Source organism: Amphibalanus amphitrite, unplaced genomic scaffold (genome assembly GCF_019059575.1).
Source record: "Amphibalanus amphitrite isolate SeventyFive unplaced genomic scaffold, NRLGWU_Aamphi_draft 000084F_arrow, whole genome shotgun sequence".
NCBI lineage: Eukaryota > Metazoa > Arthropoda > Thecostraca > Balanomorpha > Balanidae > Amphibalanus > Amphibalanus amphitrite.
The window spans coordinates 1,085,782-1,157,870 of NW_024881580.1; the positions used below are offsets into that span (position 1 = coordinate 1,085,782).

At 49.2% G+C, this 72,089-nt stretch overlaps 2 protein-coding genes across 3 annotated transcripts; both read right to left on the reverse strand.

The window, feature by feature from the left end:
* Window positions 1–3,372: 3,372 nt before the first annotated feature.
* Window positions 3,373–24,615, reverse strand: LOC122379765 (early endosome antigen 1-like). The gene is made up of 20 exons (XM_043362205.1): window positions 24,325–24,615; window positions 17,958–18,105; window positions 17,462–17,613; window positions 16,826–16,942; window positions 16,543–16,638; window positions 16,267–16,361; window positions 15,918–16,044; window positions 15,521–15,597; window positions 15,118–15,247; window positions 14,617–14,748; window positions 14,088–14,239; window positions 13,489–13,639; window positions 12,986–13,216; window positions 12,420–12,608; window positions 11,975–12,190; window positions 11,406–11,606; window positions 10,915–11,088; window positions 10,504–10,687; window positions 10,085–10,260; window positions 3,373–4,136 (listed from the first exon to the last, which is right to left on the reverse strand). Exons 1-20 carry the CDS (start codon window positions 24,364–24,366, stop codon window positions 3,912–3,914), a joined length of 3,015 nt encoding a protein of 1,004 aa, XP_043218140.1. The 5' UTR covers window positions 24,367–24,615; the 3' UTR covers window positions 3,373–3,911.
* Window positions 24,616–25,049: 434 nt separating this feature from the next.
* On the reverse strand, window positions 25,050–40,986 carry LOC122379766 (protein lap1-like). Of its 2 annotated transcripts, none has more exons than XM_043362206.1 (16): window positions 40,907–40,986; window positions 34,957–35,112; window positions 34,646–34,781; window positions 34,283–34,425; window positions 33,903–34,049; window positions 32,924–33,124; window positions 32,441–32,660; window positions 32,013–32,176; window positions 30,882–31,017; window positions 30,350–30,573; window positions 29,936–30,089; window positions 29,476–29,592; window positions 28,011–29,312; window positions 27,615–27,799; window positions 27,402–27,482; window positions 25,050–27,020 (listed from the first exon to the last, which is right to left on the reverse strand). In XM_043362206.1, exons 1-16 carry the CDS (start codon window positions 40,913–40,915, stop codon window positions 26,835–26,837), a joined length of 3,561 nt encoding a protein of 1,186 aa, XP_043218141.1. In that variant the 5' UTR covers window positions 40,916–40,986; the 3' UTR covers window positions 25,050–26,834. The 2 variants fall into 2 exon arrangements, with proteins under 2 accessions (XP_043218141.1, XP_043218142.1); XM_043362207.1 differs by having other exon boundaries at window positions 40,732–40,923.
* Between the last annotated feature and the right edge of the window lie 31,103 nt (window positions 40,987–72,089).

Below are 72,089 nucleotides of genomic sequence, written 5' to 3' on the forward strand. Positions count from 1 at the left end.
TAAATAAACGTGTGTCTTTGGAGTTTAATTACTTATCACGCTACGAACAGAAAACACCGCAACCTCAATTGGGGGAACACCGCCACGGGGTGGCGGTGTTCCCCAATAAGTGATCACAAGCAAAAATCGCCAGCGGCAAGAATGTACTAGAAGGTTCAAGCAAATCTATCTTCCTGGACAAAGCCGATCAGTCATTTTTCGATGTAATCAAGTAAATCAAAATGTGTCTCTACTTAAAGACATTCAAAAGTGCTCCCAACTCATCGAATTTTTATAAGAGAATGTGCATTTTTCTTTAAATGCCCACATTGAGCTTCCATTACACTGAAACATCGGAACACAAATCAGAAGACGCTTACCTTCGTTCGGTTAATAGGAAATAACGGATTTTTACACTTTCCATTTCATACTTTCGCCGCCAGATGCAGGGTGGCGGTGTTTCCCACAGTGGCGGTGTTCCCCCCGCTTCCCCTATCTCCGATTTTTTATATGCGTGACCTAAGGCCAGGTCGGTGGCGCGACCTTTCCATTATAAGTCAATGGAGAAAAACGAAAATGCCACTAGATCCGTGTGTACGCATAGGAACAGTCCAAATATATCAGAATCATAATTATTTGAACCACCCGTGACGACCAAGGTGTCTTTTTTGCTGATATCCTCTAGAAAGGTCATCCGAGGTCATTTGAGGCTACAAACAGCTTTTTGCCAATAACTCTCGATTGGAAAGAGATAGAACGCTGGGGCTGGCCTCATTGTGTTTGTCTTGCCGAGACGCATCGACTGATAGGGTAAGGTGCCTAATTAGCGACCCTTTCCGATTTGCGACCTACCTCCCTACAGAAAAACTGGCAGGAGAAAACGAGGTAAAAATATCGTCAAAAGGTCAGCCATACTTTGGTTATCAAATTTAATTAATTTTCCGGTCGTCGATGTTTCTGGTGGGACGTTTCAGGTGAGTTCAAATAAAAATGACGAGTTTCTTATCCAAAACGTGTGTGTTTGGGCCCTCTCTGATGAAAAGCGATGCACATTAGGATGATGCACCTTTTTTATTCTGAATCGACATTCCTTTTTCAATTGATTGCCGTTTTCCCATAGTGAATCGCTCAACTGTGCACAGCATGGCGGTTAAAAATGTGTCGCAACTCATATTTCCTATTTGCGCCTGACATGGTCGCAAATAGCTCAAGAAGGGAAAGAAAGGGGAAAAGAGAGAAATGAAAATGAGGTTTTGCTGAAGCTTGCAATGTGTGACAGGGGATGCCAAATGTCGTCACCGACTGCAGGGGTGTCGAATTCAGCGCGGACATCGAATGTCGTACGAGATAGCCCGCAAAATTTGGGTTTCCGCCTTCTTTTCGCCTTCGGTGCATCACGTGATCAGTTTTTACTTACGTAAATGTGTTGGATAAACGTTCCTGTTCGAGTGATTGAGTGCTTTGCATATAGGTTACCTTTTTGAGATCATATTTCATCTTTTCAGGCATCGCATTTTTTGCCATTTTTAATATGGGGAAACCCATAGACTTATTAGCGACCCTCCCCGGCCGCTAATCGGGAAGAGTTCCCTATTAGCGTTTTTTGCAATGGTTTGCCAAAATGCTCACTACAAATAAGTTAGTGATTTTTGGGGCAGAAAATGACTATATTTTAATAGAAAAATGAACGATCTCTCCAAAAATCAAGCCAATAATACAGTGGCACCCATAGAGTGTGAGCAATGACTGTTCAAATTAAGGGGTCGCTAATTAGGCACCTTACCCTATGCAACATGACCTTTTCCGGTCAGGTCATACTCATGACCTTGACCTGAGGTCAAATTTGAAGTTGACCTTTCAAGGTCAAATTATAGTTCATTCGACGCGTCTCGGCGAGAAGAACACGGTTCTGGCAATAGAAATGTCGTAGCTTTTTTTAGTCAAAAGCTATTGTCGAAAAACACTTTTCGTAAAAACAGCTATTTTTAGAGTTTTTGCCCTCTGGAGGCTAAACCGTTGACCTGAGGTCATTTTTGATAAGAACCTTATCAAAAGAAGAGTTCAAAAGCTATCGATTGCTTTTGCCAGCGTTTTTCTAGATCATAGTTCCTGAGATAATGGTATATTTTCTGAAAAAAAATAATAACAATTCGCAAATTTTGACCTTTGATGACCTCTGGTGACCCCAATATTGCTCTAAGATGAAAAATGACCGAAATACTTTCAAACGTACGCATCGAGAGCTATCGACTGCTTTTTACCGCGTCTTTCTAGCCCTCTTAGTTTTTGAGTTAGAGGTGGGTGGTAACATATGCCCCCCTCCCCACTAGGGCGAAGTTGGCTGAGACCGCCACTGGGGCGCGGGTTAACTGATAAGTTGCGCCTTTGACAAGTGTGCATGATTACGGCGATAGGGCCGGGAATCATCGGAGCCACCAGCAGCGGGTGCAGTGATCAACCCCTCTAGAGTCTATAGATGCAGCGTTTTGTATTTGCCGATTGCCGAACTTGGTACAGAGAAGCGTCCCTCCAGGGCCGGTGTCCCAGTGTAATGAGCTGCAGTGGGTGGAAGGGTGGACGCGTCCCTCCCAGGGCCAGGGGCGCAGAAGGCGAGCCAGCTGTCAAGCACGCCGCCAACCATGGCTCACCGGCGCCCGTGACACCGCTCAGGGTCGGAGGAAGCTGTCCAAAAGGCGCCGGCGACACGGAGCTCGCGCGGGCCAGGCACGCGCCGGCGGCACACCCAGTGTCCTTTTCACCGGCGCTGACTGCAGCCACTCTGGGCACCGGAGCGGTGCGGCGGGGCGGGCGGCAGCTTCGTCACCCTTTGTTCCAGCTCTGGCTCGGGCAGGATCAAGGTCGACTCTTCACTGGACCAAGGTCGTGGCAGCCCGGCCTCATCCTCCACTTGAAGCCCACGCACCGACACGACACGGACTACGGAGCGGTGTTTTGCGTCGTCATCCAAAGTTGTCGCTTCAGCTGAAATTATTCCGTGTCTTTCTAGTGCAAAGGACAAACTTTTGCGCCCTTGGGTATTGGTCAGGTCAAGTCAGCCCCGCAGTGTGTCAATATGTGTCGCTTTCATCCCAATCTCTTCCAGCTCATTTATTGTGCAATGTGCACATGTATGCTTAAAGGTGTCACAAAATATAGGTAAACGTGAGATTGATGGATAATTGGATACTCCAGATGGCTTATAGGTCAACCGTATATTTTTATGAGGCATACACTTAAGTTTGTACTTTGTAACGACTAACGCCTACTCAAAGCAAGAGAACGCTTCTCACCAAAGTCTTACAACCAGCTATCGGAGCCTTTTTCAGAGCCGTATATAGTTTCCGAATCATTCCGTTCGCGCTGCACCAACTCACTGACACAATACATCCAGCATTATACACACGGTCATTTGTATTCCAGATATCAACACAAGATTACTGCCCATAGCATGCAACCAAAGGTACATATATAAAATTCAACAATAATAGGGGACAGGTGAGTTACCGTGTCCCATAGCGCATTGAGTTAGGTAGCGTGTGCAGAACTGCGGCCGGCGGCAGTTGGCAGCGTGCGCGACCGCGAGAGGTACCCTCAGGCAGAGGTCTGACCGGCGCGCGGTCAGTCCCGCAGCCTGACACCTCGGATACAGCACGCCACGAGCCACAGAAGCGTGCAGACTGCCCCAGCGAAGCTGCGTCTTAGAACGCGTACATCGTTACAAATCGGTCACAATCGAACAGTTAAGCACGTAAATACATATCTCATCTTTATGGTATACCGATGTCGCTCTTTAGAACCCCTTTCAGCCCCCAGTGAGTACACCACACATTGGGGACAGAAAAAGTCCCGCTGACGCTGGGCGTCATGGGGGGGGGGGGGACACGCAGCCGCCATGGTACGCCCGACGATCCTAAAAGCTCCATCCCGGCCGTCTATTTGGAGGTCACCTCTGCGAAGCACGGCTCGCACACCCGCACCGGTTTCTTGCTGCTGGGTAGTGTGGCGGTGCGTGCGCTGCAGTCTTTGCAGAAGATCTGTCCACACGACCGGCAGTGGTGTTTGCGCACGGTCAGAGTGAACTCCCGGTCACAGCCGTGACATACGGTCACCAGAGAGTCGTCCGTCCACTTGCGGTCCTGGGCGCGAGCAGTCTCCATCTGGGGGCGAGAGAGACATAGCTGGGTCAGCACTGGGCCAAACAGGTCACTTGGGTCACCGCTGGATTGGATGGGACTTCGCAAGTCCCCACTGAATCCCAACTGGCCCAAGTAGGTCAGCATTGGGACATCACTGCGTTATTTAGATCACCACTCGGTCAAGCGGGTTGTAAATGGGTCACTTGGGTCATCAGTGGCTCAGAAAGATCACCACTGGATCAAAACTTTACCTTTGATTTAGGGACGACTGGGTCAGACGAATATTGGCGTTATCAAATTATGACGGAAACATTCATTCACCCAGCTGTGCGCAATGCGCATATGGTTCAGGACCGCAGCGGCCACATGTTAATGAGGATTTGGAATTGCAGGATGAGACAGGATAATTGCATGACATAGTAAACGCAATTACTAAATTGGACATAAACGTGATATTTCTGGAAAATGGAATGGAAACATGCCAGTGATTACGAATGACGACAACATACCACTAGATATCGTGGGAATAGTGCAAAGAAAACCCTTGAATTTGTTCTTGCTTTTTTTGACACGACTCTACTGCGGGTCGCCAGATTCTCCGGTAAACTAAGCCGCACGCACGATGGATATGGCATCATCAAAAATTAAAAGCTGGTCGAAGCAGAAAACACAGCTCTGGGTTGTTACCGTGAGCTAACTCGTCAACTGCCTGTTGGTATTCTCGGTGACGCTAACAGCGCGGCAACTTTTTATTCTTACGGCAAAATCATTAGTGATACCTAAGCGTGGCTATATTTGGAATCACGTTGTTGAGCGTAAATCGAAATGAAAAATAATAATAATGAACTGTTAATCATACCAATTAAAATTATCTTAGGTCATTGCCACCAATGGTTTAGTATCAGATTTCACGGATTATAATCTGACACCACGGACAGATTTAGGTGCAGGACGCCGGGTGGACAGACAGACGGACGGACCCGGACATTCCCCGCCGGGGCGTCGAGTAATTGGTGGGCGCACACGCTGGATGGGTGGTTCGCTACCCGCACCGGTCGGCGGCGGGCGGCTGACCGCGGACGCTGGGCGGCGCCCAACAGGGACACGGTCCGTGACCACCCCCCGGGCGCGGCCGGTCCCCCCCCCCGCCCCGGGCGCGGCGGCTGACCTCGTCCTATCGGCCAGCCCAGCCAATCATACACTAACGGTTCCCGGTATACCCGCACCCGACAGTTCGCCGCCCATACAAAGGGTGAGTGACATGGGCCGGAATCCCATCTGCAACCGGTGGGCATCGGTCAACGATATTTCCCCGTTCCATCAAAATGAGTCAGCGACGTAGGTAGGTTAGGTACCTACCCTTTATGAAACTGCATCAGTTACCCAGTACCACGGAACCAACGATATCGGTCAACATACCCATACCTACATCCGTATCGGTGAACTCACCACCCTAGCATCGCTGATCGTTCAACCTCCGAGCGCTTACGTATGTATGTAGGTATTCCTAACAACATCAGCCAACGTACGCAGCGTCGAATCCATAATCAACTGTGCAGCGGCAGGGAATAAGTCTTTTACGCCGACCCCCAACCAGGTTATTCGCGAAAATATGAAACATATATTGTCGAGCTTAGACCTTTAGGTCATCTAAGGTCAGGTCGCCAGTACCACGTCACGCTAAATTACTTTAGGAAAAATAAACGTCGCCCTAACTTCACCGACTGAACGATTGCTAACGATTGAGACTGATTTGAGAGGGGGTGTATGATACGAGTCCTGGATTCTTGGTATCGAAGACCAAAAGTCGGGTCACATTTGCAGCCTATCCATAATGAGTCAATGAGGAGAAATAATAATGTGCTCCTTGTCATCAAATCTGGGAGAATCACTAAAAATAGCGCATTAACACGTCTTATTACATGAATGTTGAGCACATCCCATTCTTGTTGCATATCACCTAAGACTATAGTAGCAACAATACGAACCCATACGTTCCCCATGCCCCATTTAATTTGACATAATTATAGTAGCAAAAACAGAATAAAAACGACAAGCCAGAAAGCACACTAAAGGGGCGTATAACACGCCCTCTCAGGGAAAAAGCATCCATGGGTGAACATTCCAGACCGGTGTCCCCCGTGCCACGCGCCGCGGCGCCGGGCCCCGCCCGTCCCACGCCCGCCGGGAGTGGGGCGGCGCCCATTGGGTGGCTAATGAGCCCCCGATATACCCACAGTCGGGCCGGGCGGATTGGTAGGGAAGGGGGGGGGGGGGGCGGACGCCGCCCTGGGCCAACGGCCTCGTCAGAGCCCCGCCCGGCGGCTCGGCGGCCGGCCGGCCGGGCTGTCAAGCGTGACGCATCGATGGTCCGCCTATGTATGACAGATCAGACACGCCTAATGGCAAACCTATACAACAGTCTAAAGACTCAAACGATATAACCGAGCCGAGATTCCCAAATATATCACCTGTAGCACAGACCAGATGGATATGTTAGTAACTATGTTCATATCGCACATAAAGTTTATTTTATGGCATCGCACGACAGCATATGATACGAGCATAAAAAGACAAGAGCCAATAAGCTCTGGAAACATTATAATAATGGCAAAAAGATGGAAGCAGTAAAACGCATAACCAATAAGCATGCCCAAGGGCTGTCTACCATTCGCGGACATTCCACCACAACGGCTTGTCCGTTATCTATCGCCCTGAACTGCTAAATGACTGATCCCAGCCTCATCCCGGCCCGATGTCCGCCACTATGTAGGCGCTGTGATTGCGGAGCGCCGTCGCTCTGTGTCGCCAGCCGACCGTGTCCGCGCGGCACAGTCCGCCCCGCAGCGCGGAACTGGGGCGGAAGCTGACCGCGGCTCACGTTCAGCCGACCGCACCACGTACCGCTCCCGGATCTAGCGCGGACGTGTCCCGCCGACAGACCACACTGGCTGAGAGCTGGCCAGCGCTCAACAGTGTGACGGCTCACAATGAGGTGATGGGAATGTGCGACACGTTTTGGGTGATTGCAGACAATCTCAGCTATTGGACCGTTGTGTTGAACATTCTTATTATAGTAAGATTCTTAAAAGAATGAAAAATAAGCAAAAATGGATTTCACGGCAGACAACTAATTACGACAATTAAGACAACACTTTTAATCTTGAATCTTATTTACCTACTCGGGCGGAATACTGCGGAAGATTACTAAAAGTGTTTGACAATAATAACGAACGCATGCAGATGACAGGCATATGTATTCGGAGGTAGAAGTATAGTTTGCATAGTACAAGTTTCTGCACCACGCCTTCAACTGACAAGAGTCAGGTCCAGTGGAGGGCCCTGGGGCGACACCGAGCCGGTGACCGACGGACAGCTGATACCGGTATAACCCCGACACCCCTGTAGTACACCCCTGTAGTGTAGTACACTCGAGGGCAGATTGATGTTCTACAACTCTTTATCCACCGGGTTCCTATGGCTCAGCATTGGCAGCAGCCGCCTGGTACCGGTAGACTGTGCCGCTTCACTTACTTGTCAAGCGGCACAGCCTACCCACACCGTATGACACCGGTCTGGGTCGGTGCACCGTGGGGACTTATGCCATCCTAGCACGACATAAGTGGCAAATACGAGTATTTTGATATCCACTTTTTTGTCATCCATTTCATGTAGAATTGCCCAGTGCATCCATACCCGACCTTAAATCCTTTCAAAAACGATTGCTTACACCTCAAAACACCTCTCAAAGTGTAGCATTGCGCTGACCAGCATCCTGCTTCCCGGATATAGCGAAAAAGCACATGACAATGAAACGCCCGCTCACTCGTTTCCCTGAACAGCAGCTTAAAGTTGCGATATGTTTTCATTATCTGTGTTTTATTAGGAAGATGATGGTATAGGTACACGAACATTTCCAAATATAAACCAAAGTAATCATTTTCGAAAGAAATGCTAAAAATGTTAAAATGCTTTTGATTCCGGGAGTTGAATCAGCAAACTGTTACCCTACACAGTTTGATACGCGGTGGTACGCGTGGAAACACATATCAAAATGTTCTCCGATAATTTCTGCATCGGGGGCAACTCTCATTTTTTGCCGAAATTTGTCTAAACCAGTCACTATGAGACGTCAAAGCAGACGGTGACGCGTGGTTTCTTACGCCCCGCCGGGCCGCGCCGCGGCGGGTTACCCGACCGTGGCACACCGCCTGGGGGGTTTCCGGTCAGAAGGGGTTGGGAGGAGGGAGGGAGGGGGTGATACCATGTTGACCTTGTTATTTTCCATCGCCAAATATTGTTTTTGGATAAAACAACAACGCTGTTGCAACGCTGCGTCTACATTACTGGCACCTACAGTCAATGTTTACCTTACATGAAGATTCAGTTATAGAGCTTTGATATAGGCAAATCGAAAACTGATATAACTTCGTAAAGTGGGGGTGTAGGTTTTGGGGGTGGTGATCACGAATTTCATGTTAGTTTTGATCAATGATGATCTTTTTCATGCAAGGTGGGGTCAGGCCAGGCCCGACGATTAGGTGCCCTGCCGCCTATCCATAGTAGGCAGGTGTCAAACACTACTAATGGCTTCGTAACAGGTTAAGTAAGCACCAAAACTTCTCATTAAAGGTTTTAACGGATGTTAAACTCGAAATTATCTCCAAGCACTCATCTAGAAAAATGCTTACTCGGAAAGGTTAACTAAGGTCATCTAAGCTAAATGACCTCGACCTAACATTCACATGACCTTAAACATGCCAGGAACAAACAGCATTTCATATGTTGGAGCGTTAGCAACCACAACAAGCGCCGATAATGTGCGCTCACATGCGCCAAATCGATAGCAGCCTAACCTGGTCGGGAGAAACAGGTCATATGTCAAAACTTATGAAAGTCAAGGTCAAGGTTCATGTATAAAATTGACCGACTCCAAGGTATAGAAAGTTTCGTCGCGTTCCAAAACGTCGGGCACTCAGGAGGGTTAGAACCGGGCTTGCCCCACCGGTCAGCTTACGACACGAGCGTTCATCCACTGAGCTACCGAAAATGGTCCCCGGCAGCGCAAAACAAAATGACATTCACCCGCTGACTGACAATGACAGTTTTGTGACATTTCATTGCGTTTGACCGCGACGGGTAGTCGTTGGTCTCGGTAGCTCAGTCAGGACACGCGCTAGCGTCGTAGGGTGACCGGTTGGAAAAGCCCGGTTCGAACCGTCCCAGGTGCGCGACTTATTTGCTCCTAACTAGTTGGAACGGTTTGCTATTGGTGGCTGCGATCACACATTAGAGGAACAGTACGACTTGCTTAAAGTTGGGGCGTTGGCTGCCGCGCTATCCAAAAACCGCAGTTCCCACGTCTCTGGACGATTGCTGTGAAAAACAATAGACACCAATCTGCTCAATCAAGGCCTTAATACCAATATGTTATACAAAATATAGCTCCGAACCTCGATGCACGAGTGACATAAGTTCCATCGGCTGTCCCATTGCCACGCTTAAGTGTGTCGTAATGTGCATTGCAAGTATGATGATAGGCGCTGTCTTGGGGATAGGACATTTTAACAACTGCTTTAGCACAATTGTTAGGTAGAATAATTGGCGCCTTGAGACGCGAAAGTTAACTCACTCGCTCAGCCGCGCGATAGTCCATGCTCCCACTCCACCTCACTCCCCAGCCCTCGCCAGCCGCCGCGCCGCGCCGACCCGAGCCATGCCTCCGGGCTCGGCCCTCACCGCTGCGCCGACATCACAGGCGGCCCACATCGCCTTCCAGCCACCGACCCAGACCGGTGTCATACGGTGTGGGTAGGCTGTGCCGCTTGACAAGTAAGTGAAGCGGCACAGTCTACCGGTACCAGGCGGCTGCTGCCAATGCTGAGCCATAGGAACCCGGTGAATAAAGAGTTGTAGAACATCAATCTGCCCACGAGTGTACCCCTGAGCGTCGAGCACGCCCTGCTCACCTGCAGCAGCTGATTCTCGCGGGCCAGCTCCTGCAGCGCCGCCGTCGTGTCATCCAGCTTACGGCGCAGCTCGACCACGCTGGACTTTTGACGCTCCAGCTCGCGCTCCGAGTCCAGACAGCGCTCGACCAGGGCGCGACGCTCGTCCTCGGCAGTGCTGGCCTGCGCCTCCAGTTCTGTGACAAACACAAACACATAAACAGCTGCACTGGTCTGCGCCTCCACTCTGCGACAAACAAACACAAACACGAGCTAAACTCAGCCGTACTGGCACTAGTCTCCATCTGCTCTAGGGACGAGGTAAACACATCAACCTGAGTTAAGTAACTTGATTACATTCCAAGTAACCTGGCTCCCAGCACCCACCCATTCAACCAAGCATCAAGTGAGCTGACGTTCTATCCAGCGGTCTTACGTACCGAGTTTATCTCCGAGAATCTCGTCCAGCCGTTTCTGCAGCTCCCCATTGACGGCTGTCTGCTGCTGCAGCTCCGCCCGCAGACTGGCCAGGCTCTCCTGCAGCGTCTCTACCTGCAGCTCATAGCGCGTCTGGAGCTGTGTCAGCTCCGAGCGCACCCCGGCAGCCGCCGACTCGGAACTCTCCTGCGATGCACAAACGACGCACATGGTGAACATACATGAAGAAAATGATATAGAAATAAATCAAGCTTCACTCCGTGATAAAAAACGAGGCTTCACACAAACAATTGAAAGAAGGAATGGTGCAACAGTTATAAAATACATAGTACATAACTATAGTTTCAGGAAGTTATAGTAAAGCATCAAGCCAAATGACATTGCATATCATGATACCGAGCGGTACTACTGACCAGTCGGGCGGTCAGTTCAGTTTTCTCGGTCTCCAACCGCTGTCGCTCGGCCTTCAACTGGTCCCGCTCCTCAGTCAGCTCTGTACAGCGTTTCTCCTTATCAGTGACCGTCTCCTGTAGTCGGACTGACCGCTCCTCGGCCGCCTGGGTCGCCGCACGCAGTGTCGCTGCCTCCTGGGATCGGACATAGATGCGTCAATATTTGGACGGCATCGATGTTACAAACATAATCAATGAAAGTTGTACTGTAGGCATGGCAGTAAGGCAACAAACATGTACGAGTAACTGCAAAGTCAGCGTCTAGGAATAGAAAGTCGCCGAATCGGGCGAAAGAAGTGAGAATGCCTAACCAAAGCGTTTAGCAGAAGGTAGCGTATCATACGCCACAACGGCCCAACTCACCAAGTGTGACCATGGCAGCCCGGTACGCCCCTCCACCCAACAACCGCGCCCACCGACCACCTTCCCAGCGCCCCCGATCTCGCTCTCACCTGTTCCTTCTCTGCCAGTTGCGTTTTGGAGGTCTCCCGGAGCTGCGCCAGGCTGCTCTCTGCCTGTAGTTTCTCGGCCTCGAGCGTGTCGCGCGTGCGCTGCAGCTCCTGCTGTCTCTGCTCGGCCGCCGCCAGCTGGGTGTCCAGCTCCGTCTGACGGGTCTGTGCGGCCGACAGACGCTCCTCCAGCGAGGCGGCCAGCTGTTCGGCAGAGAGAAAAGAGGAGTCAATACCAAACGGGAAAGGAGCTGACATAATATTTCCAATACGGGACACAGCTGAGGAGGAGTGTCATATCACAGCACAAGTCACAGCTGAGGAGCTGGGATTATACCACGGTGAGAGACAAAGAGAAAACACTACGGCACAAGACCCGTAAAAAAACGAACAGTCACTCCCTAGTAATTTGACCGAGCTAGAGGTTGTTTTTTTTTCCTTACGACGGGAAGTGCTTTCATTCCGCTTTCATTTCGCGAGTTCATAGCGAGATGGAAACCTGAAAGGAAAGCACAATCTGCAGAACGTGTTACACAATCGGTTAGAACGGCCTATCACCGACTGCGATTCACCTGCGACTTTTCGGTGACTGTTTCTGAGAGAGTCTGGCAGCGGAGCCGACTCTCGGCCAGCTCTTTCTCGGTCTGCTGCGCCGTCTGCTGGAGTCGAGTGTTCTCGGTCCCGCGCCGCTCCAGCTCCCCCCGTGCCTCCTTCAGGTCGGTCTGAGCAGAATCCATCTCTGTCCGCAGTGAGGCCAACACGCCACTGGTCTGCTCCAGCTCAGTGCTCTGCCAAGCAAGCAAAATCAGTCAATGATATTGAGATACAGTACAATACGAGTATAATAAAAATGGCAAACACTGCTAAAGTATATACAAGCAATAACTCGACAACAGTCTTTTGATGACGAAACTTTGTCCTTGGACATTAGTGTAAGCACGTAGTCAGTGTGTGTTCGACAATTGTGTCTACAACTGTCCAGTGTGTGCCTGGTATGTGCTCGCAGTTGCGACTCGCCTGCCGCTGCAGCCGCTCGCTGAGCTGGTCGGCCCTCCCCTTCTCCTCTGCTGCCGTCTGGTCAGACTTCGTCAGCCGCTGCTCCAACTGATCAGCGCGGCCACGCTCGGTGCCCAGCTCCGTCTCTAATTGTTTGCAGCGCTCCTGGTCAGTCCGACGGGCCGCCTCCTCCGCCGATAGCTGGCGCACCTGGCGGAACGGGGAGAGCGCCACCCCAGTCAGTGGGCTACACACAGCGACCGACGGGAGGGCAGTGTGTTTTAACGGCTTTGGACGGCCTATACAGTGAGACAGCAAACACAATGCTATTAATTGGAACAGAGGAGCTGTGATTGAAAACACTACAGAAACGGAGGGTCAGATCCGAGGCAAGATGTTGTCTGTTACAGCCGAAATTCAGCCAAGGACACCGTCAAGGGCCTACCATTGCATGTCAGCTTAGACATAACTGTTTCGAACGTCTTTGTCCGAGGAGTACACTCCGCGGTGTTGTAAAAAAGCAGTGTATCATGCGCTGCAGTTACCCCTTCCCCCCACCTGTCACAGCTATGTATCGTCACTAATACCTTCTCCTCCAGGTGTTTCTCGGTCTCTGCGAGCGAGCCGAGCGCGGCGGTCAGCCGGCCGGCGGTGTCTGCCAGCTCGGCTCGGAGCCGGTCGCCGTCCTCCTGCCGCTCCTGCAGCTGGCTCTGCGCGCGGCTGAGCTGCTGCTGGGTGGACTCCAGCCGCGCGGACAGCTGGTCAGCCTGCTCAGCCGCCTGCTGGCGGTGCTGTGCCGCCGCCTGGTGCAGACTCGCCTGTGGGTGCAACGGAGAGGGTGATGACTGATGGCAGCGCTCACAGCGACCGAAAAGGTGATGTTAGTAGACAGTAGCACAGAGGCATAGACAGAGGCAATTGAAACAGCGCCGATTACTCAACTACCGTAGACTATCTACCAGTAACTGAGCTCTCCATCTCCCAATCAAGTGCCCACTTCTATAATCCACCATCAACCAATCTCCCAATTATCCCCTCAAATTTCTGGCCTCATGAGAAGCGATTATTAACAAATATTTAGTGGACTGACGTTTTGTGCCTCCAGCTGCCGGATGGCGGTGGCCGCCGCTCCGTCTCCGCTCTCGATCTTGGCCTGCAGTTCGCCTAGTTCTGAGCGGAGCCGCTGAACCTCCTCTCCAGAGGCAGCCAGCTCGGCCTGCAGCGCCGCCAGCTTACCGTCCCTGGCAGATGGACATACATGGTCAATTGACAGGCTCACAGACCAGCAGACCGACCAATATGCATGCATGCATGTATGTATGTATGTATGTATGTATGTATGTATGTATGTGTGCATTTGCATCGTGCAATCGGTCCATGAACACATGGCTATTATGGTTGACATGTCATAAAAACGGAACATCTGGATTCACCTGCACAACTCACGCACACACAATAGACAAACAGACGAGGAGACACACGCTCATAGACGACCTCGGCCTACCGCCCGGCGGCAGCATGTAGCAAAGAATGGCTTGCTGCAAAATGAAGTGGGTGGGAATGCATAATGTTAAAACATAGGTTGACATGTTATAATTTCCAGCCACACACAATCTGCCATTCCATGTCTGTAGTGACCCCTGCGTAAAGTGTCCATGTCACCTCCCCTCGAAAGCGCTACTCACTAACCTGTCCTCCAGTCGTCGGCTGGCCTCCTGCAGCCGCTCGTCTTTCTCCCTGCCGGCCACCCGCAGCTGCTGCTCGCTGGCAGCCGTCTGCTGCTGCTGAGAGCGCAGCGTGTCCAGCTGGGTGCGCAGCTGCGCAGACTCTTGCTCCAGCTCCTACCAAAAGACAGAGACAAAAATTCAACTCCAGCTATGCTCACAAGCCAGTAAGTCTGATTATGCAATGCCATTCGAGGAACGTACAGCAGCACAGGGATCGTCGCTGCAAGTCGTATAACTCGTTCGGAAGTCACGGTAGGCGACACAGCCTCAATAATCACAAATTTGACATTCGTCCTCGAGCCTACGGTAATGTCTTCGTTCGGGGTACGATGATGCTGCTGTGTTTCTGACTCGGTCTCACACAAAGCCACGTTTTTTGACGATCGTCATCGGTCGATCGGGTTGGCACTGCAACGCTCACGACCAGTGGCCTACCTACGACTGCCGCCCCCTCTATGCATTCTGTGCCACCCCCGCCGCCGAGCGCCCACCTGCAGCCGGGTCTGGCGCGCGTCACCCTCCGTTCGGGCCGCCTGTCGCTCCTGTCGCTCCCCCTCGAGCGCCGCACGGGACGCAGCCAGCTCGGCCTCCAGTCTACTGACCGCCTCTCGGCTGGCACTCAGCTGCGGAACACGGCACGGATCATCGGTCAGAGCAGGCAGTCAAAATCAGAACACAGCTAAGAATAAGTTCAACTGCGTAACGTTGCATTGAAAAATTGACGACGACGAAAAAAGAATCTGTGGACATTCAGGGTGAAAAACGAGATACATAATATAAAAAGCCTTATTCTTGAACAGAGTAGCACAATCTTATGATGACAAGTGGCAACAGAGGAGGCATGGAATCACTGGCGGCGACTGACTGCCAAAAGCACATCTGTGTATTCAGCAGCCTAAACTGTCAAACGACGCCTACCAAAGTGTCCAGTCTAAGGCTGCCACTGTCCTACCAGTGTCTAGCAGCCTGCTGTCAGTGTCCGTTTAACTCACCTGTGTGTCCAGCTGCTCTCGCTGCCGCTCGGTCTCGGCCAACTTCTCCGTGGCTCCGTCCAGTGAGCCCATCGTCTCGTCCAGCCGCGACTGCAGGGTCTGACTCCGCAGGGTCAGCTGTGCGGTCAGCCTGCAGCGGACGGAGAACAGTCACAGTCAGAGTCGATAAACACCGTCCAGTGTCAATCGGCACAAACTGGGCCAAAACAGAGCCTTATAGATATCGTAATCGCTGGCAGAGTCCTAAGGGATTAACGAACACTGAAGATCCGTCGCGCCTGTACGATCATAATAAATTTTGGGTTTTCGGGGTGCTCTGACTATAAAAGATTGTCATCGCTGCATTTTAGTTTCTACGAAAGCAGTAAGGTGGTTGACAACTGCCAAATCTTTCCATACGCACCGTTCCACCTCCTCCATGCTAGGTATGTCCCCGGAATCAGGCTTTTGGCCCCCTTCTTCCAGATTTTTACACTTGTCCTGCAATAGAAAAAAAACATATGAGACAATAAAACGGCAAAGGAGTATAAAAAAATAAGTCAACAGCTTCGTTTGAGATTTAGACCTGGAACGAACTGACCAAATTAGAATACCGAACCGAACCACTGGTCTGATCAACATAAACTGAATGCATCTCAGCCAGCACCTACCCTGAGCTGCTGCAGCTCCGACTCCAGCTGACGGCTCGGTATTTAGCTGTCAGCAGCACCTACCCTGAGCCGATGCAGCTCCACCCCTAGCCATCGACAACACCTATCCTGAGCTGCTGCAGCTCCGTCCCACACAGTATCTGCCCCTACCCTGAGCTGCTGCAGCTCCGACTCCAGCTGACGCCGCTCCTCCTCCTGCTGCCGCGCGGCGGTGTCCATGAGCTGCTGAACTTGCACCAGCTCCTGCCGTAGCACAGCCGCGTCATCGGTACTCTCTCTGGAAACGGGGACACATTCACAGTCTTTTCTTCGCGACATCTCTTTTTCACGATTCTTCACCGGACGTTCACGCTCTTTTACATCTAACTAGTTAGCTATCTAGTTGGAAAGTACTTCTCACTCACTCACTCACTCACTCACTCACTCACTCACTCACTCACTCACTCACTCACTCACTCACTCACTCACTCCTCCCTCAGTCACCCACTGATGGTCTTACTTGAGTTTCAGCTGACTCTCCAGCATCTGCACGCGTCCGTTCGCCTCGTCCACAGCAGCGCTGAGCGCGGCCTTCTCAGTGGCATAGCCGCCGGCCTGCAAAGAAACCACAACCAAACATAGAGTCATCGCGATTCCATATTGAGTTCAGCATCGGGAGCCACCAATTTCCCCACAAAAAATATCAAAAGTCTCCGACACCAATTAGTGTATGAAGAAGTTCACAAGAATCATGTCGATATAGTAAACGCGAGACGTTTCCGGTTGCCCTGCTGACCTTTTCTTGCAGAGCTTTGTAAGCTTGCCGGAGAGACGATATGCTCTTCAGAGCCTCGGTGAGCTGTTTCCGGAGATTGGCGACCTCAGAGTCAGCCTGTAAAAATCAGGAGATCAGCTAATAAACAACGGATAACACCTCACCTAATGCAAAAGGAAATAAATCCAATGATAATATGACACAGTTCGGGCTCACGGCGCTGATGGTCTCTCGCAACTGGTACTGGTTGGATGTCGCGTTACAAGGTTCCCGTGCCCGTTTGTAACCCTTAGTTCAAGCTAACCTGAGTGTCAGCCGCCGGCCGCTGGTCGCTGGCAGTCCCGTCGAGCTGGTTGACCTCCACCAGCTGCTGAAGGCGCGCCACCTCCCGGCGCAGCTCGTCGCTGTACCATCGCTCCTCCTGCACACGATAGGTGGTGGGGTGTCGACTGATCAGAGCCCTGAGACGGTCAGATGACAGGTGTTACACGGAGCACCAGTAATTCCAACGGGATATCATTTATCATTCATTGAGACTGACAGCCTCTAAGAACACTCGCTACTCGCCGTGGAGATTGTCCTACGTGAATGTATGCATCATGTATGTTTGGTTGTATCGTCTTAGTTTTGATCAGACAGGCTTTCCATTCGACTTTTCTTCCGTTCGCTGCGTACTATACGCGTATTCACCAAGAACTGCAGGCATCGCATGGCGTGAAGAGGCAAAGACAGTAGGCACTGCAACGATCTGTTCCCTTCCTACCCTCAGTTATGTGCTGTCAGCAACACCGGAGCTGTCCCTACTGTCAGTGGGGTGCTGACTGCTGAGTGATGAGGTCGGCCCCATTGAACCTTCCCTACCGTTAGTGATGTTCGGCCCCATTGAACCTTCCCTGCCGTCAGTAAGGTGCTGAGGTCGGCCCCATTGAACCTTCCCTACCGACAGAGACGTGCTGAGGTCCGCCAGCTCGTGCTGCAGAACCTGCACGTTGTCCGAAAGGAGGCCGGACGGGTGGTTCTTGGTGAAATGCTGCTCCAGGTCGTCCGAAGACGTTAGCCGGGCCTTACACACGGGGCATAGGTAGGTGGCCGCTGTCGGTAGAGGAAATCGACAACTTAGAGTTAACGCTGCACGTGCGCCATTGAAATCAATCATTTTTACAGGTGCAATTGGAGTGAAATATTATAAGCGGGTCGCACAAAAAGCATTGCCCATCCTGTTTTCTGGGAACATCAATCGAGTCCCTCAAGCGTGCACACTGCACACGTTATCTCGACATGTTGCAATGATGCAATCAATAGGAGCTCTCTAGCTCAACGGCAAAAACGATAACAACTAGTAGCAGATATCATATCTGTCTATGCGGTAATCCAAAGACAAGGGTTAGGAGCCGGCGTCGGACGCTAGCTGGTAGAAGCACACATTTACCACGTACACGGGTCGAGGTGGGCCGTCTGGTCGTGCTGCTGTAGCTCCTCGGGACTCGGGAAGCTTTTCATGCATGTTGGGCAGAGGAAGCCCTCGGCGCCGCCGACGGGTACATCGCTCTCTGACGAGACAGACGCCGTTCGGCCGCCCTCCACCTGACGGATAGAGGGCAATAATGAGCATTACCAACAGTTGAATATGTTTAGTCTTAAAATGTGTCGCTTAGTAAAGCCGTCTGGTACGAACATGTTCATTGTTCATTAAGCATTAATGACATCAACTGCCGCAAGAATGAACCCAGGCCAATCTGGCGGTTTCTAATTCCGCCTCTCCCCCTGCCCATTTGCTTAGTTCATGTGATATCAACATGGCCAAAATTTGACATTCATTTTTCTATTTGTCGGCTTACCTATCACAGAAAAGTTTTGCAATGTGTTGTAGACTGTTTTGTGTTATCTAAGCCAATTTACCCGCTACGGCGTCAGTCGAAAAACATATTCGAACTTCGATGACCTTCGTCATTCACCGATCTCAGTACCTACCTATCGACTTCGTGGAGAAATGGCCTTAATGCTTTCGAAGGCACTCGTCAAGAGCTATCAAGCTATTTTCCAACTTTTCTGTGCACCTTCCTTCCTCTTTCGTTTTTCGATATCAATCTGTGTGACTTGCTCCCCCCCCCCATCAACACCACCATTTCCACGGTTTCCACCATTCATCGAACACCAGATAGATACAAGTTTTAGGTTGAATACAGGGAAGACATTTATTCCACTGAAAATCGCAGTCAGGTCGGAAATATCGAGTAGGTGCAACGAACACCAAAATATGTGCACATTTTGATAAACCATGCGCCTTGCAATACAACACAAACACACACAAAACGGAAACATTGTAACACGCAGTCGTACATAACCCGAAGCTTTGCAATCGTAAAAAACATACACACACGCCAGGTACGAGCAGGGTACGAGATCATTTCTACAACACGGTTTCTTCGAAACCATTCTACTAGTGCAACTTTTTAATGAGATGTGGCATCTCGAAAGACGTGCTTGTAAATACTACGTTGTCTAGTGTCTATCTCTTCCAAGTGACTCTCTCGCTTTTCTACCAGCACCATCGCTCGCAGCTCTAACTAATGTCGATCCAACAAGCTAGCGAGACATCGACCCAGTACAACACTCAGCCTTCACATTGACAAGAACCAGTGCACACAAGCGATAGCAGACACTCAGTGCCAGGTCGTTGACAACTAACAGCCAGTTCTCCGCACATCACCAGAAGTCATCTTCCTCGGTGCCACCACCGCCAGTGGCCCCCGATATCTCAGCCCCGGACACGGACCGCTCCGGCGAGCCCACTGGGGACGCAGGCGGTCGCTCCGCACCCATCAACCGTCTTTCCTCAGATTGCTGGTGAGGTGAAGATGAGTTCACTCTCTCAGGCGATCCGTCACTGAATGGTGGAGAACGGTGAAGAGCAGCTGCTTCAGATCCGGCCAGGACCATGCCGTCTTCTGACGGGCGCTCCGGCGAGCTGACTTCGCCGGCCGAGTCCCACCCGGGCAGTTGGGGACGACGACCTGCTTCAGACGACGGACGCCTGTCAGACGACGGAGAACCGACCCGAGGAGAACCTGCCTCATCCACCGCGCCGCCGGGCTGATCTGTTTCAGCGGTGCCTGAGAGAAGGAAGTCGAGGTGTGCGCTCTCTGGTGGCCCTTGCTTTGGACTGAGGGAAGGTTGATCCGGCGATTCTGGATGATCCCTTCTCTCCACAGATTCGACGGGAGAATCTGCGGGAGATCGCCTCCAGCTAGACACGCCATCTTCATCCAACGCTGAGGAAGCGATAGCCGCACGGGGCGGCTCTACCACTGATGCTGTTGAATAAGCCTGCTCTGTTGCGGTTGATGGCTTGGGTGGTTCACGCTTAGCCACATTCTCTTCAGATACGTCGTCTGAGGCACGTGAAGCGATACCCGTTTTCCACTGAGAATCAAGATCCACGCTAGTCTTCCACTGAGCATCCAGATCAACGACAGGCTTCCATTGATCGTGTGAAGCCTGGTCAAACTCCTTCTGCACATCCACACTTTTGTTTGACTTCTGCTGAGGATCGAGATCAGAGGTCGGATTTGACCCAGGAAGCTTTGGCAACACAGGCTCTTCAACGTTGCCAGGTAGAGATTCGGATGCTCCTGCCGTCTGAACTTTTGATCCTTCATTTGAAATAGCTCCCTCTTTCTCCACGACAGTTGGATGTCCAGCGGTCTCGTACGATGCACGTGCCTCGAGTTTCTCAACGTCTTTGGTCTCAGATTGTGGAACATGCACGCCCTGTGCCAGTGAATTTTTAGATTCCTGTTGATCACGCAATGGCAAAGCCACCTTTCCCATCAGTCCTGAGTGAACATCGTCCTGTTCCACATAATGTCTTTGGTGCATTTGTTCACTGGGTAAGGCCACACTTTCATTGTGACCCTCTTGACGATCACGAACGGAAATGGATTCAGGTTTCGCTTCGGTAGTTCGAGATCCAGCCACCGCATCTCTGTCGCTCAGTAGACTGAACAGTCTAGAGCGACTGGGGCTGGATGTGCGCGTGCCCTGCACGACCGGACGACTGGGTCTGCTCACATCCGTCGGCGTTTCCTTCTCTGGGACCATCACGCACTCTATACGTCCGGCTGGTGGAACAGAACGTTTAGAAATGGCCGACACACCGGCACCATGTCTCACGGGTACATCACGTGTTGGCGAGCCTTCGTACGCTCGATCTCTTTCGAGACTAAATCGTTGAGCAAGCGCCCTTTCATGGCTGCTGCTTCTGGGACGTTCTGCCGCAGCCCTACTGAGGGCTGGTACCGACCTCACACCAAACCCTGATGCCCGAAGTCGCATTGTTTCACTCTCAGTGATGCCGCGATATCTCGTTTGTTCACTGCTTACATCACTTTCAACAGTCATCCGACTTCTCTGCAGGACGGCATCTATTCTTTTGTCCCTTGGCAAGGGGGCCGCGGGGGCAGTATCAAGCCGGGTTCTTCGATACCTTTCTAGCTGGCTCTCACCTCCCGTCAGCGCACCATCCTGTCTGTCAGCCATACGTTCAGGGGACTGTGAGACAGGCTTTCGTTCCAGTAACAGCTGCGGCTTCACCTTGTCGAGCAAGCGGTCCAGTTCAGCACGTTGCCTGGCTGTCTCGCTATCACGGAACTGACGAGACAGCCGTCCCGCCGCGGCGGACATTTCTCCCAGTCTACTGCGGGTTGATGCAATGAGAGTGGCCATGTCTTTTTGTTGCTCTGCAGAGGACGCCGCCAGCGGTAATTGTTCGACGTGTGGAGGATGAAGACTCAGAAGTGGTGAAGGGTGGGGATTGGTAGCTAAAGGTCGCTCGGATTTCGTGTGCCCTGCGAGTTGTGTCCTTCCAGCCAGCAGCTGTAGTGCACGCATCTGCTCCTCGAGTTCGCTGGCACGCTCCGTGAGACTCTCCAATAAGAGGCGCTGACGCTCCAGCATCACGTCTTTCTGCACACCATCTTCACCTTCATAACATGGGTGACGTGGCCGTGCCGCCCCTGCCTGGTTTCGAGCAGCCCGGTCTGGGGATGAGAACTGAGAGCCAGAGTGACTTGTTGACAGGTTGGCCTCACACTCGGCGACACGTCTCTCCAGATCACTGATCAGTCTGCTTTGAACAGTTTCATACCTAGATGTAGCGCTGGCAATACCTTGAGGCGGACATAGCGTGGAACGGCTTCCGATGACCCCTGTCGGCTGACTTGGGACGTGATCGCCACTGACAGCGGACAGCTGGCTCGCTGCGGACGGACCTCTCATAGCAGGCGACTGTTGTGCAGATCTAGCCCTTACACTCTGCGGTGACCTGACGTCGCCACTGGCGAACGGATGCGACTGGTCAGTCGCATAGTGTCCGTGCAACGGCGTCTGGCTCCGTCCCGAGACAAGACGAGGGTCGGAGAGATTCACACGGACTGGTGACGACGTCAGCTCGTCTCGAGAGTGAGCCAGTGCACCAGAGGATAGGGCAGTGGCGTTCTCAATTGGCTCATCATCTACTGCGTCGAAAGTCACATTCAGTTTTGTTCGCTTGGGTGGGGAAGCATGGGTATCCCTGAGAACCTCAGTCAAGTCAGTTTGCGAAGCCCTGTCGCAGTGGCCATCACTGACAGTCTGAGTGGAGCAGTTACACTGACTAGCTAGCGACAAATCTGCTTTCGTACCACTATTAGCCATCTGTTTGTAAGAAGTCTCCAGCCTGTCCTTACTCTCGCGAAGAAACGTTCGCTCCTCTGACAGTCTGGCCAGCATTGAGTCTCGTTCAGCATCCAACTTTTGTCTCTCGAGCTCCAGTCTCTCTTGATATGTCTGCTCCAGTTCTTCCCGCATTGCGGCCAGTTGTCTTCGGTAACGTCTCTTCTCTTGCTCCTTGACTTGCTTCTGCTGGTCAGCCTTGAAGGAGGCAAGCTGGCGAGCATATTCCTCCTGTGCTCTGTCGTTGGCTCTCCTCCGGTACCGCAGCATCCGCAGCTCCAGTGAACCAGGCTCGGCTCCCTCAGTCTCACCTGTAAGGCAGGTCTGTTGAGGCGCTTGTTCAGCGTTACATCGTGTCGGTGGTGGACATGTCGGTTCAGTACACTGCAACAGAAGCATCAGCAGCGGCTGATCGCTGGCAGCGTATCGCTCGAACGTACTCCCGCCTGTGGCGACACCGAGCTCTTTCAGCACCCGATCAACCTCGGCGGCGGAGAGTCGCGCCTGAGGACCGGAGCGCTTCAGACCGGCCTCCGCTGTCACGACGGCCAGGGAGAACCAGAGCTGGAGGTGGCGGAGCAGGTCGGCCGCCAGCAGCGCTAGGGCCGGCGCCGGCGCAGGCGGGCCACCGCACCCGGTCAGGGTGACCAGTCGGTGGCGCAAGAAGGCGCGCAGCTCGCCCAGCAGTCCCTGGTCCTGACACCAGAGTCGCAGCTGGCCGCGCAGGTCCGCCGCCAGTCCAGCCTCGGCGGCACCCGGCGCCTGTCCTGGCGCCGGCGCACGGCCCGCCATCAGCGCCCCTGCAAAGGCGCACACGGCTATCCTCAGTGAATGGAAAGATCTTGTAGAGAGCGTGCTTAGAAGCCATCAATTGGTGCAGAGGTCATCTTGGAACAGCACAGGCTCCTGAGGCCAGAGGAGCCATCTTGCGCCAGCTAAGTCCTCTTGAACAGTCATGATCTTCACCTGCACAATACAGATGACCAATGATCTGACAATGACGTCAGATAGCTAATGTGCATTGGTATATAATGGCAAATCAGCTTGAAGTATGCACAGCTAAGAGTATGAAACATGTCGAAGTCAGGGCCTCCAAAGATATCTTATTGCTGTAATTTTAAAAGGGCTCAGCTGTTGATTAGGTTGGGATGACTGTTAAGTGTTAGGGAAGCCCATGGTGCCATAATGGACCTTGAATCTCTTTGAATCAAACCACAAGGCTTCAAAATGCATCTTGTGAATGAGGATGTCATTATAATGTCCTTTTAACAACACACAACAATATCTAAACACCATCAGGGACATCAGCACACTAAGCCTGGATAGCCAGCTGCTGAATTACCTATGTCACTGCCAGAAGTTAAGCAAAGCATTTCTTATTAACTTCAAACATTTATCTCAGTAGCAAAATCAGGCTTCTGAGTGCAAAGGGGAAAGGACACTGTCCCAATATCATGAAAAAATAAAATAAAAAGGGAATAACACAAAAAACACCTTTATTACAATCAAATCAACTGCCACTTCTTCTAGTCCCAAGCATTTGAACTCCTTGGGAGGAATTGGTAGAAATAAGGTCAGTTATATGAGAATCATGTGTGCTAAGGGTACCACCAAGCGATAAAGAATTATTGTATGACTAAGAAACATAAGTAAATTATGTATGTAAGCATAAAAAATGCAATTAAAAAGAGCATTTAAGCATGCAATATAACATAGCATTAGTCTGCAGGGGATAGGGTGATATACCAACAAATAAGAGGCACATCAACATAAAATTTTGATATTTTTATTGCATGAAAATAAAACTTCACAGCTCAAGCTTTTACATGAAAACTTAGCTCCACGCATCACAGGATTGCATAAAAAGGCGAAATATCAGGATCTTTCAGAATCTAAAGAAACACAAGTCACAAGGAGTAGGAATGCTCCCACTTTGTCTGAATCAAAATCCACCAAGGACGGATCTGTTTCACTAAAATCAGCTGAAATAATCATCTAAGTAATAAGTTAACTGTATATTTTGTTGCTACCCAGGTGTTTTGCAAGTGTTCTGCAACTTTCCCAATTTTCATGTTGATTGAATTGACTTACCCGATCTGTGATATTCTTTACAATATTCTTGATGTTGAACATCTTGCTCTTGAAACTACAACCTCTTGATTAGACCAAGGAAGCGCCGGACATTAAATTCAAATTAATTCATACTGCCATCCACCGCCCTCCGCCCCCCATTACAACTTCCGGCGCGCGAGAGCGAGCTCCCGATGTTGATCAAGGATAAAGAAAAACAAGCCCGAGAAACGTCTAAAAAGCAGGCAAAATTAAGAGACCAATCCATGCAGCGAAATAGCCCCCCACCCCCATCAAACAAAAGTAAAAGCCGAGCCAAGTAAGTTTCTCAGCCTAGATAAGTTTTTTTTTTGCAACAAAAACCGAACTACCCGATATATGTTATATAATTGATGTAGCTATGGGGTCAATCTGGTATGGAGGGCTCCACGCTCACATGAAAATTGGTATCGATTTTTAACACAAACTTCGTGTTTCTTCATTATTTTCACTCCTCCCATACCCGTGATTTCGAAAATCGATCATTAAAAAGCGTTAACCACCTAGGTAGAAAACTGTGGATTAGTTGAACGGTCACTTTTTTATTGCATATTACCTAACAAACTTGTTACGAGAAGCAAGCTGTAAGTAAAAGCAATGCTTTTTTCGCACAATATCCAGACAATTTGCTGCTGAATAGGTTCAGTTCAGAGACCATATGACATTCTATTGTGTGGATGCCCCGCACCCAGTGCACCAAACAAATGTAGGTAACGGTGCGGTGCAGGCCTACACCTTGTATTGCATACACATTACATCACCTTGAGCATATAATAAACTAGAATGCATTAACATAAGCGCTGATATCGTTGTGAAAATGTCAAATGTCAAAAGCAAGTCATGCAGCGTTGACGAGTGACGACATAAAACGGGCAAAAATCGCATCTAGGCCTTAAGCACTTGAAAGATCGGTGAACATACATAACCAAGATAGTCAGTAAGACACAAGCCTTGCCCTCCCATAAACGTCACCGAGCGGCGGACGGAACGTTCCTGTGACGGAGATTCAGGTGTCAACAATCGCGTCAGTGACTTTTACAGAGATGAGATGACACGTTTGAATGATAGATGAGTACGCATTAAAAAAGCACGAGAGTCAGACGTCAGAGAGATGCATTCGGTGCGATGATAACATATTCATAACTGGTAATTGTAAAAAAAAAACTAGTTATCAAACCCCGCTCAGTCCCTCCCCCTTCCAAAAAAAAGAAACAGCATCCTAAACTCTAAGCATAAACCTACATGCACACAACTTAACGTACATCTTGCTGGAACAAAGGGCAGGAAATGCAGGTTCAAAGTCATCACAGGTTTCTCATGCGCGTTTTCCAGACCGTACGAGCTCACCAAAACGAGAAAAAAAAAACATGTGTTCTGTACAATATCTACTCTTTGGAAACTTGACACATTTTGATCGTGATCAGCAATAACCCAAAATACTCCACTCACCACCGTACAGTGCACATTGATAAAAACGTGAAAGTTTGATTTCACACACGTCATTTCACGCACCGATGAAACGTAAGTCTAGCGTGAGCGCAAAAATTCAACAAAAGGAGCGAAATTCAGACTTAGCTACCTCCTAGGCTTTACCTAGGTAAGCTAAGCTATCTCCCCGACATTAACTGCCAAGTGAACATTATCGTGGAAGCACAGTGCATTTGCAGATACAAAAGATATGTTTCAGGTTAGCACAATGACGTGCCATACATTGCACAAGATTAGCATCATTGTAATTAGCGGTCAACCGACCCAGACACGCCGCGCTAAGACTAGCGACACGATGCGAAAAGTGAGAATGTGAGCTGACGTGAAAAGATGAGACTCTCAATGATTCTAATTGATTACATGATAATTGAAAGACAGAATAGTCGAGCCTTCACACATGCATACAAGCATAGAACGGTACTGGCCCACCGACAATGAGGTTCTAACATAAAACGCGAGAGCGCAGATCTTTGGATGATTCTAGCCGACCGACTTGGGTACAGAGCGAGGTGCTGCGAAGCGGATCTTCCAGAGCAGCACGAGGGCACGTAGCAATAAAAAGTGTAATACACACCAACCATCGCAACTTCGATGTTACTAGACTGGATTTGAGAAAATTATACACTAGTTAAGAGAATGCAGAACAGTTTAAAGAAGAGCGGTCAAATCCGCCAATCGTAGAAAAACTTCTACGAATGAAATTGACTAGCTCAGCATTCGTTCATTGATTTCATGAGTCTTTTCAAACAAACGATAAATCAACAACCCTCTATGATTGCTACGGCGCGAGAAACCGCTCTGGAAGACGGGAGCTTCGTAAAATCAGGACAGTCACTCGTATTGTAACAGCCTCTGACAGGACAGGTGCAAGGTCAGAGCACTTCCCAAGTTGCCAGCGTCCCTCAGTGATCCCCTGGGCATTCCTGGTGTCTGTCAATAGCTCTCTGACCCGTCAGCAGCTCGTTGATCGCTGGTCACCCCCAGCCGTCTGTCCCGAGACCCACTCACTGGACGGCGGCCGGCCGCAGCAGTCGCAGTCGCACGCTGGAGCCCGTGTTGACGATGGCGTTGACGGCGTGCTCGTGCGATGCGGCGCTGAGGTCGCAGTCGTCGACGGCCTGGAGCAGGTCGCCGGGACGGAGCACACCCCAGGCCGGACTGTCGGCGTGCACTCGACTGATGTACACACCCTGCGACGGCAATAAAAGGTAAGCAAGTGTTCACACAATTGCAAGAAAAGGTTGAATTTTCGAACAATTAAGCGGTTTTCGGCATAAAAATGACAGCCGTGGCATTGTACCGTGTCCGGAGTAGATTTTGCCAGAGAACAAACACTTTCGCGGCAGTTGCTACAGTAAAAGTGGATGGAAAGAACACGCCATATTGTCTCGGACCACGCAGAAAACTCTTCAGCGTCTACAGCTAGTCAGCTATCATTTTGGCCTTTCTGGGGTCTGTGGTGCGATTACCGGAGCCATGGCATTGGCAATAAGACTCATAATGGCTACAAGGCAGCATATCTGTATGCTCAAACCCGTTTCCACAATTATCTGCACTCGGAGGCGGCTTACCTTGCCTGAATGGCCTCCCTTCGAAGATCCACCCGCGATGCTGAACCCCAGCCCGGGATTCTTCTCAATGGTCAGCTCCATCTAGAACAAAAACAGAAACTGTTCTGTAATGAGTTTACCCAGCTTATTTTATGTCAGTTTAGCTGTACGAATCAGGCGAGTCCATTTCACCGTTTTATGTGCGGGGCGGTGTCGGGGCCGCTGGCTGCTCACCTGATGCCAGCCGGCGGTGGGCGGCGGCAGCGGCCAGCCGTGACGGGCGGCCGGAGAGGGAGACGCCGCCACCTGACCCGGACGGGTCGACACTGGGATCCGGGAGGTGGACCGACCGTGTACTGCGGGCACGGCCGAGCGGCGTGCTGCGGCGCCTCCGACGGGTGATGGGGCCGCGCCGACGCCTGTAAAACCACGCAAAAGTCTCAATGTATGCACTCAGTACTCAGTCAGGCCATACATAAAAGTCGTTTACCATTGACGAAGCAGTACTACCGAGCGCGTACCAACACAGACTTACAGCTGCGTGAACTATACGACACATGACACTTAATTTTACAGACGGGAATCACACGGCAACTAATAAGTCACATGCGTTGACTACAAGCCACAAACCTGTCGGCGTGTCGACTCTCTCCACCGCCTGCTGCTGCGCCGGCGGTCCACCGCGTCCGGTCGGAGTCTGCGCTCCGCTGACCGGGGGCCCTGTCCAACGAGCGGCAGGTGCCGGCACTCCACTAGTTCCTGTCATGTTGGACCAGCGGCGCGGTGCCGGCGACGGTTGCTGGGAGTCTGAGGGAGCACCGCTCACCGACCCCGTCTCCGCGCCCTGCTGATCGGTTGGGACAGGGCGCCCGCCGCGGGTTGTCACTCCCACAGCGTCCGTCGCAGATGTTTCTGATGGGCGCTGGTTGGGAGAGCGATCCGTTGGTAGCGATCCGCGCCGTGGCGACTTCCGTCTCTCCGCAGAGGCGGGGAGAGGACCGGAGGGTCGCTCCCATGGCCGCCCTGGGCCGTTGGCGTACTGAGGAGTCCACTGTCTGCCGCGCGGCGCAGGAAGACCACTCGGAGCAGGCAATCCGCTATGAGTAGTGTCGGCGACAGCGGGAGAATTTCGTCCCAGGTGAGGAGACATATCGTGGCTAGCGGAGGACGCCCGGTGACCGGCAGGTGGGCCAGGCTCCCCACCTGCCGCCGTTGAGCCGCGGGTTCGAGCCGCCGCGGCTGCAGTAGCGGGTAGCGGAACCCCCGGCAGTCCAGGACTGCTCAGCCTGCGGGGGATACGAGATGCAAGCACCACCCGCAGCGGCGAGCCGCGAGCCCGGCCGGCCGCCGCTGCTGCCGCCGCCTCGGCGCTGTCTGAGGTGCTCGAGTCGTAGTCGGTGATCTGGCTGATTGTGGAGAGCAGTTGCGGGCCGCCGGGACCCGTCGTTGGTCCGGCCGCAGAGCTGACGATCGGTCGCTCGTACGGAGAGTCGTCAGAGGGTGCCGGACGCTCCGTCTCACCGGCTGCACCTTTTTCTGAAGACTCGGTCCGCTCTTGTCTGATTGAACTCCGAAACACAGCCGGTGAGTGATTCACGGCACCACCATTGCTCAATTCGAAGCCATTAGTGGAACTCAGCCTCTTTGAATGGGAAAATTGTGAACCAGCATACCCCAGATTTCGAAAATCTGTCGCTTCCGAATTCGGCGATTTTCCATTCGACCTCAACGGCGGCGGGTCAGTCTCTTCGGGCGGCAGTTTGTATTCGATCGGCGGGCCGGTCTCCTCCTGTGTGGGCTGAAGGCGACTCTCGGCGTTCGGTCGTCGCCCTGCCGCCTCCGGCCGGCCCAGGTCCGCCAGGTCGAATGTCTCGTTGAGCCGAAGCGGCGCAGAAGGCGGGTGCCGCTCGGAAGGCGTGTCCAGGGACATATCTGCAAACACCGGCATCTTGTCAAGGATCAACTGAAAATACCTGCCTGTCTGACCGGCAACATAATAATGAGGCAAAATCATCATGCTTGTTGCCCGTATAATGCAGGCATTTAGTTCAGCTACAGAGGACATGCGCGTCCAGGCTAAGGTGCGAACACTTACTGAGCATGTGGTGGCTGTTGGCGGGGGCGGGGGCAGCGGCGGCAAACTCCCCAGCCATCCGTGAGTGGACAGCGGCGATGTGGTAGGGCGGGGGACTGGTACCGATCCGCTCATTCGCTGTAACACAACGAACACACGCAGTACGTAAGATACGAGCGGGACAGACTACAAACGCACGTCTGCATTTTCTGCATTATGACCGTTTAGTGCACTATCATCGAAAATCGGATGAATCTACTATTTATTTATCGGAGTTTTTTTCATGAAATTACCACAATAACGAATAATATTTTTTATGGTAGCGAAATTATTTCAGCCGACTGGCGCTAGGCATGGGCATTACGGATGATAAGATTTACGAGTGCGCAATCGAACACACAGGCTTCTGACGAGCCGCGTTCTTCTACACTGTTCCGAAGTTTATTCAATACCAGCGTGTATGTGTGGGTGGTGGTCTTACCCTGTTTTACACTCGCGGCGGTGTCAGTGGGTTTGGTGTCACTGACGGTTGCCGGCTGTGCCGCACTATCCCCAGCCGGGGCGTCCCGAGCCGGGGCAGCCTCCGTCGGCTCAGCCCCACCAGCACTGGCCTGGGACACAACATGCTCCCCGTTCTGCGCAAAGGAAACCACGCGTGCAAGCAAAACAAACCAAACAAAACAACCTTAAAAAAAAGCAACGAGACAAAGGACAAATAACCAATAAAGTCACTGATACAAAAGCAGGAAAGAAAATGAAAAAAAAACCAAAACACCACAAAACGAAAAGCAAGAAGCTATTACCACCGCAATAAGCTCAAAGGAAAACAGTGTTACTTCCCAAAAGGGACACAGGAAATTCGATGTCCCGGCCACAGCAGGCCCGAAACACCTACCACTAGCGAATGCTCCGGCCGCCGCTCCAGTTTCTGCAGGTTGCGTGCGTGCTTGGCCAGCTCCCGCAGCTCCTTGGGGTAGGGCGTGGGCGCGCGTAACAGCCGGCCCTGCACAGTCGGCTCGGACGAGTGATCGAACGCGAACTTAATGTGAGAGCGGGCGGCCAGGTCGGCCTCCAAGGCGGCGAGCTGCTGCGGCCGCAGACGCAGCGTGTCGTGACAGTCTGTGAAAACACGGCAGGGTTGGGTGGTTCAGTTGATGGGTTGGAATAAGTTCATACGAGATGCATAACTGTAAATTGCATAAGGCCGCTTGTTATCACGATTAATGGGAGCTAAGTCGTTTAGCAAGACGTGACACGATATTCGCAAGCAAAAAAGATACAATAGCTTATAGTGCATTTGAAAGGATCGTTATTGCTATAATAGTATCACGGGAACTAAATGAAACAACTGAACTAAATAAACATGCAACAAAATAGTCTGACGGATATTGTAGCCTAATTTCTGCAGTCGGGTAACGTGTTCGTACCTCCGTCGTCGTCCGGCGAAGGATCGTCGTGCTGGGGCAGCATAAAGCAGGTGAGCACGCGCTGCCCCGAGCCGGGCAGCGTCTCAGACTGTAGACGCACAAGCGGCTTGTTCTGGTTTGGTGACAGCCACAGCGCCTGATGGATCACAGAAAAAAAAAACGATATAAAAATGAACTCCAACCAAGTGAAAAACGCCATCCCTTATCAGCGAACTACACCCAGTCTGTTAAAATAGCTAGTTATCGTAAAATTCGTAGCACTCGTAGCAACGAGTTGATGAGAAAATGGTAAAAAAAAAGCATAACCCTACGTCATGGTGGACGTTCGCAGCGCACCAGTGTTCTAAAATTGGATATTGGTTGGGTGTGCCGATGAAGAAAAAAATCTTAGGATGAAAAAAAAAAGAAAGTAAATAACTGCAGTATTTTTGCAAAATGGTGTAATGCCAATTTCTATGCTAATTGATAAACCAGGATTTCATGTCAGGATCTTGACAGGGTGTGGAACAAAAGGATGTGGGTGCATCAACTGTCAAGTGACAAGTGAACTGGCTGTTGGGAATACATGAAACTCTTTTCAGAGATGAAGTAAAGTTGGTCATTCATATTTTAGAGATGAAAATATTTTCCCCATTAGGTGTGATTTGCCACCAAAAAGGCTGAAAAATGAAACACTGCAGCGCACCGAAGAGTCGGCTTCAAAGGCAGTTCAACTCAAGCAAAAAGATTATGATTGGACTTTGTCGTCATGAAATGATACGTCAGATGAAACATAATACTGTCCGTCCCATAGCTCAGTTGGTAGGGAACTGAACTCCAGGTAGTGAGAGCCCGGTTCGAATGGCTCCGGCGCTCGACATATGACACTCCTAACGGGGACGGTCTGCGGTTGGTGGGAGCCGGCCAGCGGCAGCCAGTTGAAGTCAGTCGAGCGAGACGGACCGTGTCCGGCTTTCATGGGCACGCTAACTTTGGCATCTAAATTCTCCCGTTACCTGGCATAGCGCGATCGGACGGTAAGGGTCCGCAACAAGCGCTGCTTGGCGTGGGCTCCGGCTCTATTAATCCGTTCATTCAAACATTCGAGCTAAAATTATGAAGCAAATAACAACACATCAAATCAAATCTTACCTGCAGGTTATGCAGTTTGGTGAAGGAGCACGGCAGATGCGAGATGCGGTTGCTGCACAGGTTCAGCACCCTCAGTGTGGAGAGGTGTCCCAGCTCGGCAGGCACCGTCGTCAACCGGTTACTTCGGACACTGAGCACACGCAGAGATGTGCAGCTGCCCAGCTCTGCAGACAAACGACAGACAATCGGTTAGCTGAGGTGGTTCACAGCCGAGGATACGAGACATGTTACAAAATGATACGCAAATATCGAGCACTCCACCTCGGTGCCATAACCAGTTCGAGGTATCAGAGATTTACGTCTTCCCGTCCATACTGTTGGGATAGGCAGCGATCCACTTAATTGAAACACTACACCCCAGTCAGTAGGCACAGTCCAAATGGACCACCATCAGTTTAGTACTGACCGCCCGATCGCCCTGGTCTCACCCGGCGGCAGCTGCAGCAGCAGGTTGTTGTCCAGGTTGAGGTCGGTGAGGCGGCGCAGCAGACCGACCGACGGCGGCAGTCGGGTCAGGTCGTTGTGACTCGCCATCAGCTCCTCCAGGTCACTGATGTGACCCAGGTTCTCCGGTACAGACGTCAGCGTGTTGTCGTCCACTTTGAGCGTTATCAGGCGGGTGAGCAAACTGCATGATTCAGGAAGCGTCTGAAGGAGAAAAAAGAAGCGTTATTTATTAGAGATAAATCAAGCTTATTTTGATTATTTTGAGAATCGTGAGAAGATTTATTACACATGATGTAACTATGAACCGTGCATATAGAGGAAACATTTCATTATTTGAACGTTTTGGCTAGCATTCAGCCGCGGCCGTTTGCAGTCCGATAGCTGCACAGTGCACATGTCCTTTCATTCTCATGCATGTCATTCAAGTCATTCAAACATCAGCTGATGAGCGACTCGATACGTACCCGTAGGTTGTTAGCCGACAGCTGAAGGTAGACGAGCTGTGTGCAGTTCCCGATCTCGTCGGCCAGGAAGCTGATCTTGTTGTTGGAGGCGTCCAAGTGCTGAAGCCGGGTGAGTTGTCCCAGCAGGGCCGGGAGGCGACTGATCTTATTGAAGTCGCACAGAAGCTCCGTCAGGGCGGTTAGGCTGCCCACCACCTCCGGCTGAAACAGGGGAAGAACTATGTAGCAATCAAGGCTTTGCAACATCGGCAAAGGATGTGATCAGAGGGTCGATCGATCAATCGATCGGGAAATGTGATCACTGATCAGAGAAGAGTCGAGGAAGACAGGGAAGGTAAAAAATCTGAGTCTGCACATCGCGTAAAAACTCCGTTTTGGGTCGGTTCTCACTTCTCATCTAATTAAATCAGTCCCCTCCAATTAATCATTCAAACCATTCATCTCTAACCTCGCCCAAGACCAACGTTTCGGTAGTCGGATTACGCAAAATCGCATACCAGTTGACTGAAATCGTTGGCACATACCAGTTTGACTGAGGTCGCTCACACGTACACTCGGGGGCAGATTGATGTTCCACCACTCCCTACCCATCGCGCTCCCATGGCTCAGCACTGGCTGCTGCCAGTGGCAGCACTGGCAGCACTGGCACTGGCAGGCAGTGCTATGCAGTGCTGAGGGCAGGCAACACTGGCAGCAGCCACTTCTGATCCATGGGAGCCCGATGGGTAGGGAGTGGTGGAACATCAATCTGCCCCCGAGTGTACCAGTTGACTGAGGTCGTCACATACCAGTTGACTGAGGTCGTTGGCACATACCAGTTGACTGAAGTTGCTCACACGTACCAGTTGACTGAGGTCGTTCACACATACCAATTTGACTGAGGTCGTTCACACATACCAATTTGACTGAGGTCATCAACACATACCAGTTAACTGAGGTCGTTGGCACATGCCAGTTGACTGAAGTTGCTCACACGTACCAGTTGACTGAGGTCGTTCTGGCCGAGGTCGAGGCGCTGCAGATGGGTCAGCCGCGACATGGATTTGGGCAGCGAGGTGAGCCTGTTCTCCCGCAGCTCCAGCACACGGAGTCGCGACAGACGGCCAAAGTTGGCCGGCAGATACTCCTGCAGCGGACGGACACAGAACGTCAGCGGGTCCGGACAGATGACGACAGGAGAGCAACAGGAACGATCATCTGATAGGTAACAATTTAGGAGTAGTAAAAAGGCAGAATATGTTCCGTATGAGCCACTCGGTAACACTCAATCAGTCGATGAACTGCCCCAAACGAAGCGTAGCGATTAACTGAGAGGTCACATCTGAAATAAGAAGGCTATTCGGCCGGTCGTCTACCCACCAGGAATGTATCGTTGAGGTAGAGCTCCTGCAGCGCCAGCAGCTGGGTGAAGCCGTCCGGTAGCCGCGCCAGAGGATTCACACTGGCGTCCACCGAGCGCAGCTGCTTGCAGCCGTTAATGTTGTCAGGGATGGTGGTAATCGCTGAAAAGAAACATATCGTTGGAGTGCCTTTTTGCTAGAAGTGGGTAGGTATATCATGGTGATGAAATAGTAATGACACCAGCATTATGTTACAGTAAGTGCAGGACCTAACGGACCTGATAAAAGGCTCCCGACTTCACGACGTAGGTACCGAAATCTTATTTGGCTTATTTACTCCTCACGGTCCCCAGATTCCAGAATATACACGTCTATTTCGCACCATTCTTGCTGACATCCAGGACGTGCAGGTGGATGAGAGATGCGACGGCGGGCGGCAGAGTCTGCAGCTCATTGTCGCTCAAACCCAGATGTTTGAGACTGTGACAATGGAACAGTGAGACTGGCAAGTCGCAGACCTGTAGGAAAACAAGCTTGTCATATGAAACAAGGGCGTTACAGAAAGTGTAGGCATAATTAGGCAGAAAAAATAAATAAGAATATCGCAACACTCAGGGTATGATAAGTGCCGATTGTTATTAGGTATTCGGAATAAGACATTTACTCGACGAACGACTGTCTCCACGTCCCCACCTGATTGGAGTCCAGGTGGAGCTCCTCCAGAGTGCGCTCGAAGGTGAACACCTCGCCGGGCACGTCTCGCAGCGAGCAGTGCCGGTAGTCGAGCTCACGCACCTCCTCGGGCCGGCGCCGGAAGCAGCCGCACAGCTCGGTCAGCAGCGGCATACCCTGGCGGTCAGCGGCGCGCACAGCCTCAGTACAGTGTCACCGGGACCAGCACAGACCATTTACACTCTACCAAAACACTCCGCGGCGGACAAAAAGGCCTCCCGTGTGCGACATCTGCGGGATCAACCTTGCCTTGCTTTAGGTTAACCCTCGCCGGACCTATTGGTTTTCTACATACGCGCCGGCCGAGGGGGGGGGGGGCGGGTACGACCCCCTCGTCGTTTCGCCTCTAATGGAGCTAGAGCGTCGCGGAAAAACGAGCGTGTGCGCCGTTATGAGATGCAGCGATTGGGGCCCGATTTTAAGGTCTCAGGTCAACTGGTGACCTCTGAGGTCAGGTCAAGTGGCCCAAGGTACAAGTTCAGTTTTTGGCGAATTACTTCGCAAAAAAATGATCGCAGAGCCGCGATTTTAATAGCATCGTGTTGGCCTTGCTCAGGCACGTCGAATGGTATACTTTTTGTTTGGGTGAGGTTAACTTTAGGTGTTGATCTCGAGTCAGGTCAGGTCAGAGCCCCCAGGTCTGGGTCACGAACGTCGAAGGAGGTCATGTCGCATATCATTCGAGTCCTTCCCGAGTCCATTGGTAGCTTTTCCGACTCGCTAGCTCAATTTGATCAGGAGTTATTGATGAAAACTCTTATGACCCTAGTGACGTTATAAATGACGGCCACGTCACGCAAGGTCAACAATGCAAAAGTGAAGCATTGAAACTAGCAAGGATTGCATGAAATCACGATCCCGCGTGGTTGAGATAGTTTGAGATCGTTCCTGGCGCCAAAATAGCAGTTTTCATTTTTTTTTCATTGACTTATATCGACACCTTTTTTTTAAACCCCACATTTGTTCTCCCGTAAAGCTCAGACAAGTTGTTTAGAAACCTTCAAAAAAGGTACAGTCACTCGATTTTTCTCAAGTTTGTCTGTCTTGGCAGATCAAGCAATGCCAGAGCAAGCTTACGAACACACAAATTTGATCAGGATCGGACGATTGGACACTTCTAAAAAGAGATCTTTCGTGCTTCCCGGAAATTCACCGGAGAACAGATGTGGGGTTTTAAAAAAAAGTGTCTATATAATGGTGAGGTCACGAAAATGACCTGACCTCATATGACTTTTAGGAAAAATCAGAGATATACAAGTTGTGACTTGTGAGACTCCTAAAGGATACTAGGTCCTGTAAGTTTCATCTCACTGTGAAAGCTACTCTGGCAGTGAGGGCGTTGCGAAGTTGCGACATCTTAACCCGCGCCCCGTAGGGCTACCGGCGGACCCTACCACCCGTAGGGGGGGGGGGGGGGCGTTTCGGCCCCCCCTAAGATCTCGGAAAGTTACCGGCCGATTTTCAAAATTCAAACGGCGTTCGATAGCCCCACCCGGGAACTACCTTGTGACCAAATTTCATTGACCTAGGTCAAACCGATGACGTCACAGGTCAGGTCAAAGGTCAGATTTTCACCGTTCACAGGCATTTCAAGAAATGTGTTGTGAAATCGAGTAAATTGGTAATTTATTGAAAACCATCGATGGTACATTGTTCGTCAAACACATACTTTGCTATCTGAGGTCACTGATACCAGGTCAGGTCACAGCGAGGTCAGGTCACCGGGGGTCACAATATGAAAGTGTCGTGTGATACATGTTTTATGGTCCATTTTACATGACAAATGCGATTATGTGGGTTAGGCAGCCTTTGGGGCCAGCCTAGGTCACGTTTTGGTGAAGGTCAGGTCAAGGTCAGGTCAAATTAGGTCAAATTTCAAAGTTGATATTTTTGCATAAAATGGGTATCGATTCGATGCAGCTCGTCACGGGGAGTCTAATCGTGGTCTTTGTTTTGCTCTACGAGGTCTAGAATTGCCAAAAATTGAGTTTGAAAATTTGACGTCATCATTTTTGAACAGTTTTTTCGCTATAACTTGGCCAAAAAACGAGGTATCGATCTGAAATTTGGTATGTAGATAGAAGTCAGTAGGTACTATCACATATATTCCGTTTTTTCGAAACTCAAAAAACTTTTTGGATTTTTTGGCTAACATATAAAAAAAGCATTTTTTTATTTTTTTGGGGTCACAACTCAAAAATTTCAAAAATCCGAGATAGCAGTTTTGTAGCCCTGTCAATTCTACACCTTTTATGTCTTGATCATTTTTCTGTATCTTCAAAGCTGTAGGCCTGACAGGTCTTCTCGCGAAGGTCTTTTTCGGTCGAAAATGACAGAACATGACGTCACTCTGACGTCATTTGTGGCCAACCTATCATAGCCTCCGGAATTTTTTTTGGTCACAATGTGTAAAATTGATGCCCGGAGGGGTCCTGAAAGTTTAGTGGCGATATCTCCAGCCGTTTAGGAGATATCGACCGAAAAGGACAGGGGGGGGGCCGTTTCGCCCCCCCCCCCTACGGGGCGCGGGTTAAGACCGTGCAGACTGCAGAGGTTTACTTATGACATCATAGGTCAGTGACCTGACCTGACCCGAAAATGCACTTGGTGTCAGAAGATGTGGCTTGAATCAAAGGTCAAGTATGCCAAGTTTCAGCTCTCCATCGCCAGCGTGTTCAGAGCTATCGCGAAAAAACCTATGAGGGGAGGCGGCAACTCCCTCGGCTGGAAAGGGTTAACTCGCTTAAAATCTTTCAGTTCGACCACTCATTGCCAATAAAACTATAGAAAACAACATGATCCAAATGAAATAAGGCTATCCACAAGACTATTTCCATGCCTATTTCATTGGCATGTGCTGAGCCACACCAGTTAATCAGCACTTAGTCTTTTATATTAAATATGGGTGTGATTCATCCAGGCTCTGATAGCTCAAAGAGGCATTTTTCATAATTTGGCATGCATTATGCAAACTCCAGTGTGTTTTTTAGCATGTGTGTTTGTGTGAGTTTTTATGGTAGGTATAAGGGGATTTTTCCATAGATCAGTATGGTCTAAAATAAAGTTATGTCTGTCTATCTGTCTGAAGCAGATAGACCTGAAAGGTGCTTTAATAAAAATTTATTATGAAACCAAAGCAATTATGTACTCAATGCTAAGATGTGGGGGTGAGGATAAACAGCAAACACCTGCACAAAAATTTGCCCTCCAAGCAAAATTAGCCAATGATGTTAAAAACAATAATCATCAGTCAGCCTCATATTACTTATTCAGCCACAGCCTAAAATTTTCTGTTCATGAAACCAGCCTCATGTTGGTTTCAAACAGGCCCATGTTGTCCCCTATCTCTGCATGGCTCCAAAAACACTAACTACCTACCTATGTTAGACAGTTATGTTATGTTTGACAGACACATGGGCGGAGCGGGAGGCTGCGGAAGCATGGGGAGGTTTTTTACGCCTTTGTGAAAAAAGCCAAAGTTTTAACGAAAACATGTAAAAGATAATTTGCAGATAAATGTCTGCCCTTTCTGATTATGTATTCAGTTTAGGAACAGCCTTCACTGGTTTCTTACTACAGTGCTTCAAAAATTACTAATTTATATGAGCCATTGATGGGGCTTCAAGCAGGGGCCCGGGAACGATTTTCAAGTTGGGGGGGCGAGCCTAAAATACCTGACATGATGCATATGAAACAGTGGTCTAACAGTGGTAGCTAGGGGTCTAAGGGGACACGTACCCCCCCCCCCCCATCGGGTTCAAAGGGACCCTCGGGTCCGAAGGGCCCTGCGGCGCCATTTGACCGCTGAAGGTTACGATGGCCATATTTCGACTCAGAAGGGCCCCATGGGGCTCGTTAGAGCACCTCATGGGCCCTAAATAGCCACACTAAGATCTCCATAAGGGCCTCACACCGGCTTCTGAGGACCTCTTGCGGTTTTAATTAAGGGCCCCTCGGTGGTCTCCAAAGGCCCGTTACTGGCCTCTAAGAGTTCTTACCGGCCTCTGAGGGGCCAGTTCTAGGGGCATTTCCCACATGTGATGGTCCCATACTTATTTTTCTGAGGGCCAAATAACGGTAACTTTGGGGGCCCTCATCGGCGCCTATGAGGGGGGCCCACACCGGTGTCTCTGAGGGTTTCACACGCCCAACTCTGAGTGCCTACACCAGTGCCTATTAAAGTCCTAACACCTGCGCATCTAAAGGCCACCCATTGCACTGATGACTTTTGAGGGCCCCACACCGGTGACTCTGAGGGCCCCACCGACGTCTGACAGTACCGTGCCGGTCTCTAAGTAAGAACCCCGCAAAACCTCTTCTGCCGGCCTAAGGGCCCCTTGCCGGTCACTGAGAACCCCCTGCCGGCTTGTAGAGGGTTCGCGTCAGGAGCTCTAAAGGCCCCACTCCCGTCTGTCGCGGCTCCACACCAGCGTCTATGAGGGCCCACAGCAACGCCTGTAAGGACCCTCATCGGCGCCTCTGAGAGAATCACACTAGCAACTCTGAGCGACCACACCGGCACCTGCATGACGGCCCCACGGCCCACACCAGTGCCTCTAAAGGCCCCTTACCAGCGGCTCTGAGGGCCCTACGCCGGTGATTCTGAGGGTGCTACCGATAACCGAAGGCACCATACAAGTTCTTAGTGTCGCTGAGCTTTAATCCCATATCGGCCTTCCGAGGGCGCCACGTCAGTGTAGGTACTCATTTCCCCACACCCCTCCCTCGCACCCGGAGCGGGTAAAATGTGCTATGCCTATAGCAACGATTTTACGGATTTTACCACCGTTGTACGTTATATACATTTTTCTCAAAGTTGACTCAAAATGGTCCAGTATAAAAGCTGGTCTGCCAAACTTATGGCCAAGGTCAGGCCCAAACCAAAGCGGGATGACAATAATAGATGTTGTCAAGTCGATACTGTATCAGCAGAAACCACTCAGATCATGGCAAGGAAAATGCCGTGTGTTGATGTTTAGATGTACCTATAAAGGAAACAAGAAGGAAAAAGTCCGGAAAAGCGAGGAAAGATCCTTTCTCGCTGCCTCAATGTTGAGGGGGCGCCGCCCCCTCGGCTCTCAAGTTGGGGGGCAAGCGCCCCCGCTGCCCCCCCTGTTCCCGGGTCTATGGCTTCAAGGCTCAACATAGCCTTGGGCTCAACTCCAAATGATGTCACTGGCTGATGACTGGGCCCTGTTTCACCGGTGATAGCAGCAAGCTACTATCAAATTGCGCGAGCTGACGTAATGTGATGACGTCGTACTGCTGACGTAAGGGGCAATTCTGGCGCACGATTGACGCAATATTGTTTTACGTCATCAACTAAATGTTCAAAGTTTACGTCCAAATTTTCCTTAAACCTAACTTCTTTTAAATACATCATACTTAAAAAAATATATAATAAAAATAAATATACTTTAATGACTGCGTAAACTCTTACTATTAGTCTCATACGTCACTTAATGCCGCGGCCAACGTCGCGGCCATCGTGCGCCGGAACTGCCCATAACGTCAGCAGTATGGCGTCATGACATGACGTCAGCTCGCGAAACGTGATAGCAGCGTGCTGCTATCACCGGTGAAACAGGGCCCTGATGTCACAATCAGTTGGAATCGCTGGATGACTCTAGCTGGTATAAAGGGCTTTGGTTTTCGCTGTCACTTTGATTGTAAACCTTTTGCTTTACTCAACGGTACACAGCTCAGTAGCATTACGAGAATTCACATTACAATTACCTGAAGTGGAATCAAGGCACATCAATATACACCGTCACTCATGGAAAACATTCAGAACAGAAGAAAAATGTGGTCTCCAAACGGGAAACAACTCGCCCCCGCTCACTATTCAAAACCTAATTCCAAAGCCCTACATCCCCCGATTCACACATTGACATTCCCACACGCCACGCACCAAGGCCATCCCACGCAGGGAGGCACCGGTTCGTCACGTGACTCGGGAACAAAAATCAGCTGATAGAGTGGCGGAATTTCGACACTGCGACACGGATCATCTCGGGCGTCAGAGTGGCAGTACTACCGATATTCTGAGACAGACAAATATTACTATAAATCACAGTTGAATTAGAATTCAATTCAATAATTCAATTCAAATTCAAAGCAGGAAGGTTTGTAATTTCTTCAAAAGATGCTGCCGATACCGAAACAAGCCAATCAGACTCAGCTTATGATGCCGGTCGTGTAGGTACCTACCTACCATAATCTGATAGGAACTTTTATGACCAATCAATGCTGATTTTATAGCAAAGTTCCGAAAATATAGCATTGTATGGCGGAAATTACGGTGCCGGAGTACAAATTCATTCATTTCATGTGTTTCAGCTCGTGTTATAACGACCAGGAGCGGGGCTTCCTGTGGTTTGTGGGGCGCCCCACCAACTTGTCATTTTGCTACACCAAGTTAAGCTGATTTGCAAGACTTATTTGCTTTGCAAATCAATACTTAAGACATATCTGCCGACGCGAAGAGCCGATTCCATCCACACTGCCAACCTCTCTCCCAATTATCATTTATTAGTGCATCGAGAGTAATAAGCAAGACATCATCGATCATCAACGACAGAGTTGGCCTACGTTACGTTATTTTGAAGTTTTCGGTAACCCGTAGCTGTCAGTACCGTTTCGTAGCGTAATTGGGATGTTTCGGTAGCGTAGTACGGAAAATAACAGAATAACGTAGGAACTACGAAATGGATTCCGTAGCAATTACAGGTCAGCTGTATTTGTATAAAGTACATAATTTTTCAGTTTACTCATATCGTCACCAGACCTCCGGCCGTTTACACGGATGTGAGACGCCTGCTATATGAATACCACTGAGTCTTTCTTCGGCCGGACCGACACCGGGGATTTCCCACTGTGGAGTCCCACGGAATTCCCTGTCGGAAGTCCAGCGTATCTAGCGAGTAGCGCGTAGGCACCGCCGCACCGACGATGCTGCAAAGCCGGCGATCATTGTGCGCAGTATTTGGCTTACTAGAGACTAACCGTTTCCACTGGGTAGTGGATGATGACATATTGCATAACGTAGTACGATAAAATAATTTGCTGCGTTAATTAACAAATACCGCAATTCAGTAACGTAGCAATATATAACGTATCGTAATTCGGTATCGTAGTTTTGGCCAAAAAAGCAAACGTAGCGTAACGTAGTGCGTAACGTAGCGTCAACTCTGATCAACGATAAGCAAGGCATCATCGTCAAATAATACATATAGCACAAATTGCAGGGCTAAATCCGGGGGCGTCCGTTAATACATATAGCACAAATTGCGGGCAAGCCGTGGGCGTCCGTAACGACTAACCCCAGATCAGCCACCACTGTTGGGAAGGACGGGGGCGGGAGGACGGTCCAGTCTGGTCACGTGCCGGCGTATTCCTCACTGTTTGGGTGACTCACACTCCACAACGCTCGATTTCCAAAATAAGATCTGATCACCAGCCCACTTATGCCTGTCATTTGATTCTATCACACAGTTCGCGCTACAATTGAACAAGTGCAATGTGCCACCTTCTTCGGATGATGCCTCAGAACAGGGCGCTGGTCTCGTGCCTGGACCTTCCTGCTCTTGTCTGACATCAACAGTTCAGGAATCGGACGATCTCGGCGGCGGCGGCGCTGATCACCGTAGAGCCGCCGGACGACACGGTCAGCTCGAACGCCCGCGACTCGTAACCTGTAACACCGCGACAAGTCACAGCAGGCAACGACGACCGTCACGTTTCAGTCACGACGACCGTAATATGCTATAAAAATGTCACGCCCGTCGTGACATACTAGTATCGGCGACCGTGCAACCGTTACGACTGCTTTCCCTTACAACAAGCTTTCCCTATCGCACAGTCAGTAGCAATAACAGTACGGCTCTCGCGAGATTAAGCGGTAGGTTTTGCACCTTTACATTTCCGGTTATATCTTAGAAACTAATCAATCTACGATGAAGCCATTTTACACGATCATGGCCGGCTTGTGAACCAACAAGTCGATCGCATCTTCAACACTTAAAAGCTTAAGACAACGATGATATAGCCTGAAGTACACTATATTTTCTAGGTGCAAAACCTACCGTTAAAGCCCGCGAGACCTGTACATCAGCCTGTGCCTGTCCCCTTTAATTTACTCAAGAAATCCAAGCCCGAGCTTAAGGCCCACTATCCGTCACGGCCCTTGCAACGACACGTTAGTCACATCCCATCCTGACAACACACATAGTTCATCATGCCACTCACCCAGGGACGCGGGCATACCATTATCGCCTATCACTTAGGGGCAGGTCACACAACTGACATTACGCCACTTCCCTACAGCAGAGTCTGCGGGTTACATAACTAAAATCACGTCACTGATCCAGTGACGTGACGGGACACAATTAGGTACCGACCTGGATATGACATGATTGTTTCTTAACAATATTCTTATGCGCGCCTCGTGGCTGGCCATCACACTGCTACTTCCTGCGTATGACGACCCGCAGCTGGCTCGCCACGCTGTCTCCAGAACCACCGCCGGCAACGACCCTGAAGAAGGATGACATGAGCATAATTAAAAAAAAAACACTATACACAATGAAGACGACAACGCCAGCAGCAGGGACATAAAAACGCTCTTCTAAAACAAGGCTTTTAATGTCACAAAAAGGTTGCAAATATCGCTATACTTTACTACTCAGACACCCGTTGGTTGGTAGATGAGCCTAGAATGTACTATGGACTTTCCGTACGTATCATAAGTAGCAAAATCAAGAAATAAATGTGTACAAAGAAATGAATGTTACAATATCAACAAATAACGTGTCCAGAAAAATGACGCCAGTCTACAAGCTATAGCCCCCCCCCTCCCCCACCCCCTCCCCTGAACAGCACTCACGAGCACATCAACACCAACGCACAATCACACACATGCAAAGCACAGCACAAAGTCAGGGATACTGAACACAAGCACTTATCTTTTGCATGTGACTGGTAGCAAGATTATCAAGGAGCTGCTCTCCAATAGCTCAGGTCTTCATTGTCCTTGGTCGCAGCTCCGTTAACTCCAGGATGAGCCTGCCGGCACATAGCTGACACAATGGTGGAGGGGGAGGGAGATGAGGGTCAGCATGATGATGATGATAACTTGGGTTTTCGGGCGCCCGGACACATACAGAGTGGATCACAGAAAGAAAGCAATATCAGTGAACTGTTTGCCATTTAAAGCTGATAATTATAAATAACAATAAGAATACCAGGAACATTACATGAATAATGCCACCAATACATCGCATCCAATTTCATGCGTTCAGCAAATTACTACAATTTATAAGGGCGCCTGCACAGCATGCACTGGAATTACACATTCACCTACTCCTGCTACACTTAAATGAAAAGTAAATAACGCTTTGCACTTAACAGTCTTCAAGCTATTTTTCACAGATACAGCAATACACTCCTAATACCTGTGCCAGTGTGCCTGGAGACGCGTGGTTCCCGTAAGCTAGTCTGTCTGGATGCTGATGATGATGTGATAATTCCTTGAAGACCCAACTGAATCACCGTACACACGGTGTGCAGTTTCTATTCAGGGGCGGATCCAAGGGGGGGGTCACATGGGTCATGGCCCCCCCCCTTGAGGCCCGGGGGCCCAAAGACCTGCCAGGGGCACCACCGGCCTATCAGGGGTATCACAGTCCTGACAGGGGCACCACAGGACCGCCAGGGGCACCACAGGCCTAGCAGGGACACCACGGGCCTGGTGCCCCTGGGCCCTGACAGGACTGTAACGCCCTTGACAAGCCTGAAGTGTCCCCGGCAGGCACGTGGTGCCCCTGACAGGCCTGAGGCGCACCTGCAAGGCTGGTGGTGCCCCTGACAGGCCTGTGGTGTCCATGGCAGGCCTGTGGTGCCCTTGCTAGGCCTCTGGTGCCCCTGACAGGCTTGTAATGCCCCTGGAAGGACTGTGGTGCCCCATGGGCCCTGACAAGCCTGAGGTGCCCCTGACAGGCCAGTGGTGCCCTTGCTAGGCCTGTGGTGCCCCTGGCAGGCCTCTGGTGCCCCTGACAGGCTTGCGGTGCCCTTGGAAGGACTGTGGTGTCCCTGGGCCCTGACAAGCCTAAGGTGCCCCTGACAGGCCCGTGGTGCCCTTGTTAGGCCTGTGGTGCCCCTGGCAGGCCTCTGGTGCCCTTGCTAGGCCGCTGGTGCCCCTGGCAGGCCTCTGGTGCCCTTGCTAAGCCACTGGTACCACTGCGCCCGGAGAGGACTGGTGTCCCTGAAAAGTCTGAAGTGCCCATCGGCAGGCCCAAGGTGCCCCTGCGAGGCCGGTGGTGCCCCTGGCAGACCTCTGGTGCCCCTGGCAGGTCTGTGGTGCCCCTGGCAGGTCTGTGGCGCCCCTGGCAGACCTGTGTTGACTGGTGCCCCTGATAGGTCGCTGGTGCCCCTCACAGACCTGTGGTGCCCCTGGGCCTTGACAAGCCTGAGATGCCTGGCTATGACAGGCTCGTGGTGCCCCTGATAGACCAGTGGTGCCCTTGCTAGGCCTGTAGTGCCCCTGGCAGGCCTCTGGTGCCCCTGCTACCCCTGCGCCCGGAGAGGACTATGGTGCCCCTGAAAAGCCTGAAGTGCCTCTCGACAGGCCCGTGGTGCCCCTGGGCCCTGACAGGCCCAAGCTACCCCTGCGAGGTCGGTGGTGCTCCTGGCAGGCCTCTGGTGCCCCTGGCAGGTCTGTGGTGCCCCTGGCAGGCCTGTGTTGACTGGTGCCCCTGCTAGGCCGCTGGTGCCCCTCACAGGCCTGCGGTGCCCCTGGAAGGACTGTGGTGCCCCTGCCCCTAGGGGTGCTCATGGGCCCAACAGGCCCGTTGTGCCCCTGACAGGCCTGTCGTGTATACTTGCTAGACCTGTGGTGCCCCTGCTTCCTGGCAGGCCTGTGGTGCCCCTGGCGGGCCTGTGGCGCCCCTACAAGGCCGTAGGTGCCCCTGACAGGTTTGTGGTGTCCCTGGAAGGACTTTGGTGCCCCTGACAAGCCTGAAGTGTCAAGGACAGACCCTTTAGACGCCAGGGTCAAGTTCGTCGGACTGACAACGATTTGCTTACCTGATAACGTTCCTGGTAAGTACTCACTACTCAGCGTCCACAACATACATACACATAGCACATTCATATATACTTGCTTACAATTGGTAAATGTGGTTGTGGCTAAGAGTTAAGATACTGACTAAAAATAAAAAAAATAAAAAACTGAAAATGGGGGCACCACCAAAATGAAGTGGACGAAATCCGTTGAGTTTTTAATTTTGGGTATAGGTAGGGGCACCACTTCGATTCATGACCCTCCCCTTGGAGTTTTCCTGGATCCGCCCCTGTTTCTATTTGATGGATGATGATGTGTGATGATTCATTGAAGACCCAACTGAATCACCGTACACACGGTGTTCAGTTTTCTACTTGATGGATGCTGATGATGTGTGATAATTCCTTGAAGACCCAACTGAATCACCGTACACACGGTGTTCAGTTTCTATTTGATGGATGATGATGATGTGTGATGATTCATTGAAGACCCAACTGAATCACCGTACACACGGTGTTCAGTTTCTATTTGATGGATGATGATGATGTGTGATGATTCATTGAAGACCCAAATGAATCACCGTACACACGGTGTTCAGTTTCTATTTGAAATGTTATGCTGTTTAATGCTTATTTCAGGACAGAGCTGTATCACCGTACACACGGTGTTCAGTTCTCTACTTGATGGATGCTGATGATGTGTTATGATTCATTGACGACCCAACTGAATCACCGTACACACGGTGTTCAGTTTTCTACTTGATGGATGCTGATGATGTGTGATGATTCATTGAAGACCCAACTGAATCACGGTGTACAAGGTGTTCAGTTTGTATTGGAAGACACTGATGTTAGATGCTTATGTCAGGATTCAACTGAATCACCGTACACACGGTGTTCAGTTTTCTACTTGCTGGATGCTGATGATGTGTGATGGTTCCTTGACGACCCAACTGAATCACCGTACACACGGTGTTCTGTTTCTATTTGTAAGATTATGTGCTGTTTTATGCTTATTTCAGGACGAAACTGAATCACCGTACACACGGTGTGCAGTTTTCTACTTGATGGACGCTGATGATGTATGCTGATTCCTTGACGACCCAACTGAATCACCGTACACACGGTGTTCAGTTTTCTACTTGATGGCTGATGATGTTGTGCAATAATTCCTTGACGACCCAACTCAACTGAACCCAACTGAATCACCGTACACACGATATTCAGTTTTCTACTTGATGGATGCTGATGATGTGTAATGATTCCTTGAAGACCCAACTAAATCACCGTACACACGGTGTTCAGTTTCTATTTGATGGATGATGATGTTGTGCAAAAATTCCTTGACGACCCAACTGAATCACCGTACACACGGTGTTCAGTTTCTATTTGAAATGTTATGCTGTTTAATGCTTATTTCAGGACGGAGCTGTATCACCGTACACACGGTGTGCAGTTCTCTACTTGATGGACGCTGATGATGTGTGATGATTCCTTGACGACCCATCTGAATCACCGTACACACGGTGTTCAGTTTTCTACTTGATGGATGCTGATGATGTATGATGATTCCTTGATGACCCAACTGAATCACCGTACACACGGTGTGCAGTTTTCAACTCGATGGATGCTGATGATGTGATGGTTCCTTGACGACCCAACTGAATCACCGTACACACGGTGTTCAGTTTCTATTTGATGGATGATGATGATGTGTAATAATTCCTTGACGACCCAACTGAATCACCGTGCACACGGTGTTCAGTTTTCTACTTGCTGGATGCTGATGATGTGTGATGATTCATTGCAGACTCAACTGAATCACCGTACACACGGTGTGCAGTTCTTTACTTGATGAATGCTGATGATGTATGATGATTCCTTGACAAGCCAACTGAATCACCGTGCACACGGTAATCAAGTCAGCTTTGGCAAATTCAAACAGATGAATGACGGATACATGATTAGGAAGAGTCCACGGTCGATGGTAAGGGGACGTCAGTGATGTCCACCTTGCTTAGTGTGACGGGCAATGGAAATCAGGAGATGGCTAGGCAAACAGGTCAAAAGCAACACCACGTCCACTGGATAACCTCCTGGAGAGTATTGTCAATAAAAGCATTACTAGAAAATTAAATATTGCACTTACTTCTAAATCAAACGTCGCAGGCCACCACAGCGGGCGGCGACGTTCGATGAATGGCGCTGGAGTAGAGATAGTGCGAGATATGAATGTAACATAAAAGCGTAAAGAAACCTGCACCTTGTGCACGAGAATGCCTTTTATCTGAACGAAGAACTGACAGCCATGCCAATTCGTGGACAAACAAGACCGCTTGATAGATGAGAGCCAGCTATTTGAGTACCTACACTTACTTCATTTAAAAGAATGGTATATACGATTCTCCGGTTGGAAAGCCAAGGTCCAGTTCCACGAGCAGTCTGGGCGGTCAGACATGCCCGTTAAAGCGCGGAACGATCCTGAGGACAAACAACTTGCTTTTCCCGCAGGCAGGCACAGAAGATACATTTTCATGCCAAATATCGTACTCAAAGAATAAGTTACATTTATGAAAAGGTTGTAAGTCAATGTTTTACTTAAAAGTACGTTACCGTGGCACGTTCCGACATCGGACGACAATCTAACGGACTACAACTGTAAACGTGCTACATTCCGGATGGCGGGACAGCGGGACCCCACAGCGGGCGGCAACCCAAAACTATTGTATCTCTTAATATTAAAACGCATAGTGTGACGGACGATAAAAATCAGGAGATGGCAAGCAGAGCCAGGTCAAGAGCAACACCTCGCCCACTGGACAAGCTCACAGGTGGACGACGTCGGTCTTAAATACGTCGCGGCTTCCTGATGTGGCCAAGGTGCACTTTCCCCGTTGGCAGGCACAGTGGCCACCACATCTTCTATAGCAGGCCCCCGACATCCATAGGCATCGTTACCACCGCACCATACGACGATGTGGCTACAGCGCAGACCCTCGGCACGGCAGTGCTGGCGCCAGCGAGCGATCTCCTAGCGTGCGCAGTTGGCAAGCCTGTGGAAGGTCATCCCTCCCACGCTCATGTTGATCAGGAGATCAGGGGCGTCCAACACCATACCTGCGTTACGGGCGAAAAAAAAATATCCAATATGATACATAACGAAGTACGAACTAAGAGAATAAGCTGGTTTTCATGAGGCTACAAGGCAATGTTGTATATAAAGGTACGTTACACGTGGCACGTTCCGACATCGGACGACAATCTAACGAACTGAAATTGTAAACGTAATACATTCCGGATGGCGGGACAGCAGGACCCCACAAGGGGCGGCACACCAAAACTATTGTATCTCTTAATATTAAAACGCAGAGTGTGACGGACGATAAAAATCAGGAAATGGCAAGCAGAGCCAGGTCAAGAGCAACACCTCGCCAGCTGGACAAGCTCACAGGTGGACGACGTCGGTCTTAAATACGTCGCGGCTTCCTGATGTGGCCAAGGTGCACTTTCCCCGTTGGCAGGCACAGTGGCCACCACATCTTCTATAGCAGGCCCCCGACATCCATAGGCATCGTTACCACCGCACCATATGACGATGTGGCTACAGCGCAGACCCTCGGCACGGCAGTGCTGGCGCCAGCGAGCGATCTCCTAGCGTGCGCAGTTGGCAAGCCTGTGGAAGGTCATCCCTCCCACGCTCATGTTGATCAGGAGATCAGGGGCGTCCAACACCATACCTGCGTTACGGGCGAAAAAAAAAATATCCAATATGATACATAACGAAGTACGAACTAAGAGAATAAGCTGGTTTTCATGAGGCTAAAAGGCAATGTTGTATATAAAGGTACGTTACACGTGGCACGTTCCGACATCGGACGACAATCTAACGAACTGAAATTGTAAACGTAATACATTCCGGATGGCGGGACAGCAGGACCCCACAAGGGGCGGCAAACCAAAACTATTGTATCTCTTAATATTAAAACGCAGAGTGTGACGGACGATAAAAATCAGGAGATGGCAAGCAGAGCCCGGTCAAGAGCTACACCTCGCCAGCTTTACAAACTCAAAGGTGGACGACGTCGGTCTTAAAGGTGCTCAGTTTTCCACTAGATGGATGCTGATGTGTGATGATGCTGCTGTTATGTGTGATGATTCCTTGACGACCCAACTGAATCACCGTACACACGGTGTTCAGATTCTATTTTATGAATGCTGGTGTCTGATGCTCATTTCAGGATTGAACTAAATCACTGTGCAGACGGTGTGCAGTTTTAGCTTAATGAAAATAAAGAGTTTCCGTAAAACACACAGAACTGAAATATGAATGAGCAGAAACGAAGGAGCGAATAACAGCAAACATCAAAAATTTATAATGTGCCAGAAGGACTGTGAAAAAGAGGACGGACCGAAGGGCACGAACACCCATTCAGATTGTGGAGTGGAGCCACGTCAGGACGCCACTGGCGCGGGTAAACACCCCCGGTACCCCTCCTGGGACAGGTGGACGCCGTCGGACTTGATGACGCCGGCCCAGTTTGCGCTGACTGCCGGAGCACAGCTGGCGGCCGAGGTGGCACACAACGGTGACATTTGAAAGGCCAGCCAAGGCCGAGGCGATTCTGCTCCCGCTCGGAACGCCAAGGTCCAGCGCCACGAGCAGTTAGGGAGGTCAGACACGCCCGTTAAACCGTGGAGTGGTGCTGAGGACAAACACCTTGCTTTTCCCGCAGGCAGGCACAGAAGATACATTTTCATGATAAATATCGTACCCAAAGAATAAGTTACATTTATGAAAAGGTTGTAAGTCAATGTTTTACTTAAAAGTACGTTACCGTGGCACGTTCCGACATCGGACGACAATCTAACGGACTACAACTGTAAACGTGCTACATTCCGGATGGCGGGACAGCGGGACCCCACAAGGGGCGGCACACCAAAACTATTGTATCTCTTAATATTAAAACGCAGAGTGTGACGGACGATAAAAATCAGGAGATGGCAAGAAGAACCAGGTCAAAAGCAACACCTCGCCCACTGGACAAGCTCACAGGTGGACGACGTCGGTGTTAAAATTCCGGATGGCGGGACAGCGGGACCCCACAACGAGCGGCAGCCAAAAAAACTACTGCATGTTAAACTTTAAAACACATATCGTGATGACCATGGAAACCAGCAGATTGAAAGCAGAACAACGTCAAAAGCAACACCTCGGAAACTGGACAAACTCCCAGGTGGACGACGTCGGTCTCCAAAGGTGCCGTTTTTTTTTTTAAATACTTGCTGAACGCTGATGATGTGTGATGCTTCCTGGACGACCAAACAGAGTCACTGCACAAATGGTGCTCAGTTTATTTCTTGATTAACCGTGATGCTGTGGGTATGGTGCTCCTTTAACGATGCCCAGTTCAGGAATATATTGAATCACCACGGTGATTTGTGTACACCACGGTGTACACACGGTGTTCAGTTTTCTACTTGATGGATGCTGATGATGTGTGATGATTCCTTGACGACCCATCTGAATCACCGTACACACGGTGTTCAGTTTTCTACTTGATGGATGCTGATGATGTGTGATGATTCCTTGACGACCCATCTGAATCACCGTACACACGGTGTTCAGTTTTCTACTTGATGGATGCTGATGATGTGTGATGATTCCTTGACGACCCATCTGAATCACCGTACACACGGTGTTCAGTTTTCTACTTGATGGATGCTGATGATGTGTGATGATTCCTTGACGACCCATCTGAATCACCGTACACACGGTGTTCAGTTTTCTACTTGATGGATGCTGATGTTGTGTGATGATTCATTGCAGACCCAACTGAATCACCGTACACACTGTGTTCAGTTTTCTACTTGATGGATGCTGATGTTGTGTGATGATTCATTGCAGACCCAACTGAATCACCGTACACACTGTGTTCAGTTTTCTACTTGATGGATGCTGATGTTGTGTAATAATTACTTGACGACCGAACTGAATCATCGTACACACGGTGTTCAGTTCCTATTTGAAAGGTTATGCTGTTTAATGCTTATTTCAGGACGGAGCTGAATCACCGTACACACGGTGTGCAGTTCTCTACTTGATGGACGCTGATGATGTGTGATGATTCATTGACGACCCAACTGAATCACCGTACACACGGTGTTCAGTTTTCTACTTGATGGATGCTGATGATGTGTGATGATTCATTGAAGACCCAACTGAATCACCGTACACACGGTGTTCAGTTCTCTACTTGATGGACGCTGATGATGTGTGATGATTCATTGACGACCCAACTGAATCATCGTACACACGGTGTTCAGTTTTCTACTTGATGGATGCTGATGATGTGTTATGATTCATTGAAGACCCAACTGAATCACCGTACACACGGTGTTCTGTTTTTGTTTGTAAGATTGTGCTGTTTTATGCTTATTTCAGGACCCAAGTGAATCACCGTACACACGGTGTGAAGTTTCTATTTGAATTTGAAATGGTATTGAAGCTTATTTCAGGATTGAACTGAATCACCATACATATGGATGTGCTGTCTGATGGTGATTCCACCACTGAACTGTTTTTGTGTTTTTGTTTTTTGTGTTTTTTTTTTGTCACCGTACACACGGTGCTCAGTTTCTTTTTAAAAGGGTATGATGTTTGAAGCTTATTGCACGATTAAACTGATCACAATACACACCATTTCAGGATCACCATACACATAAGTGTGCTGTCTGATGGTCATTCCACCACTGAACTGTTTTTGTATTTTTGTTTTTTGTGTTTTTTTTTTTAGCCACCGTACACACGGTGCTCAGTTTTTTTATGAATGCTGAAGTCTCATTTTACAATTGAACTGAATCACTGTACACACGGTGTGTTGTTATATGCATCATGAAAATAAAAGGAGTCACCGCAAAAAAAAACTGAAACCTGGATGAGCTGAAACGAAGGACAGAAGAACAGCAAACATCAACAATTTATAATGTGCCAGAAGGACTGTGAAAAAGAGGACGGACCGAAGGGCACGAACACCCATTCAGACTGTGGAGTGGAGCCACGTCAGTACGCCACTGACGCGGGCAAATACACGCCGGTACCCCTCCTGGGACAGGTGGACGCCGTCGGACCTGAAGACGCCGGGGCGCCTGCCCAGCTTGCGCTGGCTGCCGGAGCACAGCTGGCGGCCGAGGTGGCGCACGATGGTGACGTTGCCGAAGCCAGCCAGGGCCGAGGCGATCCGGCTCTCCGCTCGGAACGCCAGGGTGCCGCTCCACGAGCAGTCAGGGCGGTCGTAGACACGCCCGTGGATGCGAGGAGTGGGCCCGAGGACAAACACCTCATTTTCCCCGCAGGCACGCACAGTGGCCACCACATCTTCCGTGGCAAGCCCCCGACCTCCGTAGGCATCGTTACCACCGCACCATATGACGATGTGGCCACAGCGCAGACCCTCGGCACGGCAGTGCTGGCGCCAGCGTGCGATCTTCTCGCGGGCGCCGGTTGCCAGCCTGTGGAAGGTCATTCCTCCCACGCTCATATTGGTCAATAGGTCTGGGGCGTCCACCACCATACCAGCGTCCCGGGCGATGGAGTCACCCAGGAGGAGGTGACATGTTTGTCCCGGATTGGCAGAGCGCACCTCCGGAGCAGCAGAGTAGCGCACCACCCGAGTCTCGAGTTCAGAGACTTCGGGTCGCTCCCGGGCAGAAGGCCCAGGAGCCTCACTCACCTGAGCCCTCAGGGAGGCCACTTCGGCCTCGAGGGCTCGGATTTGGCGCTGCCCGGCTTCGCGGCGTGCCGCTTGGGATGCCACCTCAGCTTCCAGGGCTTGCAGGCGCCTCCAGGTCTTCTTGCAACGGCTTTTCGGCATCTAAAAAGATATGTTAACAGCATTAAGTATAGTCTGATGCAAGTCTGACGTGGAAAGTACAAAAGATTTAAATATAGAAGGCTGATGAGTTGTATGTTACAGTCGCAACTGTTACGTACGTTATGTGATCTGCAGGAATGGCCGTGTTATGAAAATAACATGGTTAGACAGTATATTTGAAACATATGATGTAAGCATCAACATAGACATAATATGATGCTTTGAATAATGATATTGAATATAATTACTTATGGCATGTATATCATAATCATGGAGGTATACATGTTGGCATGTGAACAGAGCATGAACTCCTATCTCTTAAAATGACAAGAGCTCGTAAAACAACAAAAACCTAGTGGTGCATTAGGGGTCAATGTCAACTAACCGTTGAGAGGTTGTCACGAGACGTCCGGTCCAGATACTGTATGAATAGAAACACATCGGTCAGAGCTGACACATAATACAAAATGTATCCTGTGATGTGCTAGCATGTTGCCCATATATGGCCATGATCAAAAGTCCATTTATTGACCAATCAATTTCTGGATTTTCGCCTCGTAGTTTCCCCAACTGAGGTGCAACAGCAGAAATCTTAGGTTGTAGGTTAGGTTGTAGGTTGTAGGCTGGTAGGTTTGTATGCCGTAAGGTTGAAGATTGGTAGGTTGTAGGTTGGTATGCTGTAGCTAAGTAGGTAAGGTTAGGTTAGATTTTGTTGTTTTTTCTTCTCGTAGTTGCGAGACATGTAGCATTTTTTATTTAAACTGTCAAAAACGAAAGAATATGAAAAATGTATCCTTGAAATGTTGTTAGGACTTTATCTTGACAATTAACAATTGTAAAAACAAATCTTTTAAAGGAAATCTATGGAAAAGTAGCCATAAGTTCAAAAATAAAAAGGAAAACTTCAAAAGACTGGAAACCTGTTCGGAAAAGAAAATAATAGAATAGAGAGCTAATGGATAGGGTCATGAAATGAAACAACTTGAACTTTTGCAAGTCCAAGTCGAGATATGACAAACATTGGGCAGACAGACAAGACTGATCCCAATCCAAGAAAAATCAAACTGATGCAGGAGAACGTGTGATTCAAAAAAGAAATGGGCTACATGGACCTCGCGGTCTTGTTCCAGAGCCCAGACAACCTTGATTCTTGATTTTAATCGGTGCAGTAAATGACAATAGCATAAAAACAAATGAAAACACTATGTGATGACCATATGTTATCAAAATAAAAATCAAATGGTTAATTCACGTCCACCCGACTCTATACCTGGCGACGGAGAGGCACGTGGAGCAAGCCCGTATTTAGAAGTGGACGGTACGCCACTTTTGTCGACGGAGCAAGGAAAGAAGCGACTGGTAATTAAAAGTACTGGAACGAGGAATGAACCAAGCGGCAGCTACGAGTCTCCCGGACACTCATCAAAAAAAGGAAAGAAACGACGTGACGGACCGACATTAGGACCAAATGAATAATGAATGGAATACGTGATGCGTATGCAATCTGAATACAATACGAAAACAGCAACGCATGTCTTCCATAATGCAGGACGGTCGGCGGCATAAGTGGAAACGGAGCATTTAGAACCTTTTTAATGCTGGTAACTGCCGATGATATTTTTCAAATTGTGCCATTACTTGAAGTTTCCATTTGAAATCCGGAAAAACGACAAATTTCAAGTGGCTTTCTGGTGTTGCGAGGGGGTGCTTGCTACAACCCCCCCCCCCCCCTTGGGACCGTCAGTGAATACAAAGAGAAAAAACTGACTGCCGAAATAGTGACGACTGGAATGAAATCCAGGAATATGAAAAAACAGACTGCATAGTGCATGCATTCCAGAGTGTGAAGCACTGGCGCTCAGGCTATCCCCAACCTATCGACCAGCCTGATGATACAAGCGCATGCGCTTGGCGTTGCGCTGAGCTTGCGGCTGTTTGGCTTTCTTTTTAGCCTCGTTGCTGCGCTGTATCAGCTTCACTCGGAGGTGAGTTCGCGTAACTGCGTACTTCTTCACCACCCGAGCGTCGACGTTGGGGTACTTCAGCTCCAAGGCCGCACGGAGCCGCCTGATGACGCCTGGGGCGCGGTCGATGTTCTTCGCGTGCATAGCACAGAACACCACATCGAAGGCTTTCACCTGTTCCAGCCACTCCGCAGAGGGCAAGTACAGGCCGCCTCGGCTCAGCTCAAAAAGCCATTCACAGTCGGGACCAGCTCCGCCCGGCGTGCACTGGCTGGACACGGTGCCCAGGCTGCTGTCCACAGAGCGGAGCTTATAGGCCAGGTACCCCGCCACGTACGCCAGCCCCTCCCGACTGAACTCGGAATCGGCCGTCTCGAACGAATCGAGGGACCCACCTTGTTGGGCTTCTGCGGCCTCCAGGAGGCGGCCGATGTCCTGCAGGTCCGCGTCCGGGGGCTCCGCCGGCTCCTCCGCGTCCCCGAGCTCTCTGAGAGGTCGGGTGCTGAGGTACACCGGCGAGTCCTCCTCCATGGCGACCGAGGCACCCGAGGTGGACGGCCGGCTCCTGGAGCCGGCAGCCACCGCCGGCGCAGCGCCCAGCAGGAGCAACCGGACTCGAGTCTTGAACTCCGGTGGCGTGGGGTTGATGTTTGTCCCACCCATGCCGCGGACCTAGGAACATTGGCGATTTTGTTACTTACTCCTGACCACCCCAAGACCCACCTAGTGAACCAAATGGCAATGAAAAATGTGATATATATATATATATATATATATTGGACACTCATCGGTAATGCACCTGTAATGAAAATCTAACATTGATGCCAAAAGTAAACACAATTGTAAATAGTTATAAAATAAACACAAATCCAAGACACGTTAACAGGCAGGGAGATTATCATGGACGCGCTTTCAAAGTTATTTAACTGTTTGCTGCAATAAATAGTTTTTCAACATTTAACTCCAGGAATTTTCTTAAAGTATATATTCAATGCAACCAAATTCAGTTTCAATATATCTACCTGCGAGAAGAAGTTTTCCACGAAGTCCTGTGTCAGACGCGACGTCAGGATGTAGGACAGCTCGGCCCCCTGTCGCTGACAGAGGGCACTGTGGAGTCCTCGGAGGGCAGCAGACGACATGACGAAGCCGTTCTGGAAGGGCAGCCGACCCCTGTTTCCGACCACACGGGCGTCGCCCACCATCTTGGTGAAGGCCATCAGGGAGTCGTACTGCGCCTCGAACGCCTCCGAGACGCCGAACCCACACCGGTGCAGCTTGGAGTCCAGGCGGTGGCGCGAGTTGAAGACATCAAACGCGCGGTCAGCGGCGATGATGAACTCGGCCTGTTCCCTGTACTCCTCGCCGAAGCAGTGCAGGAGGGCGCGACCCACAGTCTCGCTGAGCGTCTGTGCCGCCAGGAAGACCCGCTGACGCTCCTGGTTTTCCGCCGTCACATGCCGCATCGTCAGCTTGTGGCACAGCCTGAACTCGGCGTTGTCCACGCCGAGCAGCTTGACGAACATGCTCTTGTTGAGCACAGCTCCGGACCGAAGGCGGACACCTTCGTCCATGATGTGATTTCGCAGGAGCTTCAGCATGTGAGGGATGTCCGCGAACGGGAAAATTTTCCGGGAGGGATCGCACGGATGCGTGAACCAGCCGTCCTCCGGCTTCATGTTCAGGCCTCGGTCGGAGTACAGGAAGCCACGGTTTGTTGGCGACAGGTCGCACACCATGGCCACGACCTGGTATCCGGCGTCCTCCACGGCGGCGATGGCCGAGAACATGATCTCGCGGGTCATCGGCTGGTCAAAGTCGAAGTACACTGGCTGTTTCCAGTGACTGCACAGGCCGCGCACCATCAGCACCTGGACTTGTTTGCACGGGCCGTAGACCCTGTCTTCCGTCGAGTCGTAGCAGACACGGTGGTCCACCGTCATCTCGTCGAAAGACAGCACCACGAACCGTTCGATATCCAGGAGGGTGTCCCGGACACTGCGCATGATCTTCAACGAGCAGTCCATCAGTCCGGGTGGAGTCTGAAAGGCCCGTGTCCAGGTGCGAAGCGTCGTCAGCCCAGGCAGAGGGAAGTGAAGCTTGTCCCTCAGGTACCGGTAGCACCGGAGGGACACGCAGCGGATGGAGAGGGCACGAACGATGTCCTCTTCGGTCCATTGCTTTTGGCCCTTGGTTTGCAGCCGGGAGACCTGCGTGTCGGTGAATACCTCGCCGATAGCACGGCGCAGCTCGGCGAGCTCACGCTGCACCGCCGACAACTGGGCCTCCAGGCTGGCCTTCTCCGCCTTCCACACCCTCTCTGCCGCGGCATGGTCACGGCGCATGCGGGCCATCTGTGCCGCCTTCCGAGCCACGAAGGCCTTGTGTTTTTTGCGCGAGTTGCTGAGGTCGCCCTTCCACAGCCGGCATCTCATCGGCGTCCGGACATGACCAACTCTGAAAACAGGGCATTATGAACGCGTGCAACTATACACCTAACATAGATCCATTGAATTCATATTTAACAATTCCTCTGTTAAAGAAGCATCATGAATTGTTGTCAAGATAAACGTTTTTTGAATTGACAGACAGTGCTAGTGATACAGAAGTTACTGACACTTATAAGATTAAAGACAATTGGGAAACAACATGCTTCTGACATCCAGTTGTTTAATGAAAATATCAAATGCCTATAGTTTTTGAACCATAAAGCATAATGATGTGTCTTCGTCCCTTCCGCCAGTTGCTTACCGCGGCGACGTGTTCCAGCGTCTTTTTGGTGTTCCAGCGCTGGACACAGCCCTAGCCCTCCTTGGAGTGGAGCGACTGTGGAAATGGCAACAATTAAGAAATGGAATGGTGATGACTATCTGTGGGATGATTTGTTTTTCATTACAAGTATCCCGCTATTTATATGACTGATGCATTTCCAATCAATTCTGCATTATCTTATACAAATCTGAGATGCAATTATGATAAAAACGTTTTACACGGGAATGATTTTGGTGTATTTTCAAGGTAAACATCAAAAGAAATAAATTAAACGAATCATGGGAGCCTGGGCAGGCTGGCAACCATACATAACCCTACTAAGCATGTATCTAACCATCAAATACCTAATTATTGGCTAGATCATAACGCTATAAACCAATTTACCTGTGCCGCCGCAGTGGTGTACTGGGGGTGACATAGTCATGACCAGGATCGATCGCCAGACCACTGTCCGCTGTCGGGGCATCGTCGACTGTCGTTGCGCCGTCCGCCGTCGGGCCATCGTCGACTGGCGACGTACCGTCGGCTGGCGAGTTGCCGGCGGGCGCGACGCCTTCGGCTGGCGGGACGCCGTCGGTCTGCAGGCCATCGTCAGCCGTCCCATCGTGGTCGCATGACGATCTGAAACGGCAAATGGTAAATGACTCATTGTGGACAATTTTATTTCCATGCACTATCTTGATCCCTCGCATTACCTATTTAAGTCACCAAGAAATATTAAGAGCATTCACTGGAAGCATTGGCATGCAAGAAAGCCTTTAACTGCAATGCTAAATTTCTTTTCTTATGGCACGTGCCATGCCATACAGAAAACTTTATATGGTCAATAAACAGGAGACTGAGTGGAGCACTAATGAAGCATGGCTGTAATACCGAAGGATTGTACAATGAAGGATCGGCGGTTCCTGCCGGCCTTCGACAGGTTCAGGCTCCGGAGCTGGCCCTGGCTCCGACTCAGCTGCCGGCCTGAGGGTGGAGAGTGGATAAAGAAAGACGGAGGTTACATTGACAGAATGATGTTCAACAGCAATTAGTCACCAGTACAACGCCTTTTGGGGCGACTAACGGAGCAAGCGAGAGGGTGGGCCTTCCACGTGCTAAGTTGCGAGGGGGTACCTCCAACTGACTTGTGCACGGCACCCTACTAACCGGTCTCTAGCGATGTGCCAAATTTGAGTACAATCGGCCAAGCCGTTCTCGAGATCTGGAAGCGGCACCCTGCACGTGCGCACGTGCAAATTGGGTCCCGACTGACTTTTGCACGGCACCCTACTAACCGGTCCCTAACTGTGTACCAAATTTGAGCGCAATCTGTCAAGACGTTCTCGAGGTCTGGAATCGACCCCTGCACGTGCGCACGTGCAGCAGCACCCTAACTCTGGCACATGGATATGCATTGCCTAGTGGATGCCTACCTATATGCCAACTTTCAGCGCAATCGGCCCAGTAGTTACCGCGATATTGCAATTGTTACAAAACTGACACCTCTTCGTTTTGCACGTGGCATGTGCATAAGGGATCACCCACATGCATCGGAAATAGTTTAGTACTTGGTAGAAGGAATGAAGCTACCCTACAAAAATTACCGCATGTAAATCGGTCAAGTGGCTGTCAGCCTCGCAAAAGCGTCCGCACAACAGGCCGGCCGGCCGGCCGGCCGCTCATACTCAGAAATTACCGTTAATCTAAGGAAAGACTACGCTCGCTTCGCTCGCTCCGTAACAATGATTAATTTATAAATGATAAATTGACAAAGCAATGAATGAAACTTGGCAATGGTAAAACATTACCTATTTAACTATAATATTCTGGTGTGAAAAGAGCTGTTACACATCATTTGACCTTAACCTAGGAAAAAATAGGAAACCCATGGACCGGCTATGTGGCCTACGTCACACCTTTGGATTTTAGCTGGACTTATTAGCTGCGTGCAATACCATCCCCCTCCCATCAGCCGTGTTCATCTTTCTAGCCCTACCGCTGGGCGGACAGCTGACAGTGTGGAAATTTGGGTTGGGATGTATCATTGCTCGCCTGTCCCATGAAATGTCCCCGTTATTAAATGATGTACATGAGACAAGATATGAGAGAAAACATGAGACAAGACATGACGTAAAACAAGATATTTCCTCCTTTTGCACCCTTTAAAATCTAACGAAATTCACCAAATAAAAAAGGATAGAAATAGACACCAGGTACCTACCTAACCATTAAATATCTAACTATTGGTAAGATTATATACAAGACGCTATAAACCAATTTACCTGTGCCGCCGCAGTGGTGTACTGGGGGTGACATAGTCACGACCAGGATCGATCGCCAGACCACTGTCCGCTGTCGGGGCATCGTCGACTGGCAGTGGCGAGGCACCATAGACAGGCGAGAAGCCGTCGGCGGGCGGGGCGCCGTCGGCGGGCGGGGCGCCGTCGGCGGGCGGGGCGCCGTCGGCTTGCAGTTCATCGTCTGTCGCCCCATCGCGGTCGCGTGGAGTTCTGAAACACATCAAATGGTTAATGGCTGATTAGGGACCATTTTATTTTCATGTCCTATCCTGATCCCTCGGGTAATCTATTGAACTCACCAAGACATATTCAGAGCATTCACTAGAAGAACTGGCATGCAAGGAGCCCTTATTAACAGCAATGTTAAATTTTAGAATAGGAAATAAAAGAAAGAACACATCCTGCTAAGGCTGAAAAGTGAGACCACACATTGATACACCCGACTGCTGAGGCTCTTATTCTGATTATCCAGGCACACGTCTTTTCCCAGATATTGCACTGCTTGCCAGTTTGGGGTGGGACCTGCGAAAACCAAATATCTTGCGTTCGGAAAGTACTAAATTTCGCAGCTCGTGTAGTAACCGGAACACGCAGCCATGAGCACATCACACCCACCCTAAGTGCGCTTCATTCAATAACTGGATAAAATGCGTTCAAATGTGGTTAATAACAACGTGTCACTGGAAAGAGTGATAATGTTACCCCCCCCCAAAAAAAACAGCATACAAACCGCTTACAATATGAAATACAGGACGTCAATGTGTAATTAGCCCCACTTCCGTCTCCTACAGCACCAAATTTTGTGCTGGAGGAGCATATGCTGCAGTAGCGACGTCACACATGCGATGACGTAACGGTGCCGGTGGGACTAACAGGACTAACGTAGCCCTCACTGCGCATCCATGCTGCGGCATATTTCATTTTTGCTGCACACCCGAACAGCCCTCTTACCTTGCCTGACCTACAACCTACTTCCTGCAACATGCAACTTTTGGTAACTGTCAAGATAAAGTCCTAAGCTGATTTCATGGATATTTTTTTAATATCCTTACATTAGTTGACATCCTGAATCCACAAATTATATCTACTTAAATGCCTCACAAATGAAAGAAAAAAAAAACATAATCAAACCTGACCTAACCTTACCTTCTTACCTACAACCTATCAACCTAAAACCTACAAAGCTACCAACCTACAATCTAACCCCGCATTCGATGTCTCTCGGACAACGAAGATTCTATGCCGTCCGGCCAATCCCGGCCAAGGTCAGCGGGGGCTCGGCTGCGGTTATGGAACGTGATTGGCCGGACGGCATAGAATCTTCGCCGTCCGAGAGACATCGAACGCGGGGCAAAACCGTGCTTAAACCTACCAGCCTACAACCTAACCTTACCTAAAACCTAAAATATTTGCTGTTACATATTTGTATCAACAGCAGCGCAATTGTAGTTCGGACCTCATCTTGACAAACTGGTTTAATCAGGTTGGAGTATGTCTTTTACTAGAATTTCGTCTACAGACTTGATGTTCAGCGCTGACGGTGACGCCAGCTTCACTGAAACTGAAGTTATCGATACAGACATGTGTATCAGTAAGTGTTGCACTTTAAATCTGTTCCTTCTTAGCTTTGTCATAATATAGCTGATGTATTTTGCTAAATTTAAAACATGAGTGAAAACCCTTTTGCCATGCATTGTTTTGTACCTAGTCTTTTTCATACTCACGTCTCTCCAGCAGCATGGCACTGCTGCTTGGCATACTCCATGCAGCCTCGACAAATGAACCCTGTCACTCGTTTTGGAGGAATATTCAAAAGGTTCAGCATCCATTTGGGCACAGACTTGCTACCTTGAATGGAAATAAAGGTTTCATATAAGCCGGTACTCGAGGCCAGGTTTGTCCCGCTGTGTTGTAGATGATTGGGACATAAACACTGTCTTGGTTTTCCTGGCATTGTTAGGTACCTGTACAGCCCCAGAAAAAGGAAACTCAAAAACGCTTATTCCCCACAAAATGTATCCAAAACTCTCCTCAATGTATCGCTCTCCACAACGTCTACCACAAACATCAACAGCCTTCACAATTTGAATTTGGGCTAACCGAAACAAGGGAAATGTAGAAAATTATGTTCTCTGTTAGCGAATGAAACGCTGTTCAGCCAATCAAATGCAAACACATGGGTTTGCTAGCGACAGAAGTATATTAGCAGCATTCACAATACAGTGAACTGTGCACAGCTTGGGGTGTTGAATCATGGTACGCAGTGTTCAACACCTAATTCCGTAAGTTCCCGATTTAGATTGGTTTTGAAATTTATCATATCAGATACAGAATTTAATTCTATTTACTATGGTGATTTCAATAGATGCCGACTCGGTTTTGTATTTTAGTAATATTCAATGAAATGTTCCAGTGAGATTTTTAGATGAGAGGAAGCTAATACATTCTAGGCCAAAAAAATGTGCCTTACAATATCAAAACTGCAATAAAACATGCATATCTGGAAAGAAAATTAAATTTCAATTTTAAAGAAGTCCTTTTGCACGCCAACCTCCGACAGCTTTACGAAATATTGTTGTTTTTGTTCAGGACTGTTCAGTTTCTAAAAAAGCTAAGTTTCATATTCGGAAGCCAATTGCCAAATTTCCCGATTTAGATGAGCTTTGATATTTTGATATGTTATAATGTGAGTATTTTTCATTATTTTAGTGATTCATTTAGATGCCGACTCGGTCTTGTTTTAAAAAAATATTTCATTTAGTGGGACAGGGTGACCAAGGACACCAATGGCGGTTGTGTATTCAACATCAACTAAATACAGTTTCAAATGTTTAAAAGGCAACAAAACACACATAATCTGAAAGATATTTCAATTTTGATATTTGTTGACCATGTTTTAAGCCCCACCTCACTGAAATTACTCGACAATTCAGGGTAGAGCATTGGCAGGTCCGGTAGGCTCAACAGCTCAGAACCATGATAATTTCGAAATTGAATGAAAGAGTGTCGGCCTTTGATATTACTTTTTGGCCTTCAATTTTAATTTTTGATTGTGAAAAATTAATTTCGTCCATGAACAACCTTTGCATTTTAAGATATATAATTTTTGAAATGGCGGAGATAGTCAACAATTTATTTTCGTTATTGCTTCACAGATTTATACATGACCTGCTCTGTGATCATAAATCAAAAATATATATACAAATCATAAAACTCATTGAAATTTGTTCTTTAGTTCTCTTTTTTAGACTTAAAAGGTCAGCTGAAAATAGTGGTCAAAATACCTTAGTGCTGGAGCGGCAAACCGGTTTTACCTAGTTCTCTATATACCGTGATCCCACGCACACTCAAGACGCTCAAGACGCACACTTTCCCATGTAACGGAAGTTAGCCCACATTCGGCCCAGCCCAGATTGGGGCTGCCAAATCTAGGGAAAAATCTAAAAATCTAGGGAAAAATCTAAAAACCGTTTTACGCCTAAACGGCTGAGCAAAACTGAAAAATAAGACCACCATTTGAAAGATCTCTTCACCCCGGATCTAATGATATGGTTAAATACCGGATCAATTTAACCAAAAGCATGATTTAACCAGGATGAAAATTTTCGGTCAATGGGGCGGCCCCTACGATTTTCTTCAAAATCAGCATGGTGATACTACATGCCGAGATGATCAATCTGGCTGAAGAAACCTCTATGGGCATTGAAATCTATGGGGTAAAAACGCCCTTGGAAAGTTTTACCCACGAATTTCTCGCAAGTGTATTGCACGCATCCCCCCAATATGGGTATCATATGAAAGCCCATGAAAACCCAAACAAAATGGTGGGGTAAAATTTACCCATTACCCCATCCAGGGTAAAGTTTACCCAAGATGAGATTTTTGGTCAATGGGGCGGCCCCTACGATTTTCTTCAAAATCGGCATGGTGATACTACATGCCGAGATGATCAATCTGGCGGAAGAAACCCCTATGGGCATTGAAATCTATGGGGTAAGAACGCCCCTGGAAAGTTTTACCCACGCATTTCTGGCAAGTGTATTGCACGCATCCCCCCAATATGGGTATCATATGAAAGCCCATGAAAACCCAAACAAAATGGTGGGGTAAAATTTACCCATTACCCCATCCAGGGTAAAGTTTACCCAAGTTGAAAATTTTCGGTCAATGGGGTGGCCCCTACGATTTTCTTCAAAATCGGCATGGTGATACTACAGGCCGAGATGATCAATCTGACTGAAGAAACCCCTATGGGCATTGAAATCTATAGGGTAAAAACGCCCCTGGAAATATTTACCCACGCATTTCTGGCAAGTGTATTGCACGCATCCCTCCAATATGGGTATCATATGAAAGCCCATGAAAACCCAAACGAAATGGTAGGGTAAGATTTACCCATTACCCCATCCAGGGTAAAGTTTACCCAAGTTGAAAATTTTCGGTCAAGGGGGCGGCCCCTACGATTTTCTTCAAAATCGGCATGGTGATACTGCAGGCCGAGATGATCAATCTGGCTGAAGAAACCCCTATGGGCATTGAAATCTATGGGGTAAAAACGCCCCTGGAAAGATTTACCCACGCATTTCTGGCAAGTGTATTGCACACATCCCCCAATATGGGTATCATATGAAAGCTTATGAAAACCCAAACAAAATGGTGGGGTAAAATTTACCCATTACCCCATCCAGGGTAAAGTTTACCCGAGATGAAAATTTTCGGTCAATGGGGCGGCCCCTACGATTTTCTTCAAAATCGGCATGGTGATACTACAAGCCGAGATGATCAATCTGGCTGAAGAAACCCCTATGGGCATTGAAATCTATGGGGTAAAAACGCCCTTGGAAAGTTTTACCCACGAATTTCTGGCAAGTGTATTGAGCGCATCCCCCCAATATGGGTATCATATGAAAGCCCATGAAAACCCAAACAAAATGGTGGGGTAAAATTTAGCCATTACCCCATCCAGGGTAACGTTTACCCAAGATGAAATTTTTCGGCCCCTACGATTTTCTTCAAAATCGGAATGGTGATACTACAGGCCGAGATGATCAATCTGGCTGAAGAAACCCCTATGGGCATTGAAATCTATGGGGTAAAAACGCCCCTGGAAAGTTTTACCCACGCATTTCTGGCAAGTGTATTGCACGCATCCCCCCAATATGGGTATCATATGAAAGCCCATGAAAACCCAAACAAAATGGTGGGGTAAAATTTACCCATTACCCCATCCAGGGTAAAGTTTACCCAAAATGAAATTTTTCAGTCAATGGGGCGGCCCCTACGATTTTCTTCAAAATCGGCATGGTGATACTACAGGCCGAGATGATCAATCTGGCTGAAGAAACCCATATGGGCATTGAAATCTATGGGGTAAAAACGCCCCTGGAATGTTTTACCCACGCATTTCTGGCAAGTGTATTGCACGCATCCCCCCAATATGGGTATCATATGAAAGCCCATAAAAACCCAAACAAAATGGTGGGGTAAAATTTACCCATTACCCCATCCAGGGTAAAGTTTACCCAAGTTGAAAATTTTCGGTCAATGGGGTGGCCCCTACGATTTTCTTCAAAATCGGCATGGTGATACTACAGGCCGAGATGATCAATCTGGCTGAAGAAACCCCTATGGGCATTGAAATCTATAGAGTAAAAACGCCCCTGGAAATATTTACCCACGCATTTCTGGCAAGTGTATTGCACGCATCCCCCCAATATGGGTATCATATGAAAGCCCATGAAAACCCAAACAAAATGGTGGGGTAAGATTTACCCATTACCCCATCCAGGGTAAAGTTTACCCAAGTTGAAAATTTTCTGTCAATGGGGCGGCCCCTACGATTTTCTTCAAAATCGGCATGGTGATACTACAGGCCGAGATGATCAATCTGGCTGAAGAAACCCATATGGGCATTGAAATCTATGGGGTAAAAACGCCCATGGAAAGATTTACCCACGCATTTCTGGCAAGTGTATTGCACGCATCCCCCAATATGGGTATCATATGAAAGCTTATGAAAACCCAAACAAAATGGTGGGGTAAAATTTACCCATTACCCCATCCAGGGTAAAGTTTACCCGAGATGAAAATTTTCGGTCAATGGGGCGGCCCCTACGATTTTCTTCAAAATCGGCATGGTGATACTACAAGCCGAGATGATCAATCTGGCTGAAGAAACCCCTATGGGCATTGAAATCTATGGGGTAAAAACGCCCTTGGAAAGTTTTACCCACGAATTTCTGGCAAGTGTATTGCACGCATCCCCCAATATGGGTATCATATGAAAGCCCATGAAAACCCAAACAAAATGGTGGGGTAAAATTTACCCATTACCCCATCCAGGGTAACGTTTACCCAAGATGAAATTTTTCGGTCAATGGGGCGGCCCCTACGATTTTCTTCAAAATCGGAATGGTGATACTACAGGCCGAGATGATCAATCTGGCTGAAGAAACCCCTATGGGCATTGAAATCTATGGGGTAAAAACGCCCCTGGAAAGTTTTACCCACGCATTTCTGGCAAGTGTATTGCACGCATCCCCCCAATATGGGTATCATATGAAAGCTTATGAAAACCCAAACAAAATGGTGGGGTAAAATTTACCCATTATCCCATCCAGGGTAAAGTTTACCCGAGATGAAAATTTTCGGTCAATGGGGCGGCCCCTACGATTTTCTTCAAAATCGGCATGGTGATACTACAAGCCGAGATAAACCCCTATGGGCATTGAAATCTATGGGGTAAAAACACCCTTGGAAAGTTTTACCCACGAATTTCTCGCAAGTATATTGCACGCATCCCCCCAATATGGGTATCATATGAAAGCCCATGAAAAACCAAACAAATTGGTGGGGTGAAATTTACCCATTACCCCACCCAGGGTAAAGTTTACCCAAGATGAAATTTTTCGGTCAATGGGGCGGCCCCTATGATTTTCTTCAAAATCGGCATGGTGATATTACAGGCCGAGATGATCAATCTGGCTGAAGAAACCCATATGGGCATTGAAATCTATGGGGTAAAAACGCCCCTGGAAAGATTTACCCACGCATTTCTGTCAAGTGTATTGCACGCATCCCCCTAATATGGGTATCATATGAAAGCCCATGAAAACCCAAACAAAATGGTGGGGTAAGATTTACCCATTACCCCATCCAGGGTAAAGTTTACCTAAGATGAAAATTTTCGGTCAATGGGGCGGCCCCTACGATTTTCTTCAAAATCGGCATGGTGATACTACAGGCCGAGATGATCAATCTGGCTGAAGAAACCCCTATGGGCATTGAAATCTATGGGGTAAAAACGCCCTTGGAAAGTTTTACCCACGAATTTCTGGCAAGTATATTGCACGCATCCCCCCAATATGGGTATCATATGAAAGCCCATGAAAACCCAAATAAAATGGTGGGGTTAAATTTACCCATTACCCCATCCAGGGTAAAGTTTACCCAAGATGAAATTTTTCGGTCAATGGGGCGGCCCCTACGATTTTCTTCAAAATCGGCATGGTGATACTACAGGCCGAGATAATCAATCTGGCTGAAGAAACCCATATGGGCATTGAAATCTATGGGGTAAAAACGCCCCTGGAAAGTTTTACCCACGCATTTCTGGCAAGTGTATTGCACGCATCCCCAATATGGGTATCATATGAAAGCTTATGAAAACCCAAACAAAATGGTGGGGTAAAATTTACCCATTACCCCATCCAGGGTAAAGTTTACCCGAGATGAAAATTTTCGGTCAATGGGGCGGCCCCTACGATTTTCTTAAAAATCGGCATGGTGATACTACAAGCCGAGATGATCAATCTGGCTGAAGAAACCCCTATGGGCATTAAAATCTATGGGGTGAAAACGCCCTTGGAAAGTTTTACCCACGAATTTCTGGCAAGTGTATTGCACGCATCCCCCAATATGGGTATCATATGAAAGCCCATGAAAACCCAAACAAAATGGTGGGGTAAAATTTACCCATTACCCCATCCAGGGTAAAGTTTACCCAAGTTGAAAATTTTCGGTCAATGGGGCGGCCCCTACGATTTTCTTCAAATTCGGCATGGTGATACTACAGGCCGAGATGATCAATCTGGCTGAAGAAACCCCTATGGGCATTGAAATCTATGGGGTAAAAACGCCCCTGGAAAGATTTACCCACGCATTTCTGGCAAGTGTATTGCACGCATCCCCCCAATATGGGTATCATATGAAAGCCCATGAAAACCCAAACAAAATGGTGGGGTAAGATTTACCCATTACCCCATCCAGGGTAAAGTTTACCCAAGATGAAAATGTTCGGTCAATGGGGCGGCCCCTACGATTTTCTTCAAAATCGGCATGGTGATACTACAGGCCGAGATGATCAATCTGGCTGAAGAAACCCCTATGGGCATTGAAATCTATGGGGTAAAAACGCCCCTGGAAAGATTTACCCACGCATTTCTGGCAAGTGTATTGCACGCATCCCCCCCATAATGGGTATCATATGAAAGCCCATGAAAACCCAAACAAAACGGTGGGGTAAGATTTACCCATTACCCCATCCAGGGTAAAGTTTACCCAAGATGAAAATTTTCGGGCAATGGGGCGGCCCCTACGATTTTCTTCAAAATCGACATGGTGATACTACAGGCCGAGATGATCAATCTGGCTGAAGAAACCCATATGGGCATTGAAATCTATGGGGTAAAAACGCCCCTGGAATGTTTTACCCACGCATTTCTGGCAAGTGTATTGCACGCATCCCCCCAATATGGGTATCATATGAAAGCTTATGAAAACCCAAACAAAATGGTGGGGTAAAATTTACCCATTACCCCATCCAGGGTAAAGTTTACCCAAGATGAAAATTTTCGGTCAATGGGGCGGCCCCTACGATTTTCTTCAAAATCGGCATGGTGATACTACAGGCCCAGATGATCAATCTGGCTGAAGAAACCCCTATGGGCATTGAAATCTATGGGGTAAAAATGCCCTTGGAAAGTTTTACCCACGCATTTCTGGCAAGTGTATTGCACGCATCCCCCAATATGGGTATCATATGAAAGCCCATGAAAACCCAAACAAAATGGTGGGGTAAAATTTACCCATTACCCCATCCAGGGTAAAGTTTACCCAAGATGAAATTTTTCGGTTAATGGGGCGGCCCCTACGATTTTCTTCAAAATCGGAATGGTGATACTACAGGCCGAGATGATCAATCTGGCTGAAGAAACCCCTATGGGCATTGAAATCTATGGGGTAAAAACGCCCCTGGAAAGTTTTACCCACGCATTTCTGGCAAGTGTATTGCACGCATCCCCCCCAATATGTGTATCATATGAAAGCTTATGAAAACCCAAACAAAATGGTGGGGTGAAATTTACCCATTACCCCATCCAGGGTAAAGTTTACCCGAGATGAAAATTTTCGGTCAATGAATGGGGCGGCCCCTACGATTTTCTTCAAAATCGGCATGGTGATACTACAAGCCAAGATGATCAATCTGGCTGAAGAAACCCCTATGGGCATTGAAATCTATGGGGTAAAAACGCCCCTGGAAAGATTTACCCACGCATTTCTGGCAAGTGTATTGCACGCATCCCCCCCATAATGGGTATCATATGAAAGCCCATGAAAACCCAAACAAAATGGTGGGGTAAGATTTACCCATTACCCCATCCAGGGTAAAGTTTACCCAAGATGAAAATTTTCGGGCAATGGGGCGGCCCCTACGATTTTCTTCAAAATCGACATGGTGATACTACAGGCCGAGATGATCAATCTGGCTGAAGAAACCCATATGGGCATTGAAATGTATGGGGTAAAAACGCCCCTGGAAAGATTTACCCACGCATTTCTGGCAAGTGTATTGCACGCATCCCCCCAATATGGGTATCATATGAAAGCCCATGAAAACCCAAACAAAATGGTGGGGTAAGATTTACCCATTACCCCATCCAGGGTAAAGTTTACCCAAGATGAAAATTTTCGGTCAATGGGGCGGCCCCTACGATTTTCTTCAAAATCGGCATGGTGATACTACAGGCCGAGATGATCAATCTGGCTGAAGAAACCCCTATGGGCATTGAAATCTATAGGGTAAAAACGCCCTTGGAAAGTTTTACCCACGAATTTCTCGCAAGTGTATTGCACGCATCCCCCCAATATGGGTATCATATGAAAGCCCATGAAAACCCAAACAAAATGGTGGGGTAAAATTTACCCATTACCCCACCCAGGGTAAAGTTTACCCAAGATGAAATTTTTCGGTCAATGGGGCGGCCCCTACGATTTTCTTCAAAATCGGCATGGTGATACTACAAGCCGAGATAAACCCCTATGGGCATTGAAATCTATGGGGTAAAAAACACCCTTGGAAAGTTTTACCCACGAATTTCTCGCAAGTATATTGCACGCATCCCCCCAATATGGGTATCATATGAAAGCCCATGAAAAACCAAACAAATTGGTGGGGTGAAATTTACCCATTACCCCACCCAGGGTAAAGTTTACCCAAGATGAAATTTTTCGGTCAATGGGGCGGCCCCTATGATTTTCTTCAAAATCGGCATGGTGATATTACAGGCCGAGATGATCAATCTGGCTGAAGAAACCCATATGGGCATTGAAATCTATGGGGTAAAAACGCCCCTGGAAAGATTTACCCACGCATTTCTGTCAAGTGTATTGCACGCATCCCCCTAATATGGGTATCATATGAAAGCCCATGAAAACCCAAACAAAATGGTGGGGTAAGATTTACCCATTACCCCATCCAGGGTAAAGTTTACCCAAGATGAAAATTTTCGGTCAATGGGGCGGCCCTACGATTTTCTTCAAAATCGGCATGGTGATACTACAGGCCGAGATGATCAATCTGGCTGAAGAAACCCCTATGGGCATTGAAATCTATGGGGTAAAAACGCCCTTGGAAAGTTTTACCCACGAATTTCTGGCAAGTATATTGCACGCATCCCCCCAATATGGGTATCATATGAAAGCCATGAAAACCCAAATAAATGGTGGGGTTAATTTACCCATTACCCATCCAGGGTAAAGTTTACCCAAGATGAAATTTTCGGTCAATGGGCGGCCCTACGATTTTCTTCAAAATCGGCATGGTGATACTACAGGCCAGATGATCATCTGGCTAAGAAACCCCTATG

Excerpts from the sequence above, each read along its gene's own strand:
- LOC122379765 (XM_043362205.1), bottom strand. The coding sequence starts at position 24,366 with ATGTTCAACATCAAGAATATTGTAAAGAATATCACAGATCGG. Across the intron at positions 15,248-15,520 it reads AGCATGGAGGAGGTGGAACG|GCTGACCGCACAGCTGACCC; the intron begins GTGCGTATGGAA and ends CGTCCGCTGCAG. Across the intron at positions 12,191-12,419 it reads GCGAGCGGCTGCAGCGGCAG|AGCACTGAGCTGGAGCAGAC; the intron begins GCGAGTCGCAAC and ends CTTGCTTGGCAG.
- LOC122379766 (XM_043362206.1), bottom strand. Across the intron at positions 34,426-34,645 it reads CCTGGATGTCAGCAAGAATG|CGATTACCACCATCCCTGAC; the intron begins GTGCGAAATAGA and ends GTTTCTTTTCAG. Across the intron at positions 31,018-32,012 it reads CCAAACTGCATAACCTGCAG|GCGCTGTGGCTGTCACCAAA; the intron begins GTAAGATTTGAT and ends GTGATCCATCAG.